The sequence below is a fragment of the Scardinius erythrophthalmus genome (assembly GCF_964197995.2).
Source record: "Scardinius erythrophthalmus genome assembly, chromosome: 3".
Taxonomy (NCBI): Eukaryota; Metazoa; Chordata; class Actinopteri; order Cypriniformes; family Leuciscidae; genus Scardinius; species Scardinius erythrophthalmus.
In genome coordinates, this window is record NC_138223.1 from 36603516 (window position 1) to 36672103 (window position 68588).

Sequence of the window (68588 nt, forward strand, 5' to 3'; positions counted from 1 at the left end):
CTGCGATTCTGCTGCCTGGATAACAAAGACTGTTTGTGTTTTTGACATTCTCTTATGTCGTGTGTTGACGTGACTGAAGACAGGACCGATTAACAAGATGGACCAATGCTATCTCACGACCAATTCGTACGAATTTGTACGATTTTTCTAAACCCCAGTGATAGGTAGGTCAGGGATAGGTCATTCGTACGAATTCATACGAATTGGGCAATTCGTAAAATATGTATGATTTAGTAAAAATCTTACAAATTCATACAAGTGAGGTCGTTGAGACTGGGTTGTACGGACTTACCTTTGAGGCACACACCCAGAGAATTCAACAACTGGCGTGCCTCACAAACTTTCCAGACAGATTGCTGTGCACGTTTTACTTAACCAGCCTAAACGCGGAGACTATGGCATGCCTGCCCGGTGTGGGTCCTTGGGGGAATTTTGCAGAGTAGGTGCTGGAAAATAGTAGAGCGGCCAACACGATTTGCCCAGCAGAGGATTCCAGCCCCACTCTCACAGATCCAGAGCCCAACATGCCATCATCCCTCCGCAAGGATATGATGCCTGAGCCCCTCCGTAGACTGAGAGATTGAGCCCACCGAGATGCATGAGCCAGCACCAGGAAAATTATACCTCGCCCTGGAACGCAAGTCTCTAGAAACATCAGACCAGGGGTGTGAGCCGGCAACACCATGTTATGTCTTGGGAGTATTAGCGAAGTTCGAGGGAATGGAGGAAGACCCCACCCACACTCCCACCACTGAGGGTGAGATACTGCTGACCTCTGCAAATTACTGTTGTGATGAGCCAGAAGTGGAGATTTACCTAGATCTTCCAACCCCGTTAGTCATATTTAGTAGAAAATCTCCTGTATTTAAGCTGGTTCCACCCAGTTCAGAGTCTCCTGTGCCCCCTGCTGGTTCCACCCAGCACACACTCTCTTGTGTCTCCAGAGTTCCCAGCCAGTGTCCCTCTCCCGCCTCCTTTTTCAATACCAGACAGGTCCTCAGCCCTGCTTCTGCTGGTTCCCTTCACCCCCTTGCCCTTTCCTCTTTCTAAATCAGCCAGTCTGTCAGTCTCATCTCCACTGTCTCCTGTCAGCCCCTCGGCTCCTCCTTGACCTCCCCTCTGCGGTGTGGATCCACCTCGGGCCTTTTGTCATCCAGCTCCTACCAAGCGAGTGGATCCCCCGGCTCCACCTCCAGCAGCTGCTCTCATCACTCCACCTCGGCCCATCACTCTGACTCCTCCATCTTGGCTCCTCCCTCTCTCATCTCTACTTGGAACCATCAAACTTCACATCCAGCTCCACCTCAGCCCTCTGGTACCCCGATTTCTCCTTGGACGGTCGTCACTGCAGCTTCTTTGTGGCCGCCAGGACCATTGGTGTCGCCCGTTTCCATCTGCGTCTAGGGCTCCGTATTCATCGTCTGTCCCCATGGTGTCGTTGAGGACTTCTCCACCATGGCTCATCCTTCAACGTTGCAGTGGATCTTCTTCCTGGCTGGATCCTCATTCCCCCCTGGCTATTCCCCCCTCCCCCCTGTCAGTTTCATTCAGTTCACCTGGTGTTCATTAATTTGCTCATTAGTTCCCTTATTTAGTCTGGTATATATTCTCCCGGTTTTGTTCAGTTCTTTGTCCTGTCTCATCAATATTGAGTGGTTGTTTTTTCCCTTTCTCCTGTGATTATCCTGCCTGGATTTAATACATTTTTTATATTCTTTTTAACAGGCTATGGCAGCAATGCTGCGTCTTGTCTCAGCTCTGGTCCTGCTATTCATTTGGTGGTAAGTGAAACTTCCATGGTGGTGCATGTTTGAGTGAAGATCCAGCCTATGCTGGTCCAAGTAAATGGAAAAAGTCAAATGAAACCTTAATTTCATTCAGGAAGTTTCCCTCAGGAATGTTTATTGTTTGGCACAGACAACCCAAAACTGGGTTACATTGACCCAGTGCTGGTTAGGTGTGTGAGGGGGTTCATCATTTGAATTGACAGTAAAAAAGACCCATCAGCTGAGTTACAGAAATACCAGCACCTGGGTAAAAATAGTAGAAAATAACCCAATAAAATGACCCAACATGCTTACCCACATTTGGGTTAAAATAGCACATTCACAATTTTAGTGAATACCTGCTGTTAAGAATCAGTGTTTGTATAAAAAAGAGTTTTGACTGATGTATGAGATAGATAGATAGATAGATAGATAGATAGATAGATAGATAGATAGATAGATAGATAGATAGATAGATAGATAGATAGATAGATAGATAGATAGATAGATAGAAAAATGTGTGTATAGTAAAAGTGGATCTCATCTCATTATTCACTTCCACCCTGTTGCCTGGTTTTTCTGCATACACCTCTTACACCTCCTCTACCTCTTTCATTGGCAAGCACACTGGCAATATCCTATTTCTTTCCCTTTATCTCTTTCACCATGATCCAAACAATACCCAGCTGCAGTGACAGGTACACATGTAACAGACCAATTAGAACAAAGGAGATTATCTTAAAATAAATACACGTAATGGTCCATATGGTTTGTGAGAACATTTCAGGGATTATAGAGACAAAGAGATAAAAGAAGATAGCTCCTTTACTGGCAGACCATTTGACTATCTTTAGTGCGGTGTAGCCAAAACATATAATAGATATAGCCAATATCACTATCATTAGTGATAAATATGATAGACATTATTTGTAGGTGGTCATACAGCTGAACAAGCTGTCACATGAGCAAAGGATGAAATGTTGACTGTCAGGGAGCAGAATTGTAAATGTAATCAGAAATGTGGTATTGAGTTTTGATGAAAATCAGTTTATTGATAAGCAGTCACATTTTTGATCTATCTGTTGTTTATTTTGAAGTTGCACAGATCTGTTGCTGTACCGTCACAGACTGCAGAACTAGTTTGGCCAGTTGGATGATGGCCCAACCTATACTTCAAATACCTCAAATGTGAGTCATTGTGGGGAAAAAAAACATCAATAATATTTTATTATATATTTATTTGTTTTAGGCCTTGCTAAGAGATTTTATATTTTACAAATAAAAACAAGACACGCCTTTGTGTTATTAAAGAAAAGAAAGAAAGAAAAATCCACAACTTTTAAGTCAACTGTAATTTTAGTTCGCAAGATAATTCAGTCGGATTGATTTCCCATTTTAACAGTTAAAATGCAATTCATTTTGCTGGTAACAAGACAAGAAACATGATATCTGATGAAGCTTGGAATGGTGAGAGTGCAGTGTTCGGTTTCTGATTTTATAACATAAGCCTATTCAGCACTTTGCCTTGTATAATGAAACTCTCAGCTGTTGTTTGCTGTAGTCATGCCTACTTTTATTCACAAAAAAAATACTTTGTTTCAAAAGGACTTTAGTTAAGCAGCAAAATGGGCCACTGCTGCCCCCACCTGAATAGATCACTTAAGCCATAATGTAAATAAAAGCCTAAATTCAATCTGTTCACCACATAAAGGAGTGAGTCTCTTCAGAAAAATATACGGTGGCCTGGAGGGTAGTGGAGGAGGGTAGTCCCGGGGCATTGGTGGGTCGACGAGGGACCAAAGCAGAGCTGGAGGGAGTGAGGAGCCCAACTGAGCCTGAGGGACGGAGTGACAAGGCGAAGCCAGAGGAGGGTAGTCCCGGGGCAAGGGCAGTCCCGGGGCGAGGGCAGGTTGACAAGGGACCAAAGCGTAGCCGGAAGGAGTGAGGAGCCCAACTGAGCCTGAGGGACGGAGTCACGAAGTGAAGTTGGAGGAGAGAAGTTCCGAGGCGAGGACAGGGCAAGGCGGAACCGGGGGGACGAGGAAGACCGGCGGAGCTGGTGGGCTGATGGGCCACAGTGAAGATGAGGGAGGTAAAAGCCACGGTGGAGATAATGGACCGACAGGCTGCAGCAGAGTTCAGGTTGAGGAGGTCTGAGGTGGAGACCGGGGATCCACCGACCCTGAAGGAGTTGGCGACAGGCAGACCCACAGCGACTCTGCCTCCCCGAAGGTTGTAGGAGGAGCAGAGGGGCTGACTGGAAGTGGTGGAAGGGTAGAGAGGAGGCAGATGGGAGGAGGTGGGAGAGGGAGGCTGGGTGGGAATTCTGAGAAAGGCTCGACAGGCATGACGTGAACAGTCTCTGGCTCGGTGGACATGACGTGAAGTGCAGGCTCGGCAGGACTGGCATGAAGTGCAGGCCCACTCCAGAACTGATGTTTGAGAGATTCTTCATCCCAGCTCGCGTCCTGATACAGGTTGAGGTAAACCTCCACATAATCCTCCAGCGAGCGACCGTTTTGATATATTCAGTCTTCCACATTAATTGGTCCATTCTTCTGTCAGGGTGTGTGCAGGCAGAAGAAGATGAGGAAGGCAGAAGGCTCCAATACATACAACCGGCACATCCGGGAACTTAACTGTCAATTTTGTAACCGCCCCTTTTTAGGGGAAAACAAGCCAGACTTCCCATAGACTTCAATACAAAATAGCGGCACAAAACAACGTCCGTACACAGCCGGCAGACGTGTATAACTTCAGAAATCACTTAGATGAAATATGTCGAGTAATTATATGTCCACCCTGCCTTCCATAGAGCGTGAACGATACATTTATAAACTTAATTTGGGCAACTTAAAAACATATCCTGTTTCATTCTACCAGCGTCAAATTGGCCTATCAACCCCACCCAGTGGTTTACCCGGACATTTACTCGTACCTCATCGAGTCACCAGGTAGCCAGTGAATGATTTTACTATGGTTTTAAGAAGTAAACATCTTTAAATGTATAATATTGTGTCTTTATATTTAGAGTAGCTACTGAGTGCACTTTTCTGTCCAGCTATACAACTAGCCTGATTTAGCTTTCGATAGCATCATCCGTAATTCATGATATTTCCATAAACAGCAAGATATTGATGATGATGGCAGGCAGAGATGGGCATAAATACATGGAAATGTATTTAAAATAAAATAAAAAATACAAAATACTGTGTGGAAAAAAATAATGAAATACAAATACATAATAGGGGTAGCCTACTGTGTGAAAAAAATGTAATAAATACAAATTACATGTTTGTAAGGGTTAGTACACGTCCTAAATCCGTTACTGTGTATGGCGCTCGGCGGATTGTTTTCCCCTAAAAGTGGGCGTGAACCTTTTCAGAGACGTTCTATGACGCTACGCCGGTTGTATGTATACAAAGTGTTTACTTACAAATATTACTCAAGCAATACAAAATGGCATGATTCACACACAGGTTGAGACGTTACATAGACGAGAACGGACCAAGACTGACTGAACAAAGGAAACTAAATACATACACTGATGAACATAAACCAGGTGACACAGATGAAGGTGACTGAGAAGACACAGGTGATGATGATGAACTAATGATGGTAGACATGGCAACAGATAAGTGGCGGGAAAACAAAAGACATGTGACTAATAAGACTAAACGGTTACAGATACCCAATTACAGCTGATTTTACTTCTATAATGTGACTGAGAAAGAAAAAGAAAATTACACAAGAAAAAAATTTTTGATGACCTGATTTTATCTACAAGGAATTGAATAGTTCACGAAAAGTGATGTACCTAACAGAGATGGTAGTTGGTCAGAGGGGAGGGGTTGTAAAGTAAATGAAATATGTGCAGTCATCAAACAATAAAAATAAAAGCCACTTCAGACATCAGGCAAGTAGTTGCATTTTGATTCATTATGGACATAAATATTTTTTTTCTTTTTTGAGAAAGAAAGTGTACCGAATAATCATAAATTCGACAGTGAATAAGGGTAATTTTTAATCTTACTGTATGTTCACTTACACTCTTACCATGGCATCGAGCCTGGAACTATTTCCTCAACTCAGCGCAACTACCATAATCAAGTGTAGACTGAATTAGTGATGATGATAACTTGCTTTTGTTGTGTCTGTCTGGTGTTGACAGGGCGTAATAATTTCAGAGCGTAATAATTTAACTAAATGCTGGCCTGTCCCTTTTATCTATCCAATCTAAATGTACTGTACAGCAATTGAACAAGTGGAACATGGAGCACGTCCAGTGCAGTACCTCACCTCCCGAATACATAGCCACCTTGTATCAACATAATGTCTGAATTCAAATGACTTCTTGTAAACCTTGCTCTCCTTCAGTCTGTCAACCTCCCTATCACAAGACGATTCACTTGGGGCACTAGCTATCTCACGCAGGTGGCCAAGTAGTTCACTTTGCTTAGAGAGGGACAACTTGTTCTTGGCTGCCAGAAAGAGAGTATATGGGATATTAAACACTGTTTCAGATGACTAATTTACAATATTAAATGTAAATAAATTAAACTAAGGAAACAATGTAATACATTACTGAAATTACTTTGAAAGATGTTTTTGAACAACTGAAATGTAAATTTAAGGATGTATTAGTTTACTTCTAATGAAAAGTAAAAAAAAAATAATAAATAAAAACGCAAAATATACGCAAAATATACATTATCACATATCCAGGATAATAATGAAAACCAAAGACTATAATGGAATTCTAGTATTAAAAAAATAAATAAAAATTAATTCACTTCAGCTGGACTGAAGTATCCAAGCTTGCTCACGATGGAATGAGCATAAATACTTCTGAGCATTTGGAAATGTATGGTCCAGAGCTTGATATTCCTGTTGTGAATAATCAAGCATGAAGTACTTTGGCTCCCAATGCAGGTTCCACTGTTTCAGGATGTTAAGAGCTTCAGCTATCGCTGGGGTTATCTTGTTTTCACATATAAACTCAGCCGGTTTGTAGCCAACATTAGTTTGAACAACAACCAGAAATGGGCAATGCATGTTTGGTGGTTCTGTGAGTGGCATCAAGTAGGACCATATCTCCATAACGCTCAAGTAAATGCTGCTGTTGTATGTTTTGATGAATAAACAAATACGTTTCTTGTGATGTGGTCATCTCCAGTGTGTGTTTATCCTCAAAATCAGAGTCTTCGGTGATTGGAAATCCATTTCTTTGTGCATTCACTTCAACATGCATTTCTGTCTGATGTCTGTAATTCTCTGTGCACTGCCTAAAGAAAAACTGGGCACCTGAATCTGTTCATTTCCATTCATCAATTTCCTTTTCTAGTTGCTGTTGATCAAAGCCAGAGTATTTTCCAGCAAGTACGGCCTGATGCACATGGTTTTGAATAACATGGCTTGATGGGAAGTATGATGGGTCATGTGGGTATGGTAGAAGACTTCCCATGCCTGAAAGCTCTTTCTGGACAAAGGTTTTCAGAACCTTCTTCAGGAAAGGGACAGGGGTCATTCACAGTGAAACATATTCATGTATTTTTTCACGCACCCCCTGATGGATCTTATTTGAGAAATGAAAGCTTTAGCATAAGTTCTGCTGGGAAGACTCAATTACTACGTCACTTATTGCCTTCACTTCTATCCAATCATATTCTTATGCTCACTGTATAAAAGCACGGTACTTACACATGTTTGAGTTCGCAGATACTGAAGCGACGATTGGTTCGCAGATGCCGACGCTTCAATTCAGTTCACAGATGCCGACGCTTCAATTCAGTTCGCAGAACGACACCGGCGTTCATTCACTTGCGTTCGATTCCATTCATAACAACACAAGTCATATCGTTGATTTGATCTCAGCCATTTTCGCGGTGCACGAATGCACCACGCTTGCAGAGGAAACAAGAATGTGGCTGCTTTAAATCTCACGAGACGATCTCCTAACAGGGCTTTCAAGTTTAAGTTCCATTTTCAAGGCTTTCACGTTGGTACATTCCCGCGGCCACTGTTTACATCCCTATTAGGCTTCTCTGATTAAATTCCATTCAGGTAAGTATATTAATTTGCTACTCTACTGCTCCCTTCATCAGCTGTAAAGTTCAATTGTGGACTCTGGTGACGCGGTAGTTTTCAAAAAAAAAAAAAAAAAAAAAAAAACTGCCAATGCATACTACAGTCTGCTGCACCGTAACATACTGTTACGCTTTAAAAAGAAGGGACGGATAGCTCGCTGGTTGTAGCAAAGATTCACGACACGTAGGCTATATCCACAGCGCAGTATTCAGCGTTGTTGATTCCACGCTCTCATGGTTAATCGCAAAATATTTACAGCTGGGTTGCTGTCGCTGAATATAATTAAATCAAGCTTAAGAGCAACTTTATCAAATTGGCTTTATGTATGCCATTTAGGCTACAGCTCGCGCTCCTCATCTGCTCACTCACTATGTGAGAGTGCCTTTCAATAAAGGTGCATACTATTCAACTCGTTTTACGCCCTTATCTGAAATCGTTATTGCTTCGGCATTTATGGAGACGTTTGCTAATCACTTCCCGACCGCCGGCAAGATTTCGACTTACAGCCTACCTAGATTGCGCTTTAACCAAAAAAAAGGGGGCATTTTTATCTCCGTTCATTTTCTGTAAATATAACTATCTATTTTTCAAACATAAAACAAAAGCAATTTAGCCACTTAAATTATTAAAATAATAATAATAAAGATAAATAGGCATACATAAGTTATAATTTTATAAAGGGTTTGTAAAATTTTGAAAGTGATATATGTAAATATATGTCCATATCAGTAGCAAGTTGGTTGTTGGATGTTATACTTATGCCATAGTAGACATGGTTATGAAAGGTACATGTAGGGTACATATATGTTCAGGAGTTTAATACAAAATAAGTAAATGCTACATTTACAGCGCTAATAGTTCTCTATATTCAATTTGACTCATGGCATATAGGCCTACAATGATATGATTTTTCATATCAAGATCGTTTAATTCTTGCATTTAAGTTCTTCATAACAGTAATATGGTACAACCGCCATAACACAAATTTTCTTGGTGACTACTTTAATCCACCGATATGAGTCATAGAAATATCGACATTTTAAGGATTCGATATTAAGTATACAAAAGCAGTCTAAGGATGCTCAGGTCAAAGGTCACAGACTTTGCCAAAACTTGCCTAACACAGTAGAACTAACAGTTATAAGTGTAGACTATATAATTCAAACCATCTCAGACGAATCTCAGTCAAGAAAACTCGAATGACATCATATTTAATTATCTGTATGATTTAAATGTTCACCTATTTTTCTGTTCAAGGGTCTCACTTGGTTGCCATGGCAGTGATCTCTCGGTCGTGAATAACTTCATTCATACAACTTGAGAGTAATGTCAGGTGTACGCTGGCAGCTGAGAAAGATTCTATGCTCAAAAGTCAACAACAAAATATCAAGTGTGATTGAGGTATCTTATCGGTATGCTGTCACCTTACTTCAGGTAAGTATTGTACTGAGATTTAATAAGATAAAAAAAAAATAAAAAAAAAAAAATATATATAAAAATTCACTAAGTATCTCTTTAAGACAGGGCATTTATTTCTCTTCCGTTAACACTGGCCATAGTCGAAGAGTGCATATCCGTTCAGATTTGGACATTTGGAATAGCAAAGGTCAGATATATTACCAACATTACTCAGACTCCGTCCATTCGCACTTCACCGAAATTATCTTATAGCGGCTGCTAACATTTCTGGTTCGAAGTGGTGGCAAATTTATGTTGTATGTGCTAACGAAGCTCGGTTGCATCACTAAGGCAGATCTTGTTAGACGATCATGCTATTCCCGAGACGTTCAGCTGGCAATCAGTAGTCTCCAATTTCATGATTAAGGTCACACACGTGCATTCCTGACCACTGCAATGCCATAGCTACACACTGTAGTCTTCAGGCGGCTCTGCCTTTCAGCAACCCTTATCCATCACTCTGCCCTCCTCTAACAGTGATCAAATAAATTAGTCACTCTGCTCAATCCAGCTAGACAGTTTATCACTGAAGATGTGACTCCCTACACCTTAAAAGCTTAAGTTTCTGCAGAATTGATTTTATGTTTCGCTTTTCTTTCAGATTCCTTATTTCTTATCCGGATCACGGCCGGTTGTTCCTTCCTTTTCTACAATTAGTAAATTGATGTGTGGTGGGTCTCAGTGTCCCCATGGCGTGTGAGGGGTTTGGCTTGGAATGTCCTAAATATATTTCATATCCTATGCTGGAATTGTTATTGAGGGTGAGTAAAGCGCATGGTTTTTGCCGTCCCTTTGGATGCAGTCGAGCTGCTGCTCCCGGAACAGGGCTGGAGTTCAACAGCTCATTTTGCAGCTTTGATTACCTCTCACAGACATTATCAAAACTTCTAGCTTATAGTCAAACCAAGTCAGCCAAAGATGGAGAGACTCAAGAAGCATCAACATGTAGACCCCATTTCCGGATGGTTAGGTGATGTATCATGTAGCTTATGCGTAGTATCTTCTAGTATTGAATAGCTCATTCTCTTTGTTATGCTATAAATCATATTCCGGGAGCTGAATGTATAACTTTATGGTTTGTGATGCCACTAATCCAAAGGATGCAGCACAATCCCTCTCAGCATTGTTGTAGTCCTTAAAAAGCGATCTCTTTAAATTAAATCTTCATGCTTTAACTTTGTGCATTGTAACTTTGCAGTTGTTGATTATGCTCTAACAGTAACATTACAGAAAAGTGAAATCCATTTAACCCCCCTTTATTACCTCCCATCCATATTGGTTTCTTTTCCCATTTTCATATTCAGATCGTATCCATGTATAACTATGTTCATGGCTCTTCAGATTCTCTTCAGATCTAACACTCTGATCTTGCCCTAGGTCCTTTTTCTGATTCACCTTCTCCCCTAATTCTTTACTCTTTCTTAAGCATATCAACCGACTCTCAAGTTCTGGTATCACATCAACAATTTCTAAAATTAGCAATACATTTTGTCCCTTCTCTTCTGATTACATTCCTAAAAATCTGTGCTAGATTCTCAGATCTCTTTCCCTATTTTCCTTCCTACGAAGCATCTCTCTCTAAAGCCTGGTTCAGGACTCATCTAGTTCTGTCCTCAAAAGCTGCAGTTATCTCCCCTCCAGTATAACGGTCATTCATTTAGGATTGGGGCAGCCACTACAGCAGCTGAACGCGGCATTTCTACTTCAGCTTTCAAGATCCTGGGCAGATGGTCTTCCTCTGCATTCAAGTCTTATATAAGATCCTATTCTAAAACTATTCTTCAAGCCCAGCAAGCTCTACAATAACCCAAAGGTAAATAACTACGCAACTACTGGTGGTGGTGTCATAATCTTATTTCCTTCATCCTGTTATTATTCTAGCTAGCACTCCTCAATGACTATCTAGTCAACTATTATGTGTGGCCTAGCGGCTCTGTTCAATGTGGCCTCGTCTCTATGTGGCTGTAGCAGCCGTCATGCCTTTGTTACATGTTCGTCAATTGATAATAATAAATAAATAATAAATAAATAATTAAAAAAAAAAAAAAAAAAAAAAACGGCTATTTTATGCGATATTCATGTTCTATGTGGTCTACTGTGACCGTGTAGCCTAATGTGGCTGTCCCGTGGTCTTGTGGCCATAAAGTATGGCAGGTTCTGTGTGGCCTAGTGGCTCTGTCTTGTTGGCCTTGTTCAGTGTGGCTTAGCAGCCTTGTGGCCTGGTGGGCCTCGTCTTTGTGTCGGTCTCATGGCTTCGTGGTCCATGTTGCCATGTCCTATGTTCGGCCTCCAAGGACGGCCTCCCTTATGGCCTTGTTCTGTGTGGCTTAGTGGCCGTTGTCTGTACGTCTCGTCTATGTGTGGGCTTATGGTTTGGAACCCTTTATGTTCTGTGTGGTCTACTGTGACCGTGTAGCCTAATGTGGCCTTGTCTCGTGGTCTTGTGGCCTTCATGGCATGGTTAAATGTGGCCTAGTGGCCTTGTACTCAAGTACGTCTGTCTACGTGTGGCATTAGTGGCCTTGTGGTCACATGTGGGGCTTGGCGCCTTGTGGCATATGTTTGCCTTGTCCTTTTAAAAAGATGCCTGAATGGCCAGTGGCCCCCTTGGGGCAGAGGTTTAATGTGGCTTAGATGCCGTAGTCTTGTGTGGTTTGTCTTTATGTGGCTCTAGTGGCTCGGTCTTGTCCTTAAAAGATGCAATGGTGGCCAGTTGCCCCCCGGGGCATAGGTTTCGTGATCTTAAAGCTGTTGTATCCCGTAAAAAAAAAAAAAAAACCTTATGTGTTGTCCAGTCTTACCTCGTCTCTTTGTGGCATTAGCGGCCGTTGTGGCTTAGTAGCCTCGTCTCTGTGGTCTATTGTGGCCGTGTGGCTCATTAAAGCCTCGTCTCTGTGGTCTATAAAGGCCATGTGGTCCAATGAGGCCAGAGTCTGTGTTATGCTCAGCCCCAGGTGGCTGCTATACGTGGTCCAAGGAGGCCTGTTTATTATTTTTGCCAAGGCGGCTGTCTGTGTGGTCCAATGTGGCCTTGTCTATGCAAGCCAAAAGCGGCATTGCGGTCCAATGAGGCCTTGTCTCTGTGTTTTCCTAGGAGTGAACTGGCAATTAAAAAATAAATGTATAAATAAATAAAATAAAATACTTTTAAATTAACAAATAAAAACATAGTTATTTTAGAATTATCTGTCCTTCTCCCCTATTAAACTTTAGGCACGCTGTATTTTCACATCTAATTTGTATCTTCACCATTTGTTTCTTCCTTCTCTATTTTTCAGGAACCCCAGGACTCTAGACTGGTGGGTATACTCAGTTACCATCTTTTGGGGGTTGGCGTGCCCCGTCCCAGTGTAGTCATACTCCACCTATTTTTGGGGGTCGGCTGCGCCCCTGCCTTCATCTTTAGGCAGGAATTGCAGATCCGATACTCTCGGATTATGCACTACGGACGGGGCCTACGCCAAATGACTTTGTAGTTTATCAGCTTGCTGAGCTGTCAATAAATGTATGGTTTATTGAAATAACTCTCCCGAGTCTTTCTGGTAGAAATGAAAGCTTTAGCATAAGTTCTGCTGGGAAGACTCAATTACTACGTCACTTATTGCCTTCACTTCTATCCAATCATATTCTTATGCTCACTGTATAAAAGCACGGTACTTGCACATGTTTGAGTTCGCAGATACTGAAGCGACGATTACCCCCATCCTCCCCACCACCAGGATGGTCCCGTCCATACCTCCCAGGGGGGGTCGGCTGCGCCCCTGCCTTCATCTTTAGGCAGGAATTGCAGATCCGATACTCTCGGATTATGCACTACGGACGGGGCCTACGCCAAATGACTTTGTAGTTTATCAGCTTGCTGAGCTGTCAATAAATGTATGGTTTATTGAAATAACTCTCCCGAGTCTTTCTGGTAGAAATTACAGTTTTCTGAAATGTCGTGCTTTTTGTTTGCTTCTGCCAAAGTTATTTTGACATGAATTACTTCAGAAGGGCATGGGGTTCTCTTTTATTGACTTTTATTGACTTTTATTGAAACAGCCTGTTTAGAAGTTTTTCACTTCTAAAACTTTTTTGTCCAACAGCAAAGTTGTCATATCTGTCAAGAACAACATTCCATAACGAGTATCTGTCAGAAAAAGATCCAGTTAAGCAGTCCCATGTATGATGTTGCAACACCCTTACATGAGACAGAACTAAAGGGTGCACTCTTTTCACCATTACCTTTATAATGGTAATAAAGTTATAAATATTAAATGAGTGCGTTTAAATGAGCCATGACAGTCAAATTTACCTTAATATACATCTGACATATAGTTTTGCTGGGCAATCAACTTTCTTGCTGCTTTGAATGTGAAGTCTTCTTCTGCTGATATATTCAAGTTCAGTGTACTGCAGATTGAAAGACAAATGATTTCTACATCACTACATTTCATTTCTAGGGCCAGGCAAAAAATAGTAGTAATAATAAAAAATAGGTATGCCTACAATTTTGTCTAGAAGTAAATTAAAGCAATAAGCCCCATGAAGCAGTGTTTTACAGAGAATGTAGAACAACTAAGGGGCACTTAGCTGTTCTAAATTCAGTGTAAAACACGGCTTCACAGGGCTTAATGCTTTTATTCAAAGGTAAGTCCATAGAAATTTTTATTTTCATACACGGATGGAGTGCAACAGAAAAACCCATGTAATTAAGTCACAGGTGTATGTTTATCGAGTAACTTACAATGGCTTTGAACACAGCTAAACCAATCAGAATCAAGGACTTGTTTGTATATTTTGCCACTCCCATACAACATAGCTCATGAAAATGTGTGCAGACTTTAGAACATACCAACGAATCTGTTTTTGGTTCTTTATTGTAGTTTTTCCATGCTGACAGGCATATATCACTCACCTTTCACTCACCTTTTCACAGAGAGAGGAATGTGTTTTGAATAGTCTTCCAATTTCCAGAGAAATCGGGGGGTAATATTTTATTTTATTTTTTTGACTGTCACCCGATCTGTCACCAGGAGGTAAATAAAAGAAAAAATGCATTTTATCCTTTTCATAGCACATTCCCTTTCTTTAACTTGCTCATATTTCATGCAAATAGGGTTCAATTATGAGAAAACTGTAAATAAAGATTTGTTTAATGAAAGTAGCGGTCTTAAAGGAGAATCGATTGCCGAGTTCACGCGCATAGGTTTAGTTACCTATGATCACGCGCGTGAACTCAGCAAACGACTACTTTGGACTTCCACCGAAAACAGGATGTAAACACAGGTATTTGCGCTGGCTTAAATAACATCATTTTTATACATATCTTTCACATCTACTGCAGTCAGATTCACTCGTGTTCACTCTGAAGGAATCACTCACATTTTCTGTGCACTTGTAATGACACATCAAGGATGTTAAGAGGCTAAAAGCAGGTTTAGTACTTGCCCCATTGAAGTCAACAGGGTGCAAATTTTAAAAATAGAATAACTCGGTGTAGGCAACACCGATTTTTGTCGTTGTTCTCTGTATTGACAGCACTCCAAATTTACAAAAAAATGAGCTCAATGTTAAAATTGACCGGAGTTCTCCTTTAAATGCATGTCTATAAAACGCAACAAATGTTCTTCATAGGAATACTTTCCATAAGGTCATAAATAAACAATCAAATACACATGCAGTTAATTTAGAAACTGATAAATTACCAAACAGTGTAAGATGTGCCAGTTGCCTGTTTGTGGTTTTCCAGAAGACGTTTCAGGTCTTCATCTGCAGAAACTATGCCTGTGATGTACTCTTCTGAAGATGAACATACTGTATTTGAAAAGATGATGAAAGCCAGTCTGGTGGGAAACAGCAAACAGAGTAATATTCCTTAAGTAGTTTAGTACTTTAGTCTACATTGTCCTTCTTTATTGTTCATTCATTCTATCTGATGCAAATGTAACTCAGTTAGGACAGGCATCTCATGTGAAACGTACTCGGTTACTAACGTAACCTCGGTTCTCTCTAGAAGAGGGAACGAGTACTGCGTAATGTCTTACGCAAGGGGAAAATCTCTTTTCCGCGAGATATTGAAGCCAAAAATCCTTAATTTTGAAATAGTGTAAAACGCATTGCAGCAGCATGCAGACATAGGCGAGACGGCTCGTGCGCCCATTGGCTGGCCTGCGGCAACTGCAGCAGCCTATCGAGAGAGGCCCCTCATGACGTCAGATCCAATAGGCTTGGGCCTATAAATATAGCTCGACAGGCTGATAGAATCTGTTTTTTTATCGCCGAAGCGAACCAGAGCGTGTTGCAGGCATGGCAAAGATACGCAGTACTCGTTCCCTCTTCTAGAGAGAACCGAGGTTACGTTAGTAACCGAGTACATTCTCATACGAGAGGTCTCTCGTACTGCGTAAAATCTTACGCTAGGGGAACACAGTATAAAACGCTGTGCGTGCTGAGATCCTTCAACAAAGTCCCAAGGGCAGGTGCCCGGGGCTCATATAGTGCATAATCACGAGGGACTCGCGTCCGGGAAGAGGGGCTAGAATAGCATCATTCCCGTAATAAGTAGCATTCTATAAGGAGCTAATCATATAAACAGTGTTCCACGCAGTCAGGGCGAACAACTCAGCCTGGACTGAAGAATATTATGGGTCTTAAACCCTGCCCATAGAGTTATTTAATCGATCAGCGAGCGACGCTTAAGCAGTTTCAGTATTCTGGGCCGATAGCATAGGGGCAAACACTACTGATTTACTAGACCGAAAGCAGCTTAGCCTGCAAAGCGGGAACCTCTAGGTTATAAAAACGTATAAATGTAGACTGGGAGGCCCAGCTTGCCGCCATACAGATATCCTGCAAGGCAATCCCACTAGACCAAGCCAATGACGAGGCCATGCCTCTCGTGGAGTGCGCTCTGACACCCAACGGGCACTGCAGGACCTTAGAAGTGTAAGCCAGCGCTTTAGCGTCAACTATGCACCTGGATAGACTCTGTTTCGACACAGCTAGTCCCTTAGAGCGTCCGCTGAACGAAACAAAGAGCTGCTCTGTCTGTCTGAAGACAGATGAGCGAGACACATAAGCCCTAAATGCCCTGACCGGGCAAAGGAAGCTCGCGACCTTTTCCTCATTATAGACCGGCAGGGCTGACAGGGAAATGACCTGAGCCCTAAACGGTGTGTTGAGGGATTTAGGAACGTACCTGTGCCTTGGTTTGAGTATGACTTTCGAGTCATTTGGCCCAAATTCCATGCACGTCGCGCTCACTGAGAGCGTTTGCAAGTCCCCTACACGCTTTACAGAAGCGAGAGCAATAAGAAACACTGTCTTGAAAGACAAGTGTTTGATATCTATTGAATGGATTGGCTCGAATGGGGCACGAGCCACAGAAGGTGCGAGGCATCTTGAAAAAGATGCTCGGCTCCTTTAGAAAGGAGTGTGCGTCGCAGCGGCGAACACACACTAGCAGAGAAAAAGGATTCTATAAGCCGGATAGTGTAGCAGGAACGACTGAAAGCGTCGAGTTGTCGGCCAGCGGCTTCAGATGCGAAGGCTCGTCCCGCAGAAGGCTTTCTCAAGCGGCGCGGCTTCTTCCTCTCCGGATCCAGCGATGCGAGAGCTTCGCTGAAGAGATGAAAAATCAGATTCTATCAGCCCGTCCGTTTCGGTGGGACGTGACGTAGTGGGCGCGAAGCGCCCCCATTGGATCTGATGTCACAAGGGGCCTCTCTCGATAGGCTGCTGCAGTTGCCGCAGGGCAGCCAATGGGCGTAGAGGAACGCGGAGTGCTCAGAGTCCGGCATCTCAGAGAACGTGAGCCATAAGTGTCTCTCCGCTACGGTGAGAGAAGCCATGATCCACCCTATGGCCTGTGCAGCAGACTTAGTGGCGCGAAGAGCCAGGTCCGTGGCGCTTCTCAAGTCCGGCTCGCTGATAGCTTCCGGTCCTTCCTCATCCAGCTTACGGAGAAGGTCGGCCTGGAAGATCTGCAAAATGGCCATCGAGTGCAACGCAGATGCAGCCTGTCCAGCAGCGGTGTAAGCGCGACTGTGCATGGCTGAAGTCGTGCGGCAAGCTTTAGAAGGAAGCGCCGTCTTGGCACGCCGTCCAGCAGAGGGCGGGCAAAGATGGGCCGCTACAGCTCCTTCCACTGGAGGAAGAGAAAGATACCCTCTGTGTTTAGCACCCTCCACCACGGAGAATGCTGCTGAAACAGAGGTACGGACCCTGGCTGAGAAGAGATGAAAAATCAGATTCTATCAGCCCGTCCGTTTCGGCGGGACGTGACGTAGTGGGCGCGATGCGCCCCCATTGGATCTGATATCACGAGGGGCCTCTCTCGAAAGGCTGCTGCAGTTGCCGCAGGGCAGTCAATGGGTGCGCGAGCCGTCTCGCCTATGTCTGCATGCTGCTGCAACGCGTTTTACATTATTTCAAAATTAAGGATAATGTTTGTCTTCAATATCTCGGGGAAAAGAGATTTTCCCCTAGCGTAAGATATTACACAGTACGAAAGACCTCTCGTAAGAGAACCCCTGTAAACACACACAGGTATCTGAATCACATGTAATTCAGTTAGGACAGGTATCTCACGTGAAACCACTCCTTAGGAATCCTACAGCATCTTTTACAAAACCGTCTGCCTCTTGATCATAATAAAACGTCAAAAACAGTTACAGATTATGCTGTTTTGCCCTTGAGTCTCAATGGCTGTTTAATGTTTACCAGTTTGCTCTTCATCGTCCACCAGGGGCCTGTTTAGAAAGGAGGTTCAACCAACTCTGAGTTAAAACTTGAACTCTGAGTTGACTTACCCTGAGATGGGAAACTCTGAGTTTTCAGTTTCAGAACAGCTGAAATGAGTTAGTTCAATCAACTCTGAGTTGACTGACCCTGAGTTAAGCGCGTGCACCACAACTATAAAAAGCCATTATCAATGGAGTGCAGATATTATGAGTCACCATGGCAACAGAGCCAGCCAAAAAGAGGTCTGCATATTTCTCACCAGCAGAACTGGATGAGCTTCTGCAAACATATGTAGAGTACGAACACATATTATTATTATTTTTTAAATATCGGCTGTAGCAGCGAAGGACAGAGTTAGCTAGGGAGAAAATAGTTGCTTGAGTCAATGCGTAAGTTTACATTTTAATTACTGTTATCCAGTGATGGGTGTAATTAATTAACAAGTAATCTAAATACTGTAATTTAATTAAAGGGATTACTCTTAATTTTTCTGTAATTTAAAGTAAAATCTAATGTAATTGCATTAAATACTGCATACTATATTTAACATACATTTTTTAAAAGGTATATTTTTAATGTAATCTTCTCCCTCTACACACTTTGGTCAATTCAAGAATAATTCATGCAATTGTATATTGTTTATTTCAAAGCATTACAAGTGCAGTTTCTTATCTCTCCTTGTACTGTTCAAGTGGTTGAGGTTGATATGGGATTTAGTAATTAGTAATAAGTAGACCAATACTTTCTAAAGATAGTCATTATTATATTAATCTAATTACACTGTTGAAGATGTCAGTTAGTAATTAATAATTATTTTAGAGTAACTTACGCAACTGTTATAATATCAGAGGTGAAACTGGAAGAACAGTATGTTATTCAACCTAATTCTAATGTTCATGTAGATGAAATCATGCAGGCATTAAAAGAACATGGCAAATATAAAAACATAATTTAATCAGGTAAGGCTTGAGCATATCATGGGTGTAGGCAACCTGACTTTACAAACATTTGACATAAGCATAGCAGTCACTCCCGAACATCCAATGGCCTTTATAAAATACAAGAGGTTTACATTTGTTTTTTTTTTTATATAGGCTGTTTTTTGATATTTTCATTTATTTTACTTTGGGTTATGTTTGTTGTTGGTCCCAACAGATTCTGATGGTGATATCTGTCTTTTGGAGCCTCCTGTCCCAACAGAATCCCAGGCATTTGTAAGTCGCCTACTCAATACACCAGAAATTATGACAATTTATGACAAATAGTGTTATAAAGTGTACTCAACCAAATGCTCATCTTCACAGGACGATGGGGATAAAGAGTTTATGCTGCCACAGAGAGGCCTACAGAGGTAATGTTAATATGTGTCTACACATCAAACAATCTCCACATTTAGATTTCTTCACATTTTTATGTGGAGTAGCCTATAGAATCTAAGTTTAAATCTAAGTATAAACGGGTATTCTTATCTCTCCCTAAATACCAGGCTGTTGTGTTTGTGACAAAACACATTTGTAATTTAAAAAAAAAAAAAAAAAAGTTTTTTTTTTTTTTGCAAATCTCATTTATTTGTGAGTTTTATGAATTTTTGTAAAACTATTTACATTTATTTGTGGATCTTAATCTATTTATTTGTGACTTTCATACATTTTTGTGAATCTCTTTACATTTGGTTGTGAATCTCAATCTATTTATTTGGAATAATGCATCAATTCTAACCCCATACCAATACTTATTTTTGGTGATCTGTCCCTTAGAAATTGGACAACAATAAATTTACACATTGAGATATAGTTATTTTTTTCAATGTTTGATTCTTAAAATAATAGCCTTTTAAAGAAGGAGCAAAAAAATATAAAATCCCTGGGATGCTTGGCATTCACGTTTACAGAGTTCTCTAAAGCGGAAGTCGTTGGGTAAACTTCAATAGTGGCGAATGGAAACAAATTTTTGCATTCCCATTTCCACCACTTGCAAAAGGAAGATCCAAGACAGCTTTTATAAGACTTTCCAGAAGAATAAAACATATTGAGAGATTGATTATGGTAGTCACAGCCAGTGTATTAGAAACACCCACACAGGAGTTCAATATTTCATGCCAAGGTCAAGTCAAGTCAAGTCAAGTCAAGTATATTTGTATAGCGCTTTTCACAATACAGATTGTATCAAAGCAGCTTGACAGTATTAAATTAAAATAATACAACAAGGTTTGTTTCTAGTGAAATGTATTGATTGATAAAATTAAATTAAATATTCCCAAAATATCCCTAACTGAGCAAGCCAAAGGCAACAGTGGCAAGGAACCGAAAAAACTCCATCAGGTGACCTAATGGTGAGCTGAAACTCCATCAGGTGACCTAATGGAGGAAAAAAAAAAAAAAAACTTGGGAGAATCCAGGCTCAGTTGGGGGCCAGTTCTCCTCTGGTGTTTATGAACTATAGAGGCCGGATTGTAGTTTGAACTGTAAGATTAAGAATATTATATGAATGCCTGGCTGAAGAGATGCGTCTTTAATCTAATTTTAAACTGGGAGAGCGAGTCTGAGCAACGAACAGTATCAGGAAGGCTATTCCAGAGTTTTGGAGCTAAATGTGAAAATGCTCTCCCTGCTTTGGTGGACTTAGATATCCTAGGTATGACCAAAAGCCTCGAATTTAGTGATCTTAAAGAGCGCGATGGATTATAGGGCGATAGAAGATCCGTTAAATAGACTGGAGCTAAGCCGTTTAGGGATTTATAAGTCAGTAGCAATACCTTGTAATTAATACGGAACTTTATAGGTAACCAATGTAGTGATGATAAAATCTGTGTTATATGATCATATTTTCTTGATCTAGTAAGAACTCTAGCAGCTGCATTTTGGACTAACTGTATCTTGTTTATTGAGGATGCAGGACAACCAGCTAATAAAGCATTACAGTAATCTAGTCTCGAGGTCATGAATGCATGAACTAACTTTTCTGCATCAGAAACTGATAGCATGTTACGTAGCTTAGCAATGTTTCTAAGGTGGAAAAAGGCTGTTCTTGTAACATATGAAATATGATTTTCAAAAGACAAGTTGCAGTCTAATATAACACCCAGGTCTTTTACTGTAGAGCACAGGTGTCAAACTCAGTTCCTGGAGGGCCACAGCCCTACACAGTTTTGTTCCAACCCTGCTTCAACACACACACACCTGCAGTTTTCAAATAAGCCTGAAGGACTTGATTGATTGATTAGCTGATCAGGTGTGTTTAATTAGGGTTGAAGCTAAACTCTGCAGGGCTGTGGCCCTCCAGGAGTTGAGTTTGACACCCCTGCTGTAGAGGATAAAGTAACAGGACATCCTACTATGTTAAAGTTGTATTGTGAGAAGTTTTGTGGGCGTTTTTTTGAACCGATGATTAGTACCTCTGTCTTGTCTAGATTTAATAAAAGAAAATTACGCGTCATCCAATCTTTTATATCTTTAATACACTCTGTCAATTTGGATAATTTAGCGTTTTCATCCGGCCGTGATGAAATATCGATTTGAGTGTCATCAGCATAACAATGGAAACTAATTCCATGTTTCCTTATAATATTTCCAAGTGGCATCATATATATTGAGAATAATAGAGGGCCTAACACAGATCCCTGCGGCACTCCTTAGTTTACTGGAGTTATGATCGATTTTTATCCATTTAAATAGACAAAAATGGTAGCGGTCTGATAAGTATGATCTGAACCAGTTTAATGCTTGTCCTTGAATGCCAGTATAATTTTGTAGTCGATCTAAGAGTATTGTGTGATCTATAGTATCGAACGCAGCACTAAGATCAAGTAAAACTAGTATTGAGATACAGCCTTGGTCAGAAGCTAAAAGTAAATCATTTGTGATTTTAACGAGCACAGTTTCAGTGCTATGGTGCGGCCTGAATCCAGACTGAAACTTAGATGTAATTTTCTTGCAAGAAAGAGCCCAGTTGAGCGGACACCACAGGCGCGATTGAGGATTGAACGTTTACAATTGTGGTTCTGATGCTTTCTATTTTCTCAGTGAAGAAGTTCATGACATCAATACTACTAAACTGTAACATCTGTTTTTTTGTTAGTCTAGCCACGGTGTGAAATAAAAACCTTGGATTATTTTGGTTATTTTCCATTAGTTTGCGGAGGTGCTCAGCCCTGGCCACTTTTAGGGCCTTTTTATAACTTGACATAGGCTACAGTGATGAAGACGAGCCTACCAGCCCGTCTTCGGGGAGAAATGTGAGTCCGTGTATGAATGTAAAAGGATGGCGCACTCGCAGAAGCACTTCGTGCAAGGTGGAATTTATTTACAGTGCCAATAAGAAGACCGTCCACAGTGAAGTATATGTACAGGTGCACACAAAAAAAAAAAAAAAAAAAAAATCACTAAAACTACAACAAAAAAAATAAAGACGAAAACTCTCTCTTAAAAAAAAAAACGTATCTACCGTACACCAGTTCACAAAGGTTTTGGTTGGCTTGAGGCACCACAGTTGCACTCGCTTCCCGACATGGTTAACAAGTGATGACTTCAGGTTTGGCCTTGGCTTAAATAGGCCAAGCCCCGCCCCTTTTTGGGCCAAACCAATCCCCGAAACATATAACAATTAATAAACATACAAATACTTCATCTATTTGATTATCCATTCCCAATATATTATATATATTAATAATATATTAATAATATATTTATAATACACATATACCCAAATAAAACATAATACATTCACACATACTACACTTAACACATAATTTTACCATTTGAGTACACCCCTATTCACACTAGACAATGGTTTCGTCAGCTTCCGGTTTCGATGCGCCGACGCGACCCCGCCATGACGTCATAAACGGCTGCCGCTTGATCGTTCAGTTCGGCGCTGGAAGACTGACTACGCCCACACAGACAAACAATACGGACGAAACAACCAGACAGTGCAATGTAAGTGTATGAAATGACCGGGGAATGAATATGGAAGGGAGATTGGAGAAATGGATAAATGTCCAGGTGCTATGGTAGGGAGGAACGAGATGTTGATGAATGAGGTCAGTATGTATGTGCGTATATATGCGTGTATGTGTGTGTGCCAGTGCTGCTTCCCCAGCGGTAGCAGCTAATGTGACTTTATCACATCACCTTCCCCCTCTCCTAGCCGCATACTGGCCGGAAACCTGGACAGGTAGTCGGCTACCACGTTGTGTCTGCCCGGGCGGTGCCGTATCTTGAAGCAGTATGGCTGCAGGGCGAGGTACCACCGTGTGACTCTGGCATTGTGGTCCTTCATGGACTGAATCCAGGTTAGGGCGCGGTGGTCGGTTTCTAGATCGAACTCTCGACCAAGGAGGTAGTAGCGTAAGCTGTCCAGGGACCAATATCGCCGAATATCTAGTTTCCCGGGGCAGTAGCTTACGGCTGAGGTAAACAACTGGTCTCTCTTCTCCAGCGCTTCCCTGGGCAAGGACCGCACCAATCCCGGTTGCGGACGCGTCTACTTGCACTAGGAACCTCTGAGAAAAGTCTGGACTCTGCAGGACTGGGCTGGAGCACATCTTGTCTTTTAGCATTGTGAAAGCTTTCTCGCAGTCATCGGTCCATGGAATAGGATTATTCACTAGTTTTGACAACAGGTTGGTAAGGGGGACCGCAATGGAGGCAAAGTTTGGTACAAATCTCCTGTACCAGCCCACCAGTCCTAAGAATGACCTCACTTCTTTCTTGGTCTTTGGTTGTGGGCTCCTTTGGATTGCCTCCACCTTGTCAATCTGTGGTCTCAGTTGTCCGTTGCCCAGGTGATACCCAAGGTAGTTTGCCTCTTGCTTTGCCCACTCACATTTTGCCCACTCACACAGCTCGTTGAAGGTTCTATCACTCCTAGCTCCTTCATCACCTTGATCTCTTCCTTTAAGGGTTCCACCAGCCTCTCAGGCACCCGGTAAGGATGTTGGCGTAATGGTGTGGGATCAGAAAGGTGGATGGTATGTTGGGTTTGCTCAGTCCGTCCAGGCCTCTGACGGAACAAAGCGGGAAACTGGCTCAGGAGGTGCTGCAGCTCTTTCCTCTTGGAGTCTTCTAGGTGCGATAGATTCACCACAGACGGCTGCCTCTTTGCATCCTCTGATTCCTCTTCCACCTCCACCTTCCTCACCAGAAGAGATGTTTCGGGTCCCTTACCGGGTGGCTCCTTCCACTTCTTTAGTAGGTTCACGTGGTAGGGCTGCCTAGTCTTGCCCTTGTCCGGATGATGAACTTCATATGTGACTGGCCCCATTTTGCGGACGACGCTGTATGGTCCTTGCCATTTAGCCAGTAGCTTGCAATTCGAAGTTGGCAACAGGATTAATACCTTCTGCCCCGGTTGGAATTGTCGTAGCCTGGCGTGTTGGTCATACCATCTTTTCTGTGCTCGTTGTTTTTCCTGTAGGTTCTCTTTGGCTTGTTCTCTGTACTGCTCCAGGCGATCTCACATCTCTAGCACATACTGCACGATGCCAACTTTCTCCTCCATCTTGGATGCAGGTTCCTCCTCCCAGCCTTTCTTCAACAGGTCCAGGGGTCCTTGTACCTGCCATCCGTAGAGGAGTTCAAACGGTGAAAATCCTGTTGATGCTTGGGGTACCTCTCAAAAGCAAAGAGAACAAACGGTAGCCACTTGTCCCAATCTCGTCCTGTGTCCGCAATGAACTTCCGCAACATGTTCTTGAGGGTTTGGTTGAACCTCTCCACCAGACCGTCCATCTGAGGGTGAGATGGAGTGGTTCGGATGGCTTTTATGCCCAACTTCTTGTTCACCTGCCCCATCAGTCGTGAGGTAAAGTTTGTACCCTGGTCAGTCAGGATCTCCTCAGATATGCCAACTCTGGAGAAGAGTTAAACCAGGGCATGGATGATCTTCGTTGTGGTGATAGAACGGAGTGGGAAGGCCTCAGGATACCTTGTGGCGTAGTTGTTGACTACCAGGATGTAGCGATGTCCAGCACTGCTCTTTTCCAATGGTCCCACAATGTCCATGGCGATCCGCCTAAAAGGTGCAGAGATGACAGGGAGGGGTTGCAGGGGTGCTCTGCCCCGCTGGGATACAGCACCCGTCTTTTGGCAGATAGCACATGTGTTGCAGTGCGTTTGTACATCAGTGTATAGTGTGGGCCAGTAAAAGCGTGAGCTAATACGTGCATATGTTTTCTGTTGTCCTAGGTGGCCAGCCCATGGAACAGTGTGTGCAAGGTGCAGAACAAGATAACGACAACAAAATGGTACAATCAGACGAGTCACATCATTCGTTCGCACATACAACACACCATTCATCACTACATATTCTTCTTTGCACAGATTCAAATTCTTTCCACACTCAGCTTTGACAAATAAGGGCTTTAAAGTTTCATCTTCCCTTTGGAGTTGTGCTATGTTCCCTCGGACCTTCCAGCCATTAAGGCCCTCCACCGAGGCTTCAGAGGCTGAGGTACCCAGGTACTTTGCGAGCCGCCTTTGGCGCCGTGACTTTTTAGGGCCTTTGGTCCCGCCCTGCAACAGACTACCATCCAAGTCTGGCAGTGGCTGCAGACCTGCCCTGGCTTGAGCTCGAGTGAGAGCAGGACATGACAAATTCACTGTGGCAGTGGCAAAAGAATGTTCAGAGTCCTTGATGGTGGGTTGCAAGAGTTCATATAACACTGGCAAGTCTCTTCCTAGAATCATATCAGCTGGTAAATTGTCCACTATGGCAACATTAAGCAAGTACATTTGTTCCTGTACCTCTACCATTATCTCAGCTCGGGGATACTGCTTTACATCCCCATGCACACATTGAACAGAGGTAGTGTTCACATAATTGACATTATTTACAAAGCATGATTTCAACATTGACAGAGAACTTCCAGTGTCCAAGAGTGCTTTTAGGGCATGTCCGTTAGCAGTCACATCATATACATTCTGACCCTCCCCCACAGAGTCAAAATCACAGTCCCCTTCTCTAGGCACATAACAAAACCCTGTAAGCTTTGCTTTGCGAGCGGGACACACAGCTGCTTTGTGGCCCGGCTGCTGGCAGTAAAAGCAAAGCAAGTCTTTGGCTGTTGACTTTGGACCTTGTGCCTGGTCAGCTAGTTTCACACGACCCCTTTCAGCCCCAGTGTTATGTGAAACACCACGTACAGTACCTTTGAGTGGTTGAGTGCGAAGACCGCCGCGATGAGCATTCAGGTACTGCTGAGCCAACTTTGCTGCCGCCAGTCCTGACCTCGGCTCGTGCTCTCTCACCCAGGTGCGTGCATTGTAGGGTAGCACCCGAAGAACCTGCTCCAGGATGATGGCCTCTCCGATCTCCTCTTTGGAGTGCTCCTCCGGTCGAACCCACCACTTGTACAGATTCTTTAGCCAGTGGTAAGTCTCTGTTGGCGACTCTGCAGCTGGGACTGTAGACGATCGGAAGCGCTGGCGGTAGGTCTCAGGAGATATATTGAATTTCTCCAGCAGTGCTTCCCTCAGATCAATGTAGACCTCAGCTTCCTCCTCATCCATTGCCAGGTATGCTTCCAATGCTCGCCCTGTCAGCAACGGAACCAGACGGTAGCTCCACTCCTCCTCAGGCCACCTCCAGGTCCTGGCCAGACGCTCGAACCGCCGAAGATAATTCTTGATGTCTTCCCCCTCCTGGAAGCTCGGCATCTTCGGATCAGCCCACTGTCTTGGCTCTCTCGGTGCTGCGGCATTCAGGGAGTCTTGGAAATAGGCTGGTCTGTGTCTTGTGGATACCTTCGGTGCTGGCGTTGGTAGCTCCATTCGTTCGCTTTCCACGTCAAGTGAGGTCTCAGCTGGACGAATCGACTGCACGTTGGACTCACGAAGACCGCGGAGCTCCTGCAGATATCGCTCCTCTCTCTGCTCTTGAGTGTTGAGAAATCTGCGCATCAGGGACACCATACCCTCGTCAGCTGTAGCGTCAGGAGTGATTGACTTGGTTGGTTGTGGACTGGACTTTGGTGAGATTCTGGGAAGACTCGTGGCTCCCTCCTCATCCTCCGTATTCTCACCAGAATTCCAGGTCTCCTCCTCCTCTGATGCTGCCTTCTCTGTGGATTGTAAACCCGCCCTGGGTTTTCTACCTCTCGGCGCTGTCTTGCGAGTCGCCATCCCACCGCTGCCACCAAATGTGATGAAGACGAGCCTACCAGCCCGTCTTCGGGGAGAAATGTGAGTCCGTGTATGGATGTAAAAGGATGGCGCACTCGCAGAAGCACTTCGTGCAAGGTGGAATTTATTTACAGTGCAAATAAGAAGACCATCCACAGTGAAGTATATGTACAGGTGCACACAAAAGAAAGGAAAAAAAAATCCCTAAAAGTACAACAAAAAAAATAAAGACGAAAACTGACAAAGACACAGCTACTGTCTTTCCACGGGATTCTAAAGACCTCTAAATTAGTTTGTTTCCATTTACGCTCTAAATTACGGGTTTCTCTCTTTAGAACATGCGTAGTATTGTTGTACCATGGTGCTTTACTTTTCTCTCTGACCTTTTTTAATTTAATGGGTGCAACAAATAATCATTTGGTTTAAGCCAGGTTTCAGTAAGGTAAAGTACATTGATGCTATTATCTGTGACTATTTCATTTACAATAACTGCCTTAGGTGTGAGTGATCTAATGTTTAGAAGACCTAGCTTTAGAAATTTTGTTCACTAATAGCGAGATTTTCTGTTTTAATAACAATTAGATTTTTTCTATATACTGCAGTAGATTTATTATTTGATCTCTCTAAACGAGGAATAGACACAGTTTCTATGCAATGTTCTACACTAATATTTATATCAATTAAGTTGGTGCAGCAGAGACTGTAATTTGGACTTTTGGTTACTAGTCAAACGGTATTTAACGTCTTGGAGATGTTATCAGACAGAAGATCTGCTCCGATTCTACTTGGGTGTAAGCCATCAGCGCGGAAAAGCCTAGGACGCTCCCAAAACAGATTCCAATTATTTACAATGAGCAGTTTCTGCTCAGTGCACCATGACATTAACCATTCATTTAGCGTGAATAATCTACTGAACTTTTCATGCCCTTGTCGGTTCGTGGGAAGCGGTCCTGACACAATGATCGTTATTTCAGGCGATGTGCTGCGTACCGTTTCAATCAGGCTCCTGAAGTCTTTCTTCAGAACCTCCATCTGGCGCAGCCTAATGTCGGTCACTCCCGCTTTCAACACGACGGCTCCGACACACTCGTCACCGTTCAAGATCTCGGGTACCCGCGCAGTGATATCGAAAACACGAGCACCAGGAGAGCAGTGACTGCGTACCTTAATTTTACCTAACGTAGCGTGGACGTGCCGGACGATGGAATCGCCGATGATGACAGCATTGCGTTCCGTTTCGCGAAGAGGGGAGAAGCGGTTCTGGGTAGAGATCTCGAAAACCGGGAGGGGGCGGAGAGATTCTTGCTCTGGTCCTGGCTCGCGTCTTCCGCTGCGGAACCACCCAGGCTTCGTGGTGGTGTGTCGGAGCCGGAGTGAAGGAAACCATGACTGATCGTGACCTGGGTGCTCGGGAGCAATGCTGAGAAACGCACGGAGTAGATGAGGTCGGGGTCAGCCGATTACTAATGCTAGTCGATGATTTGTGTGCATCGGCGCGTGATGTTTCAAGAGTAAATGCCGGTCTCTAATCGATGCATCGGCGCGTGCTGATTCAAGAGATAAACGCCGGTCTATCAGCTCGGCTTGTCTCTCTAAAAGGTCGCGGATCTGCTTCTCGACAGCTTCCAGCTCAGACAGCACCGCGTGCAGCTCGAGTGAGTCTTCACCTGCACCAGAAGGTAGACAACATACATCTGATATATTCGCCATTTTAAAGCAGCACTCAGTAGCTTCGGGATTTCTTCGCTGTATTCTCGCTTTTTGCTCGCAGGTTTCTCTCTAGAGCTCCCCCCACAGCTTCGGAATAGATATTTGACAACACTGTTGTAAAAACTCTTTGGTGATTCTCAGACACCAGAGGCTAGCAGATCAACGACATCAAAGCAGATGGGACATTCTTTAAAACGTCTTCTTCCTTTGGGTTCGGACAGCATGAGGGAGCGCAATAATGACAGTATTTGAGCAGATTTCTTTTGGCCGTAAAGCAATTGTTTACATCGCGAGACCTGATATCACGCGATACTTCCTGCCGCGGCTGCCGGCGGCCCGCCGTCTCAAAGTTGCAAGTGCGAATTTTCCGCTCACGGGCACCAGGGGGGTGCGAAACGACCACCATTCAACCCGAAATAAGTAATATAACCATTCCAATGACTCCGAAGCTGTTCAGTTAAGGTAAAAAAGTTACTTAGTTCACCTTTAACAGATGGGCAGTAAGTTAGCAACGACGCTACCAGTGATGCTATCAATATTAATACTAATTTATGACTGAAGTCTTGGATATAATCCGTCTTTTTAGTGGTACGGGTGTAATGTAGACGCACGATAGGCGAGAAAATGTTCGTTTGTAAGTGAGTGTAAAGAAGACGCGCTCAGCCGTGACCCACAGGGTTACCGGTCCAGTGTTGGGTCACAAATCGGCTTGAGACGCATGTGCTAAACAGTCCACGTTGGAACTATGAGGTTTGAGCAGCAGTGCTTCTCAGTGAGGAAAAGTAGAAAATGTTCATTGTAAGTGAGTTTAAAGAGAAAAATCACGGATTATGAATCAAATCGATGGAGCTCCAAATACAAACAACACGTTCAGACGCGACGCATGCACAGATTAACAGGTGATATAACACAATATAGACTAGAGAGAGACAGAGCCGGTCCTCCCTATAAGCATAGTAGGCAAGTTGTGTAGGGCCGCCGAACCACCAGACGGCCCTCTTGCATTCAAATATGATTTAATTTGACTAGGGCTAAAGGCTGATTTACTACTTGTGCCGCTGCGTCAGACCTGCGCCTCTACGCTGTAGGCTACGCATTGGTTTTCATACTCCTGCGTTGTTGTCCACGTTGACGCGCAATTACACATGTAGAGGGAGCATGTGAAACCAAAGGGAGCGGTTCAAACAGACCAATCACAGCGCTTGCGTCCGCGTAGCATTGTTACATTTTTGGAGAGGTGCACGTCAGGGGACGCCCAAGGGTTCGCGTGCTACACAAAGCCTATGACGTAGCTACGGCGTGAGTTGCAGGGAGCGGTTTAAATTGGGCTTTAAGTGAGTAATAGAATTTTAGTTTAGTTCTTGTAATTTTCTAATTTTTTATTGTATTACTCTCTCCTTAAGTGCTCTCTCTCTCTCTCTCTCTCTCTCTCTCTCTCTCTCTCTCTCTCTCTCTCTCCATCTCTCTCTCTCTCTCTCTCTCTCTCTCTCTCTCTCTCTCTCTCTCTCTCTAGCTTCCTTTACTTTCTTTTTTTTCTTCTTCTTTTTTCAAAGACGAAAAAAGTTTAACCCAGCACGGTCTCGTGTCCTCCAGACTGCCATTGCACTCCAAAAAAAAAAAAAGAAAGAGAGAAAATAAAAGAAAATAAAGCACTTTTAATCGACACGGGTAATGGCTCCTGCCATGTGAAAAATATTTACCAACGATTTATTTTTCAAAAAAGTAAACTCATAAACTGAAAAAGAGAATGCGAAATTATCATTTTATCAGCATCGTTTTATCATTACAATTTGATCATTGTTTTGTTATTATTTTGGGAAGCAAACAAGAACGTTATATTCTAACCTTCGCAGGGGATAGCGGGGCACAACCTAACGCTTTTTTGACTTAGCCTATTAAGTTTGTGTAAACCTACTTAGGGTTCAGACTCAGAGTATTTATTTGTTCCCACATTAATCTCACACATCATGTACAATTATGTGGTTCAGTGTATACTTTGTTTCTTGATATAGCCTACCCCGAAAGAATGGAATGGAATGGAAAGAATGGAAGTGAAATGTGACAACATACCCCATAGGTGGGGGACACGTAAAGAGACACCTATTTTCTTTATATTAAAGGGAAGGAAAACGCTTAATGTATAATTAAATGCATTGCGTTCATATTCTTTATAACTGAAGCGTTTTCTTTATTATAAGGGTGTATTATTCCATTAAAAAAGGACTGTTTATAAGGTGACAATCCATTATACATCTTGAAGATTTTTGTATTTTATTGTATCTTCTTATAAAGACGAAGATTGACATTCCGTTAATTAAACCCAAATAAGAACACAATGTTGTAAAAAAAATAAACAACTCAGGCTATGTTCTGTTAGATGTGTTTTGAATACTTTTTGTTTAATTATATCTCTAGGTAATGAATATATAGCCTATTAACAAAAATAAATCTTATTAGGCCTATATAATATATCATATTAAAAAAAACTTAGCCTATATAAAATATAATTTTAAAAAGGGCCTCATTGATTAATTTTGCATGATTGAGGGCTGCTACTATTTGCTTAAGCTTTTTGAATGTGTGATAAAGGCGCGATAGGCTTTCAATTGTATGTGGATAAAGGCATATTTTGTACATGACACATGTCCTTATAAGGGCAAAAAAGATGTCGTTTCTAAGATCTCGTTATTACGAGAAAAGATGTCGTTAAAACGACATAAGATCTCGTTATTACGAGAAAAGATGTCGTTAAAACGACATAAGATATCGTTATTACGACATAATTGGGGGGAAAAAATAATATGTATGTGGCAGCAATGCGTCACCGTAATTAAACACATTATAGATATGCTTATAAATCAAGAACAAAGCATTTATAACTGTATTTATAAACTGCTTATTAATGTCTATTAATGCTTTATAAATGACAAATTAACTGTTTACTAATGCTTAACTAATGATTAATAGCATGCAGTTATTATAAAGTATTACCACAAAAGTACTTCCTGCTCAGCTACTGTTCGGACGCTCTTGCTCACTGCTCCGCGCTTTGCTCTATCGCTTTTACATTTTATCTCCTATATTTTATATTTTATTTCCTTTTATCATCTAATTTTAACTTCAGCAAACAGCACAGTGCTCAGACAACAAAGTTTGGATTACTACAAAAACGCAGAACTCTTTTACCCGACCAGCTTACATTCCGGGAAAGGAAAACACAACTGCCTGCATTCATACGGATAAGAGAGAAAATGCCTCTTCAGGTTCAAGAATCTACTTGCTGCACTAACTGCCACAGACTTTTACAAAGGATTGCAGTTCTCGAAACAAAGTTACTTACGGGACCACCAAACCAGACGGAGCACACAACAGAGCTTCGTCATGGACACCCTCAGCATACCGGTGAGTCCCATGAAACTAGTGCTCCTCGACAGGTAGAGAAACAAGCCGATCGACTTACTAATCGATGGCACAAACAGGGAGCGAGACCCAAAGGCACTCGAGACATCAGATTGTCACGAGCATCACATATTGCCGCAGTAGCATCCTCTACCCCAGATACAGCTCTGACAAGGATTGCAAACATTGGTCTTCTACCACCGCCTATACATCTTGAGAACAGATTTGAAGTTCTAATGAATGTAAATGAGGAATCCCCAAATGTGATGAATGTGATCGAACACAGACTGAATTGGCCAGTGGCTAACACTGATGCTAACTGGCGCTCAAGGTCGAGCAGACAGCGGCACTCAGCTCAGAGCGCAGCCGAGCACAGGACTCTGATAGTGGGGGACTCGATAATCAGAAACATTAGCGGCAGGGATACAACTACATGCTGCCTTCCACAAGCAACAACTTCTGATGTAAACAGGGAACTTCAGAAAATTCTGATGAAACATAAGACTGCAAATCGACTCATCATACATGTGGGGAAGAATGATATTCATAAAGAGCAGTCAGAACTCCTTAAGAAGGATTTCAATGAACTTTTTGAAACACTTAAAAGACTGAAAGTTCAAACATTCATCAGTGGACCACTCCCAGCAAGAGGAACAAACAGGTTTTCACGGTTGCTTGGGCTAAATACATGGCTGCAAAAAACCTGCAATATAAAAGGAGTAAACTTCATTGACAATTTCAATCTTTTCTGGAGTCAGAGACAACTTTTTCATCGGGATGGCCATCACCCAAACAAACTTGGTTCAAGAGTGTTAAAGGACAATTTCTACTTCTCCCTCAATCATCCTTCTGCAGTTTGTGCCAATCCACTAAATCTGAACGGCACACACACACATGGACACAGTATGAATGACAACGGGACTTCACTTCAGCAGCAAAATGGACATGCGGTTGACATATCACACAAGGACAATGATAACACCACTCCGCCACAACAACCTCTGCTCACGGACACAATCTCAGCTGAGCCCTGCCCACAGAGAGACATATCAGAACTGCTTGAAGATTCAACACCCAAGGACGACTTCCTGGAAAACAGCCAGGGAAGGACAGCATATCACAACCTCATATAACACCAGAGCAACAGCCCCTTTCACCAGATACGCTATCCCTCTCTCCAGCATCGCCACTACTATGTTTCTCACAGAAAATGGAAGAACTGGTGTATGCTGGAACCAGACTATCCCACTCTTTTGCTGCAAGCCCCCAGATACCAACCAAAAAACGACAGGCACCCGCAACCACCCGCACCAAAGCCTGTGGGCCCAGCTCGCCCTCCCCCTCCTGTGGGAGCTCTTTGGCCTCTACCACAACGCCAGGGCCCACACCCTCCTCCATCCTCTCGAGGTGAACTAAAAACAACTGATACCAGCTCTCAGTGATGTGTTTTGGGTCCCCGCTCTGATAACAAATGTTTACAGAACAAGCGGGAACCCAGTGTGCCTGTATCTTTCTCTATTGCTTTTCTATTACAAGATAGAAAGTCTAAGGCCTTCAATAGCCGTGCAGCAAACCTAACTAATCTGGTGCCTATTACACGTCAAAGTAAGATTGATGTGGGGACAAAAAGTAAGACTGTTAAGTTAGCACTTTTAAACATTTGTTCACTTAAAAATAAATCACTTCTAGTCAACGATTTAATAACCACAAACAACCTGGATTTTATGCTTCTAAATTAAATCTGGCTAGAAGACAGCTGCAGTGCAACAGTCCTCAATGAAACAGCCCCCCCTAACTTTACTTTTATGAGTGTCTGCAGAGCTGTGAAGAGAGGTGGGGGTCTAGCTGCTCTTTTTAAAGATATCTATCAATGTAAGCAAATATCATTTGGGAATTACCCTTCTTTCGAATATCTGGGTATTGTGTTGAAAGGTGCTCCACGCATTTTACTTATCATTATTTACAGGCCTCCAAAATACTCCCCAGCCTTTGCTGAGGACTTTACAGAAATGTTATCAGCAATTACCTCAGAGTTTGACTGTTTTGCCATTGCAGGAGATTTTGACATTCACATAGATAATGCAGAAAACAATATGGCAAAAGAAATCAAAACTGTTCTAAAAACTTTTGATCTGACTCAGCATGTACATGGACCCACACACAATTGTGGACACACTCTAGATTTACTTATCAGTAAGGGTCTAAACATTTCATCGATTGTTATTAAGGATGTAGCACTGTCTGATAATATCTGTATTTTCTTTGATATATTGATCTCTCCTGCCATTGAAGCTAAATATGTGTCTGTCAAGAAAAGATGCTTAAATGAGAACACTAGTGTACTATTTATGAAGGCTATATCCTTGACACCAAGCATATCTGCTGACTCTGTTGATTTTCTCCTTGATTCTTATAACTCAAAAGTTAAAGGTATAATTGATGATATTGCTCTTGTTAAAGTCAGGAAGAAGAGTGGCAGACAAAAAGCACCTTGGAGAAACTCAACAGCTGTGCAAACTATGAAAAGACAATGCAGAAAAGCAGAGCGCATGTGGCGGAAGACTAAACTTGTAGTCCATTATAACATCTACAAAGACAGCCTTCATGCTTTCAATATGGAACTAGGCAAAGCTAGACAGACTTTCTTCTCAAATATTATAAACAGCAATTTAAACAACACACGCACTCTTTTTGCTACTGTAGAGAAACTGACAAACCCTCCAAGCCAGATTCCCAGTGAAATGCTCTCAGTGAACAAGTGCAGTGAGTTTGCTTCGTTCTTCTCTGAGAAAATCAGTAATATCAGAAAGGTGATCAGCACATCCTTGAGTTGCACTGGGATCAGACAGATCAGACCACCTGAGAAAGTAGTTACTATGTCTGATTTCAAAGAAATTGATGGCAAAATTTTGGAAGAAACTGTACAGCACCTTCAAACCTCAACCTGCGCTCTTGACACACTTCCCACATCATTTTTCAAAAGTGTGTTAAACAGTTTAGAAGCAGATCTCCTAGAAGTGGTAAATGCCTCACTTCTCTCTGGGAGTTTTCCAAACTCCCTGAAAACTGCAGTTGTCAAGCCCCTCCTGAAAAAGAGCAATCTGGATAAGACCATATTAAGCAACTATAGGCCCATTTCAAATCTTCCTTTCATAGGCAAGATCATTGAAAAAGTTGTCTTCAATCAGCTGAACAAATTCTTGAGCTTGAATGGATACTTTGACAATTTTCAATCTGGTTTCCGACCGCACCACAGCACAGAGACAGCGCTCATAAAGATAATAAACGATATTCGCTTAAATGCTGATTCAGGCAAATTATCGGTGCTGGTGTTACTCGACCTCAGTGCTGCATTTGACACTGTTGATCATAACATACTTCTTGACAGGCTGGAAAACTGGGTGGGGCTTTCTGGGATAGTCCTAAAATGGTTCAGGTCATACTTAGATGGCAGAGGTTATTATGTGAGTATAGGTGACCATAAGTCTGAGTGGACATCCATGACATGCGGAGTTCCTCAAGGCTCAATTCTTGCACCACTCCTGTTCAACCTGTATATGCTCCCAATGAGCCAAATAATGAGAAAGAACCAAATTGCTTACCACAGCTATGCAGACGACACACAGCTCTACTTAGCCCTATCGCCTAACGATTACAGCCCCATTGACTCCCTGTGCCAATGCATTGACGAAGTCAACAGTTGGATGTGTCAAAACTTTCTTCAGTTAAACAAAGACAAAACTGAAGTCATTGCGTTTGGAAACAAAGATGAAGTTCTCAAGGTGAACGCATACCTTCACTCTAGGGGTCAAACAACTAAACATCAAGTTAGGAATCTTGGTGTGACACTAGAGTCAGACCTTAGTTTCAGTAGTCATGTCAAAGCAATAACTAAATCAGCAAACTATCATCTGAAAAATATTGCAAGAATTAGATGCTTTGTTTCCAGACAAGACTTAGAGAAACTTGTGCATGCTTTCATCACCAGCAGGGTGGATTATTGTAATGGAATCCTCACTGGCAATCAATCAAGGCATAAATCATTCAATGGTCTAGGACCTCAATACATTGCAGATATGCTCACTGAATATAAACCCAACAGATCGCTCAGATCACTTGGATCATATCAGCTAGAAATACCAAGGGTTCACTCTAAGCATGGCGAGTCCGCTTTTAGCTATTATGCCAGCCGCAGCTGGAACCAGATTCCAGAGGAGATCAGACGTGCTCCTACAGTAGTCACATTCAAATCCAGACTCAAAACACTTCTGTTTAGCTGTGCATTTACTGAATGAGCACTGTGCCACTGTTCGTCCGACTGTTTGTACTGTATTTTATTTTATTTTTCTAAACTGTTTTAATTATTCTTATTTCTTTTATTATTTTAATTTCTTCTATGTAAAGCACTTTTGAATTGCCATTGTGTATGAAATGTGCTATATAAATACACTTGCCTTGCCTTGCCTTTTGTTTTATCTAAAATAATGGCATTTTTTTTATAATTACAAATAAACAAATGTCTGAGTTTGACAACAAACACACTGGAAAACACAGCTATGCCACATAGTTCAAAACATTTTTATTTTTCATGGTTTTTCATAAAGGTATGGAATAGAATAGCGTAGTTCTAATAGGGGCACATTTTAATGTAGGGTTACAACATGCACAACTGGGATTTAAACCCTGCTAGAGTTTTCGGCTATAGATCAGCATTAAAGGGGTGGTTGAATATGATTTCACTTTTCTATTCTAATATTAGTTAGTGTAATGTTGCTGTTTGAGCATAAACAACATTGCAAAGTTCTAACCACACTTAAAGTTCAATTTTAACATGCAATATAAAAATATCTGGGGTATTTTGAGCTAAAACTTCACATACACACTCTGGGGACATCAAAAACTTATTTTACATCTTGTGAAAGGGGCATTACCGCCCCTTTAAAGAACTATCTCAACTGTTAAATAACAGATATAAGATTAAAATAATATCAGATTTGTCTCATTTTAGATAAACAGTTTAAAAAATATACTTTTACTATGGTTAAGTAAATGTTCAGTGATATTTTCCAAAGATTTCGGAATTTTGGTTCATTATTTTTCTCTATATTGTTTCATATGTGGAAGTATTTCAAACAAGTGTGTTACAACTAGCCCCGCGTTAGGTTGTGCCCTGCTCACCCCTTTTAAATTATAATTAGGCCTACTGTTCCTAAATTCTAATAATACTATTTTGAAATTCATGTGATTCATGACTTATGTTAACAATCAAACAATGGATCAACAAACATACAAATTGTGTGCTCATATACTGATTTACAATTAATGTTCTGGGAACATTCTGGGAACCAAAACCTAATGTTCCCAGAACATTCTAAAAATATTAGCTAGTTCTTACTCTTGTTACCAGATGTGTCTGTTAAAACAAAGAAGTCAGACGGCACTACAAAATGGCTGACACCCCATTTAGGAAATGGAGTGTGATGAGCGTCAGTGATGAAGATGCTTTATAATCATCATAACCTTTCTGTCTTTAAATATTGCCTGTAAAGCTCTGCATCGTATATTCCAGTGATGGATACAACAACATTCTTATAATGAACAATTGCTTTTATTTATTTTTTTAACTACAGTTTAAAACATTCACAGTGAATTTGTGAACAATTTTTAGTAGGGAGCAATATATTATATTAGATGAAGATAAAGTACATGGAGTGTAAATAAAAACGTGATCAACACATTCTGCATTTGTCCCTTAACATTAAATGTATGACCAACTAAATTGTTTATTTGGAAAACAAGATCATCATCACTTTACATGACAGAATTTTCAAATAAATAAAATAGCATAAATAACAGTTTTAAAAACACAGTTGCAAAGGTCCTGTATGCCCAGCAAAACAGGACAAATAATGTATCTTTTAAGCATCAATGTTTTGATCTTGAATATCTCTAGAAGAGGCTGTTTCGAGTGCTGTACTGTACGTTGTACGACTGTCTTCTGTGCCAACGTCTTCTGACTGCTGCACAGCATCCACAGAGTAAACACTAAAGACATAAACAGACAAAATGAGAGTTAACATCCTGAGAGAGAACACTTTACACTTTAAAACATTTTTATTCAGCTATACAATTATAAACCTCATTTAAAGGCAGATCAATGGATAACACATCCCTGCTGTCATGAATCACTTCACTACCTATGCACATATTTGATATTATCATCATAAAACTTACGCAAAGGAGAATCCAGCAAGGTATAAGCCCGAGGACAATAGCCACAGGGACAATGATCGCCACAATCCATGCTACGTTTGTGCCGTTGTTTGAAGTTGTGGTGTTTATAACTGTAGGGTAAACTGTGGTTGGAGCAGGTGTGGCGAGAAAAATGGAGACCAAGCCAAAACCGTTGATATCATCGTCCGAAAAAACATACTCAACATTGGCCTCAATCACGCTGGAATTAGCCCTGTGGAGAGATACAAATGTACAATGAGAAATGAAACAAAAGAAATCAACTGAAATCTTCCCTCATCCATGTACCAAAAGCTACCCACTGATATAAGCAGATCTCTTAAGAATTCCTGCTCGAAATAAAGGAAAAAATGACTGAGCCAGAACTTACTTGAATTTGATATTTTCGAAATTAAACTGAGTAGTTGTTGTTTTATTTAGGATCTTGGACACCTGAAGAGAGTAGAAATAAACATAGGTTAATTTGTTTATTACTATGGTGTGGTTAATGCCATTGAAATAAAGCAATTTTAATTTCAGGGCAAGTTTTTTTTTTTAAGTGTCTCTAACTTACAAATGTGTTTACATAGGTCTCGATCACTGTGTAGGTTTCATTCCTGAAATCAACTTTCTCAGACATGGATACATTGCTGATTTCAAATCCAAAGTTCAGAGAGAAGGAGGTTTTGTTGATTTCTTTTGGAAAAAAAGCAAACCAATAATTAGCTGTGTGGTTATGTGGATGATAAAATTGCACATTAATTATTAGAGGGCAGTGCTAGTTTAAACATTTTCATTCAAATAAAGCTGTAAAAGCTTACTACATAATGCACACCCTTTGCATACAAATGATATATTCACAACAACAACAAAGGAACGTAAACTCACCATTATAGCTGACATTCACAGAGCTCACAAGGTCATCCAGACTTTTTGCTGTGAGAGCTCGTTTACTTCTTAGTTTCAGTCCAATTAACAGAGAGTTAGCCACTTGTAGAACCATACTCTGACTTGGTAAAGTGCCCCGTGTTCTAAACACAAGGGTAATGTTTATAATCACCTGCCCAAGCCTGCAAAAGATGATAAAAAAACAGGAATGTAAAACCATTCAGACAACAACTGTCTTTTAGAAAATTAAACTGGAATAATTGCTCTTACAAAGTCGGTGGAATAGTTGTGCTTGTTGTCAGAGTGGTGGCTGTCGTTAAGACTGTAAAATAAAGTAATGATTAGTTGAGGATGCTTGCGGTTACACTATTTGGAGTCAGTGGAGCAATTCATTGTCAGTTTTGACATACCCATCTGTGAATGGAGCTCATTTATGAAGCTCACTGGTTGTATGGCATCTCCATCCTGGAAGGTGTATTCCATCCTGCCATCAATCTGGTTTGAAGAGCTCCTGCAGGAAAAATCAAACAGATGTTTAGAACGAGTTTCAATTCATTTGTGCTATACAGATTTATTGAAATTTTCAAGCAAATGTAAATATTTTTATGTTTTGCTTTTTTAATGTCCTGAAATCGAAAACTGAACATAATGAATCAATAATTAGATTCCAAGATAGAAGTAAGATTGCATCTCACGTGAAATTGGAGGACTTGGGTACAAAAACTTGTTTCCCAGGTTCATTCAGAAGAGTGTTCAGCTGCAGGAAAAAATCAAACCATTCATCAAACTCTGTAGAAAATTGGAATTGGAACTAAATCTATTTACAGTGTTCATTTTTATATATTTACCACATTATTGATAATATCCTGCAATCTCTGGTCGGTGTTGCCTCTGATATCAGAATCTGCTGGCATGCTGATGTTAATGAGGTTAAATGTAAAGACGACAGCATAAGAAGTTTCTGAGATTTCTGTTTGGAGAGAAAAGTGTCATTTTTTTGGTTAAAAAGATTTCCATTCATGAATGTTTGACTAAATACCATTTAAAAAACATTTTGACCTTAAATGATGAAACTTACTTTGATAAGTGACATTCACCACCTTCACTGATTCATTGAGCTGTGACTGTCTGGATTTCAGAAGAGTGTCGACAGCACTGAGGACCAGAGCTTCACTGGGGACTGGAGATGAGGAGTTGAACAGCAGCTTGCTCGTGACCACTGCTGAACCAGATCTGTAAAGATAACCTCTTTTGTTTAATATATTTCACATCTTTACAATGAAAGTACTCCATGAATGATAGTGAGCTCTCAAAATGGTAAGTCAACACTAACATTAGGTTTGAAGGAGCCACAGAGGAACCGGTTGTTGATTGTGGAATCACTGTTGTAGTGATCACTTCTACAACAAAATGGTAAAACAAACAATTAGTCTTTTGTGATTTACAGAAACATTTTTGTTTGTTTACCTTTTAGAATTGTGTATAGCCATAGATCATCATTATTGACGTACCCGATTGTGAACGAAGCTTATTTAGGAAGCTGACTGGTTGAACGACATCTCCATCCTGGAAGGTGTATTCCATCTTGCCATCAATCTGGTTTGAAGAGCTCCTGTGGGAAAATCAGAAGATACTGTTTAAGGACTTTAATCCATATTGCAAAACAATTCATGAAAATGACCTAGAAAAAGTATTTTTCATTTTGGATTGCTTTAATAAGCTAAAATATGCGGAGACAAAGTGAAGACTGCAAAGTCAGTTTGCATCTTACGTGAAGTTGGATGAATTGGGCTTCAATGTTGGACTGTGAGGTTCATTCAGAAGAGTGTTCAGCTGCAAAAGAAAATCAAATAATTAATTCAACTCTGAAGAAGCTTTATATCATATTCAGACTTCTGTATTTTTTAATGATAAATCTTTACCGCATTATTGACAACATCCTGCACTTGCGTGTTAGTGTTGTTTCTGAGCTCAGGGACTTCAGACATGCTGATATTACTCAGATTAAACGTAATGACGACGGCATAGGAGGTTTCTGAGATTTCTGTTGGCAAACAATCACACATTTTTATTCAATCAAAGCTTGGCATTAAATCACTGGTTGAAAATGTGTAGCTGAAATACTTTTCAATTCAAGATGATGAAACTTACTCTGATAAGTGACATTCACCACCTTCACTGATTCATTGAGTTGTGACTGTCTGGATTTCAGAAGAGTGTCGACAGCACTGAGGACCAGAGATTCACTGGGGACTGGAGATGAGGAGTTGAACAGCAGCTTGCTCGTGACCACTGCTGAACCAGATCTGTAAAGAGCACCGCTATTCATTAATACAGTTCCCTTTTTTGTAATGAATTTAGGACTCCATAAAAGGTTGCAATATTTGGAAATAGAAAATAAACACTTGCATTGGGCTTGGAGAAGTCGAGGGGAAACTGGTTATTGTGTCTGGAGACACTGTTGTAGTGGTCAGTTCTACAATGAAAGGCAGAAACACAATAAAACTCAGATTCAGAGCAAAAAGTTTTTTTTTTTTTTTATTATTCATATAGATATCGTGAGTATTGACATACCCATCTGTGAACGGAGCTCATTTATGAAGCTCACTGGTTGTATGGCATCTCCATCCTGGAAGGTGTATTCCATCCTGCCATCAATCTGGTTTGAAGAGCTCCTGTGGGAAAAATCAAACAGATGTTTAGAACGAGTTTCAATTCATTTGTGCTATACAGATTTATTGAAATTTTCAAGCAAATGTAAATATTTTTATTTTTTGCTTTTTTAATGTCCTAAAATCAAAAACTGAACATAATGAATCAATAATTAGATTCCAAGATAGAAGTAAGATTGCATCTCACGTGAAATTGGAGGACTTGGGTACAAAAACTTGTTTCCCAGGTTCATTCAGAAGAGTGTTCAGCTGCAGGAAAAAATCAAACCATTCATCAAACTCTGTAGAAAATTGGAATTGGAACTAAATCTATTTACAGTGTTCATTTTTATATATTTACCACATTATTGATAATATCCTGCAATCTCTGGTCGGTGTTGCCTCTGATATCAGAATCTGCTGGCATGCTGATGTTAATGAGGTTAAATGTAAAGACGACAGCATAAGAAGTTTCTGAGATTTCTGTTTGGAGAGAAAAGTGTCATTTTTTTGGTTAAAAAGATTTCCATTCATGAATGTTTGACTAAATACCATTTAAAAAACATTTTGACCTTAAATGATGAAACTTACTTTGATAAGTGACATTCACCACCTTCACTGATTCATTGAGCTGTGACTGTCTGGATTTCAGAAGAGTGTCGACAGCACTGAGGACCAGAGCTTCACTGGGGACTGGAGATGAGGAGTTGAACAGCAGCTTGCTCGTGACCACTGCTGAACCAGATCTGTAAAGATAACCTCTTTTGTTTAATATATTTCACATCTTTACAATGAAAGTACTCCATGAATGATAGTGAGCTCTCAAAATGGTAAGTCAACACTAACATTAGGTTTGAAGGAGCCACAGAGGAACCGGTTGTTGATTGTGGAATCACTGTTGTAGTGATCACTTCTACAACAAAATGGTAAAACAAACAATTAGTCTTTTGTGATTTACAGAAACATTTTTGTTTGTTTACCTTTTAGAATTGTGTATAGCCATAGATCATCATTATTGACGTACCCGATTGTGAACGAAGCTTATTTAGGAAGCTGACTGGTTGAACGACATCTCCATCCTGGAAGGTGTATTCCATCTTGCCATCAATCTGGTTTGAAGAGCTCCTGTGGGAAAATCAGAAGATACTGTTTAAGGACTTTAATCCATATTGCAAAACAATTCATGAAAATGACCTAGAAAAAGTATTTTTCATTTTGGATTGCTTTAATAAGCTAAAATATGCGGAGACAAAGTGAAGACTGCAAAGTCAGTTTGCATCTTACGTGAAGTTGGATGAATTGGGCTTCAATGTTGGACTGTGAGGTTCATTCAGAAGAGTGTTCAGCTGCAAAAGAAAATCAAATAATTCATTCAACTCTGAAGAAGCTTTATATCATATTCAGACTTCTGTATTTTTTAATGATAAATCTTTACCGCATTATTGACAACATCCTGCACTTGCGTGTTAGTGTTGTTCCTGAGCTCAGGGACTTCAGACATGCTGATATTACTCAGATTAAACGTAATGACGACGGCATAGGAGGTTTCTGAGATTTCTGTTGGCAAACAATCACACATTTTTATTCAATCAAAGCTTGGCATTAAATCACTGGTTGAAAATGTGTAGCTGAAATACTTTTCAATTCAAGATGATGAAACTTACTCTGATAAGTGACATTCACCACCTTCACTGATTCATTGAGTTGTGACTGTCTGGATTTCAGAAGAGTGTCGACAGCACTGAGGACCAGAGATTCACTGGGGACTGGAGATGAGGAGTTGAACAGCAGCTTGCTCGTGACCACTGCTGAACCAGATCTGTAAAGAGCACCGCTATTCATTAATACAGTTCCCTTTTTTGTAATGAATTTAGGACTCCATAAAAGGTTGCAATATTTGGAAATAGAAAATAAACACTTGCATTGGGCTTGGAGAAGTCGAGGGGAAACTGGTTATTGTGTCTGGAGACACTGTTGTAGTGGTCAGTTCTACAATGAAAGGCAGAAACACAATAAAACTCAGATTCAGAGCAAAAAGTTTTTTTTTTTTTTTATTATTCATATAGATATCGTGAGTATTGACATACCCATCTGTGAACGGAGCTCATTTATGAAGCTCACTGGTTGTATGGCATCTCCATCCTGGAAGGTGTATTCCATCCTGCCATCAATCTGGTTTGAAGAGCTCCTGTGGGAAAAATCAAACAGATGTTTAGAACGAGTTTCAATTCATTTGTGCTATACAGATTTATTGAAATTTTCAAGCAAATGTAAATATTTTTATTTTTTGCTTTTTTAATGTCCTAAAATCAAAAACTGAACATAATGAATCAATAATTAGATTCCAAGATAGAAGTAAGATTGCATCTCACGTGAAATTGGAGGACTTGGGTACAAAAACTTGTTTCCCAGGTTCATTCAGAAGAGTGTTCAGCTGCAGGAAAAAATCAAACCATTCATCAAACTCTGTAGAAAATTGGAATTGGAACTAAATCTATTTACAGTGTTCATTTTTATATATTTACCACATTATTGATAATATCCTGCAATCTCTGGTCGGTGTTGCCTCTGATATCAGAATCTGCTGGCATGCTGATGTTAATGAGGTTAAATGTAAAGACGACAGCATAAGAAGTTTCTGAGATTTCTGTTTGGAGAGAAAAGTGACATTTTTTTGGTTAAAAAGATTTCCATTCATGAATGTTTGACTAAATACCATTTCAAAAACATTTTGACCTTAAATGATAATACTTACTTTGATAAGTGACATTCACCACCTTCACTGATTCATTGAGCTGTGACTGTCTGGATTTCAGAAGAGTGTCGACAGCACTGAGGACCAGAGCTTCACTGGGGACTGGAGATGAGGAGTTGAACAGCAGCTTGCTCGTGACCACTGCTGAACCAGATCTGTAAAGATAACCTCTTTTGTTTAATATATTTCACATCTTTACAATGAAAGTACTCCATGAATGATAGTGGGCTCTCAAAATGGTAAGTCAACACTAACATTAGGTTTGAAGGAGCCACAGAGGAACCGGTTGTTGATTCTGGAATCACTGTTGTAGTGATCGCTTCTACAATTAATTGTAAAAACAAACAATTAGTCTTTTGTGATTTACAGAAACATTTTTGTTTGTTTACCTTTTAGAATTGTGTATAGCCATAGATCATCATTATTGACGTACCCGATTGTGAACGAAGCTTATTTAGGAAGCTGACTGGTTGAACGACATCTCCATCCTGGAAGGTGTATTCCATCTTGCCATCAATCTTGTTTGAAGAGCTCCTGTGGGAAAATCAGAAGATACTGTTTAAGGACTTTAATCCATATTGCAAAACAATTCATGAAAATGACCTAGAAAAAGTATTTTTCATTTCGGATTGCTTTAATAAGCTAAAATATGTGCAGACAAAGTGAAGATTGCAAAGTCAGTTTGCATCTTACGTGAAGTTGGATGAATTGGGCTTCAATGTTGGACTGTGAGGTTCATTCAGAAGAGTGTTCAGCTGCAAAAGAAAATCAAATAATTCATTCAACTCTGAAGAAGCTTTATATCAGATTCAGACTTCTGTATTTTTTAATGATAAATCTTTACCGCATTATTGACAACATCCTGCACTTGCGTGTTAGTGTTGTTTCTGAGCTCAGGGACTTCAGACATGCTGATATTACTCAGATTAAACGTAATGACGACGGCATAGGAGGTTTCTGAGATTTCTGTTGGCAAACAATCACACATTTTTATTCAATCAAAGCTTGGCATTAAATCACTGGTTGAAAATGTGTAGCTGAAATACTTTTCAATTCAAGATGATGAAACTTACTCTGATAAGTGACATTCACCACCTTCACTGATTCATTGAGTTGTGACTGTCTGGATTTCAGAAGAGTGTCGACAGCACTGAGGACCAGAGCTTCACTGGGGACTGGAGATGAGGAGTTGAACAGCAGCTTGCTCGTGACCACTGCTGAACCAGATCTGTAAAGAGCACCGCTATTCATTAATACAGTTCCCTTTTTTGTAATGAATTTAGGACTCCATAAAAGGTTGCAATATTTGGAAATAGAAAATAAACACTTGCATTGGGCTTGGAGAAGTCGAGGGGAAACTGGTTATTGTGTCTGGAGACACTGTTGTAGTGGTCAGTTCTACAATGAAAGGCAGAAACACAATAAAACTCAGATTCAGAGCAAAAAGTTTTTTTTTTTTTTTATTATTCATATAGATATCGTGAGTATTGACATACCCATCTGTGAACGGAGCTCATTTATGAAGCTCACTGGTTGTATGGCATCTCCATCCTGGAAGGTGTATTCCATCCTGCCATCAATCTGGTTTGAAGAGCTCCTGTGGGAAAAATCAAACAGATGTTTAGAACGAGTTTCAATTCATTTGTGCTATACAGATTTATTGAAATTTTCAAGCAAATGTAAATATTTTTATTTTTTGCTTTTTTAATGTCCTAAAATCAAAAACTGAACATAATGAATCAATAATTAGATTCCAAGATAGAAGTAAGATTGCATCTCACGTGAAATTGGAGGACTTGGGTACAAAAACTTGTTTCCCAGGTTCATTCAGAAGAGTGTTCAGCTGCAGGAAAAAATCAAACCATTCATCAAACTCTGTAGAAAATTGGAATTGGAACTAAATCTATTTACAGTGTTCATTTTTATATATTTACCACATTATTGATAATATCCTGCAATCTCTGGTCGGTGTTGCCTCTGATATCAGAATCTGCTGGCATGCTGATGTTAATGAGGTTAAATGTAAAGACGACAGCATAAGAAGTTTCTGAGATTTCTGTTTGGAGAGAAAAGTGACATTTTTTTGGTTAAAAAGATTTCCATTCATGAATGTTTGACTAAATACCATTTCAAAAACATTTTGACCTTAAATGATAATACTTACTTTGATAAGTGACATTCACCACCTTCACTGATTCATTGAGCTGTGACTGTCTGGATTTCAGAAGAGTGTCGACAGCACTGAGGACCAGAGCTTCACTGGGGACTGGAGATGAGGAGTTGAACAGCAGCTTGCTCGTGACCACTGCTGAACCAGATCTGTAAAGATAACCTCTTTTGTTTAATATATTTCACATCTTTACAATGAAAGTACTCCATGAATGATAGTGGGCTCTCAAAATGGTAAGTCAACACTAACATTAGGTTTGAAGGAGCCACAGAGGAACCGGTTGTTGATTCTGGAATCACTGTTGTAGTGATCGCTTCTACAATTAATTGTAAAAACAAACAATTAGTCTTTTGTGATTTACAGAAACATTTTTGTTTGTTTACCTTTTAGAATTGTGTATAGCCATAGATCATCATTATTGACGTACCCGATTGTGAACGAAGCTTATTTAGGAAGCTGACTGGTTGAACGACATCTCCATCCTGGAAGGTGTATTCCATCTTGCCATCAATCTTGTTTGAAGAGCTCCTGTGGGAAAATCAGAAGATACTGTTTAAGGACTTTAATCCATATTGCAAAACAATTCATGAAAATGACCTAGAAAAAGTATTTTTCATTTCGGATTGCTTTAATAAGCTAAAATATGTGCAGACAAAGTGAAGATTGCAAAGTCAGTTTGCATCTTACGTGAAGTTGGATGAATTGGGCTTCAATGTTGGACTGTGAGGTTCATTCAGAAGAGTGTTCAGCTGCAAAAGAAAATCAAATAATTCATTCAACTCTGAAGAAGCTTTATATCAGATTCAGACTTCTGTATTTTTTAATGATAAATCTTTACCGCATTATTGACAACATCCTGCACTTGCGTGTTAGTGTTGTTTCTGAGCTCAGGGACTTCAGACATGCTGATATTACTCAGATTAAACGTAATGACGACGGCATAGGAGGTTTCTGAGATTTCTGTTGGCAAACAATCACACATTTTTATTCAATCAAAGCTTGGCATTAAATCACTGGTTGAAAATGTGTAGCTGAAATACTTTTCAATTCAAGATGATGGAACTTACTCTGATAAGTGACATTCACCACCTTCACTGATTCATTGAGTTGTGACTGTCTGGATTTCAGAAGAGTGTCGACAGCACTGAGGACCAGAGCTTCACTGGGGACTGGAGATGAGGAGTTGAACAGCAGCTTGCTCGTGACCACTGCTGAACCAGATCTGTAAAGAGCACCGCTATTCATTAATACAGTTCCCTTTTTTGTAATGAATTTAGGACTCCATAAAAGGTTGCAATATTTGGAAATAGAAAATAAACACTTGCATTGGGCTTGGAGAAGTCGAGGGGAAACTGGTTATTGTGTCTGGAGACACTGTTGTAGTGGTCAGTTCTACAATGAAAGGCAGAAACACAATAAAACTCAGATTCAGAGCAAAAAGTTTTTTTTTTTTTATTATTCATATAGATATCGTGAGTATTGACATACCCATCTGTGAACGGAGCTCATTTATGAAGCTCACTGGTTGTATGGCATCTCCATCCTGGAAGGTGTATTCCATCCTGCCATCAATCTGGTTTGAAGAGCTCCTGCAGGAAAAATCAAACAGATGTTTAGAACGAGTTTCAATTCATTTGTGCTATACAGATTTATTGAAATTTTCAAGCAAATGTAAATATTTTTATTTTTTGCTTTTTTAATGTCCTGAAATCGAAAACTGAACATAATGAATCAATAATTAGATTCCAAGATAGAAGTAAGATTGCATCTCACGTGAAATTGGAGGACTTGGGTACAAAAACTTGTCTCCCAGGTTCATTCAGAAGAGTGTTCAGCTGCAGGAAAAAATTAAACCATTCATCAAACTCTGTAGAAAATTGGAATTGGAACTAAATCTATTTACAGTGTTCATTTTTATATATTTACCACATTATTGATAATATCCTGCAATCTCTGGTCGGTGTTGCCTCTGATATCAGAATCTGCTGGCATGCTGATGTTAATGAGGTTAAATGTAAAGACGACAGCATAAGAAGTTTCTGAGATTTCTGTTTGGAGAGAAAAGTGACATTTTTTTGGTTAAAAAGATTTCCATTCATGAATGTTTGACTAAATACCATTTCAAAAACATTTTGACCTTAAATGATAATACTTACTTTGATAAGTGACATTCACCACCTTCACTGATTCATTGAGCTGTGACTGTCTGGATTTCAGAAGAGTGTCGACAGCACTGAGGACCAGAGCTTCACTGGGGACTGGAGATGAGGAGTTGAACAGCAGCTTGCTCGTGACCACTGCTGAACCAGATCTGTAAAGATAACCTCTTTTGTTTAATATATTTCACATCTTTACAATGAAAGTACTCCATGAATGATAGTGGGCTCTCAAAATGGTAAGTCAACACTAACATTAGGTTTGAAGGAGCCACAGAGGAACCGGTTGTTGATTCTGGAATCACTGTTGTAGTGATCGCTTCTACAATTAATTGTAAAAACAAACAATTAGTCTTTTGTGATTTACAGAAACATTTTTGTTTGTTTACCTTTTAGAATTGTGTATAGCCATAGATCATCATTATTGACGTACCCGATTGTGAACGAAGCTTATTTAGGAAGCTGACTGGTTGAACGACATCTCCATCCTGGAAGGTGTATTCCATCTTGCCATCAATCTTGTTTGAAGAGCTCCTGTGGGAAAATCAGAAGATACTGTTTAAGGACTTTAATCCATATTGCAAAACAATTCATGAAAATGACCTAGAAAAAGTATTTTTCATTTCGGATTGCTTTAATAAGCTAAAATATGTGCAGACAAAGTGAAGATTGCAAAGTCAGTTTGCATCTTACGTGAAGTTGGATGAATTGGGCTTCAATGTTGGACTGTGAGGTTCATTCAGAAGAGTGTTCAGCTGCAAAAGAAAATCAAATAATTCATTCAACTCTGAAGAAGCTTTATATCAGATTCAGACTTCTGTATTTTTTAATGATAAATCTTTACCGCATTATTGACAACATCCTGCACTTGCGTGTTAGTGTTGTTTCTGAGCTCAGGGACTTCAGACATGCTGATATTACTCAGATTAAACGTAATGACGACGGCATAGGAGGTTTCTGAGATTTCTGTTGGCAAACAATCACACATTTTTATTCAATCAAAGCTTGGCATTAAATCACTGGTTGAAAATGTGTAGCTGAAATACTTTTCAATTCAAGATGATGGAACTTACTCTGATAAGTGACATTCACCACCTTCACTGATTCATTGAGTTGTGACTGTCTGGATTTCAGAAGAGTGTCGACAGCACTGAGGACCAGAGCTTCACTGGGGACTGGAGATGAGGAGTTGAACAGCAGCTTGCTCGTGACCACTGCTGAACCAGATCTGTAAAGAGCACCGCTATTCATTAATACAGTTCCCTTTTTTGTAATGAATTTAGGACTCCATAAAAGGTTGCAATATTTGGAAATAGAAAATAAACACTTGCATTGGGCTTGGAGAAGTCGAGGGGAAACTGGTTATTGTGTCTGGAGACACTGTTGTAGTGGTCAGTTCTACAATGAAAGGCAGAAACACAATAAAACTCAGATTAAGAGCAAAAAGTTTTTTTTTTTTTATTATTCATATAGATATCGTGAGTATTGACATACCCATCTGTGAACGGAGCTCATTTATGAAGCTCACTGGTTGTATGGCATCTCCATCCTGGAAGGTGTATTCCATCCTGCCATCAATCTGGTTTGAAGAGCTCCTGCAGGAAAAATCAAACAGATGTTTAGAACGAGTTTCAATTCATTTGTGCTATACAGATTTATTGAAATTTTCAAGCAAATGTAAATATTTTTATTTTTTGCTTTTTTAATGTCCTGAAATCGAAAACTGAACATAATGAATCAATAATTAGATTCCAAGATAGAAGTAAGATTGCATCTCACGTGAAATTGGAGGACTTGGGTACAAAAACTTGTCTCCCAGGTTCATTCAGAAGAGTGTTCAGCTGCAGGAAAAAATTAAACCATTCATCAAACTCTGTAGAAAATTGGAATTGGAACTAAATCTATTTACAGTGTTCATTTTTATATATTTACCACATTATTGATAATATCCTGCAATCTCTGGTCGGTGTTGCCTCTGATATCAGAATCTGCTGGCATGCTGATGTTAATGAGGTTAAATGTAAAGACGACAGCATAAGAAGTTTCTGAGATTTCTGTTTGGAGAGAAAAGTGACATTTTTTTGGTTAAAAAGATTTCCATTCATGAATGTTTGACTAAATACCATTTCAAAAACATTTTGACCTTAAATGATAATACTTACTTTGATAAGTGACATTCACCACCTTCACTGATTCATTGAGCTGTGACTGTCTGGATTTCAGAAGAGTGTCGACAGCACTGAGGACCAGAGCTTCACTGGGGACTGGAGATGAGGAGTTGAACAGCAGCTTGCTCGTGACCACTGCTGAACCAGATCTGTAAAGATAACCTCTTTTGTTTAATATATTTCACATCTTTACAATGAAAGTACTCCATGAATGATAGTGGGCTCTCAAAATGGTAAGTCAACACTAACATTAGGTTTGAAGGAGCCACAGAGGAACCGGTTGTTGATTGTGGAATCACTGTTGTAGTGATCACTTCTACAACAAAATGGTAAAACAAACAATTAGTCTTTCGTGATCTACAGAATTTTTTTTTTGTTTGTTTACCTTTTAGAATTGTGTATAGCCATAGATCATCATTATTGACGTACCTGATTGTAAATGAAGCTCATTTAGGAAGCTGACTGGTTGTATGGCATCTCCACCCTGGAAGGTGTATTCCATCCTGCCATCAATCTTGTTTGAAGAGCTCCTGTGGGAAAATCAGAAGATATTGTTTAAGGACTTTAATCCATATTGCAAAACAATTTATGAAAATGACCTAGAAAAAGTATTTTTCATTTTGGTTTGCTTTAATAAGCTAAAATATGTGGAGACAAAGTGAAGATTGCGAAGTCAGTTTGCATCTTACGTGAAGTTGGATGAATTGGGCTTCAATGTTGGACTGTGAGGTTCATTCAGAAGAGTGTTCAGCTGCAAAAGAAAATCAATTACTTCATTCAACTCTGAAGAAGCTTTATATCAGATTCAGACTTCTGTATTTTTTAATGATAAATCTTTACCGCATTATTGACAACATCCTGCACTTGCGTGTAAGTGTTGTTCCTGAGCTCAGGGACTTCAGACATGCTGATATTACTCAGATTAAACGTAATGACGACGGCATAGGAGGTTTCTGAGATTTCTGTTGGCAAACAATCACACATTTTTAGTTACTCAAAGCTTGACATCAAATCACTGGTTGAAAATTTGTAGCTGAAATACTTTTCAATTGAAGATGATGGAACTTACTCTGATAAGTGACATTCACCACCTTCACTGATTCATTGAGCTGTGACTGTCTGGATTTCAGAAGAGTGTCGACAGCACTGAGGACCAGAGATTCACTGGGGACTGGAGATGAGGAGTTGAACAGCAGCTTGCTCGTGACCACTGCTGTTGTTTGACTTGTTGCATTGTTTGCAGCTCCAGATTCAGTCATTGGAGTCACAATTGTAGTTGGGGAGTCACCAGTTGTTGACATTGACAATGACATAGTGGTTTCTTGAGTAACAATTATGAGTGTCGGTGCACTGGTTGCAGTGGTTGCTAAAGACATAGTGCTATGAGCTTCAAATGTATTTGGATCTGGATTGTGTGTCACTGAATTTTGAGTTGCATTTTGTAAAGATGTTGTTGTCAAAAATGTTGTAATTTCTGAGAACACTGGCATGGTTGTGGGGTTCACAGCTGTGGTTGTTGAAGCTTCAGTTGTTGTTTCAGCAGCATTTGTCGCTGATGTAGTTGGTGAGGATGTGACTGTGGTTGGGGGAGTCATAGCTGTGTTTGTAGATTCTTCCTTTGTTGATGTTGAAGCTGTGGTTGCTGAAGATTCAGTTTCTGTTGTCATTAAAGATGACACTGTGTTTGAACCTGTAGCTGTTGTTGGAAATTCTGTAGAATCTTCATTTGTTCTTGAAGATACCGTTGATGTTGAATCCATAGTTGTAGGAGGTGTAGTTGTGAAAGTCACAGCTGTACATTTTTTATTTGATTCGGGGGTCATAGCTGTGGTAATGGACGCTTTAGTTTTTATTATACAAACTTCACTGGTTGTTTGTGAATCCGGTGTTATTGGTGCAGTTGTAGTTGGGGAGGATGTACCTCCACAAACGGTACACCATACACATACTGTCAAGAAAAAAGAAATAAACATATGTCATGATTACCTTGATCTTTCAAAATTCAATTTAGACTATTTTTGATATGGATGAACATTATTTAATAGCTTTTGATTACATTTGTTATTTTCTATATTTATAAATTTCTCAGCACATAATATCCATAATGTAGAGTGTACTTACATATGGTGAGAAAAACTGTCCATCTGGCATTTTTTGAAATGAAACACCCCCTAAAATAGAAGAAAAGAAAAAAACATTTATATTATGTCTTAAAGCAATTTCAGAACATTTACATTCAAATAGCTTTATGAGTTATGTGCTATATTGTTTCTGTTGCAGAATTACCGATCTACAAATGTTAAATCTTTGTAGTAATAAATCTATGTAGTAAACTTTCCTCTAGAGAAGATTTAAAGAACCAATATCGTGAACAATTGTCAGGTTTTCAGAGAAACTAAAACATTTTACCTATTAATTCTGTCACAAACACAGTAGATTTGAAAAGGTTTAAACTGAGGCATGACAAACGTGCTTTTATCATTCTAAAAAGCCAGGTCAAACTACATGGACAAGTTTTCAAAGCACTATTTGATCAATTTTGCATGCTTATGTCTCAAAATGTCCTTCTATTTTGAAATATTTCTCATGACATATATTTGCATGTTATTGTCTTAAGCAGCTCATTTGGCATTTAAAATGTATACAGTTCTATTGGTTCTTGTATTCCCTGGGAATCAAACCCATGACCTTGAAATCAAGTTATATTGTTTGTGCAGGGATGCACATAGATTTCAAACAAACATTGAAACAGATTGCAGATAATAAGACACAAGGCACTGTGGTGCCATCCCAATCCGCATTACATTAATACTTAGTAGATGTCAAGCACGTCACAATGTAACTGTATGAGTTTCAGATTCATGATATATTTTGCAGTAGTTCTGTATAATAAAGTACTATTCATTATTCAGAAGAGCTAAACTTTGAATTAGTCACACAACTCTCAGCATGTATGCCCTGAATTTAGATGAAAGCTGTTCCCAATTAACTCAGAGAAAATTACTGATCCAGATGACGATGAAAAAAGTGATTTGTTTCTAGCTTTTTTTCTTTTTAGACTAATCAGGCCCTGACGCAAATTATACATTTGATGTTTACTCGTGGCCTTGCTATGACTGTCAAATGCTATTGTCTTTGAAGTCCATTAGTTTTTCTATTTGTCATTTTAGGTTTCAAAAGGCTGCTCATGTGCGCCCTCTTTTGGTAACCAAATATATAGCCTCATTGCACACTTGCCAAATACAGTGGACTATACCCAACAACCTACAGTATATGCCAAATGTTACAAATACCACTGCATCGCATTTGTTGGACTTTAGTTAACTTCAGGCGAAGTGGTCAATAGCAACATGATAATTTCCCAAAGGGCTGGCTGCCTCTGCTTGTTGATGTTAACTGGTGTATGCTTCCTTTACTAGTTTGTTCATTTTAGTAGTTTGGACTTCTTTCAACATATTTGTTGTTTAACATTAAACATATGCTGCTGCTGCTGCTGCTGCTTGTTGCTGCCTGTAGTCTATGTTTCCTTCAATTACATCTTGTATTTTACAAACTTGAATTATCTCAATGAAGACTCATAGCTGTGAATTTACAGGGGGTTAAATACAAAATAAATTAAAAAGCTTAAAGTGCTTCAAGCTGTTAGCTTCAAGTGTTGTATGGTGATGTTATCTGTTTTCATGTTATATGTTGGGTATTTTAGTAAAATAAATAGGATTTTAATAGACTTTTAACTATTGATTTATTCATGATTATTTATTTATTAACTTATTTATTTATCTATCTCTGTGTATCTGTCTGTCTATTGTTTTATCTTTCTGTTCATAATGCCTATAAATCTTACAATTTTAAGACTTTGGTCACACTTTATATTAGGTGTCTTTAACTACTATGTATATACTTACATCAAAAAATAAGTAGTCTACAAAGTACTTATTGTGTTCATTTTGTATTGCAAAACACTTTTGCTGCTATTGATGTGGGATACAGGCTCAACAGTGTAATCATAGATGTAATTACAGAATTACAGTATTATTACATATGTAATTACAGAAATTAATTACAGCTGTAATTACATGCATGTATTTTTTAAATATAAGTACAAAGTAAAAACATTGATGTACACAATAAGTGCATTGTATCAAATGATTAATTTAAATGTTATACTTGATACCTGATACTTTGGATTAACTTAAAAAATTGATGTAATTTGTTACAGCTAATTTTTTTTAGATTTTCTCAAATTGTATTTATGATTTAGTTAAAACCATGAAGAAAATGACATAACATGACATGTTTTGATCATTATGTGCTGATCAAACACCAGCACATAATGATCTTCAGCTGGTTCCATAAATTCAGCCATGTCGTCTTATTTTTGTCCGCGTTACTCTTAAGGTTACGATTTCCAAACCTTAAGTTATACTTAGGGAAATGACCGTTAAGGGGTTTTATGCAACACTTAACACTTTTTAAGGGATTATTTAAGTGAAAAAACATCATTTAAGGGAAATTCTAAGTGTTTATGACGTTTCACTTAAAGAAAGCCTTAAGTAACACTTAAGGGTTTTTTTCTGCAACACCCAGGTTTAAGGGAAACATAAGGGCGAACTTAAGGGAAAATTACACTTAAGGTGCTTTATGCAACCGGGCACAGGTCTTCAATAATGGTCAATCATCACTAAATTAATCACTTATTTATCTCATTAACTTTAACACTCTTGATTCTTAATTTAACACTGGAGCTCTGTGTACTTTGCTGTGTACTTTTATATTTATACAATTATACTAATTGTAAAAATTACAATTTTGGTTTGGCATTAAATCAAAATTTATGGTTTTAACTAAATCATAAATACAATTTGAGAAAATCTAAAAAAAAATTAGCTGTAACAAAATTACATCAATTGTTTTAAGTTAATCCAAAGTATAATTTTTTTCAGTGATAGAGGGCGTAACACTTACTTTGAGGCAAAGTGAAAACAGAAGGTGTAAACTGAAAATCACAATTTTCCATTGGACCAATGTAAATATATATTTTGAATGAATTGCACTGATGTTTAACTTTTTTCAGTGTAGTTAAAGTCTTGACAAACTTTGCTTTTCTAGTTAAAAAATGCGATCCAATGTTTTCAATTCACTTTAATTCTGCTTCCTTGGTACCCCAATTCACTTGAAATTAATTGTAATTTAAAAGGCATTCCAAATTCAATTTTGAATGGTGCACAATCCTCCTTTGACATAAAGTTGATACAAGTTGACAACAAATCATACAAGCAGATACAGGGGCTAATGTAATCATATAACATATTTACATATACATTGAATAAAGTATTATATAGTATTATAAGCTACATTATGTCAATCCATTCATATGTAAGAATTTCCTACCTCCATATGCTGTTCAAAGTCATAACCATGTATACCAAACGGTATTGCAGCGCTCAATGTGATTTGTCTTCTTAGTTCAAAAGTGAGAAACTGAATAGTGCAATTTTGGGTGATACTATATCAAAGGCAGACTGACGTGTGTAGGGTGTGGTAAAAAGTGTAGTTCAGTTACCAAACCCTGTAGTACGCAATAAAGAAGCATACTGATGGTATCATTCGCACAATGAAGGGTGTAAATACAATGCTGATTACTGCTAATGTGAATGTCAAGAATTCATCTCTGTCAAGATGATAAAAGGTGTTTTGGTGACAGCAATGTGTCTATTTTGATGAAAGATAAATAAATAACAGATCAAATAAAACCTATAAAAGAATTTCTGAAATAGATGAACAATAAACCAGAATTAATCTGATTTTATTTTCTACACACATTTCATAATCAGTGGTCCTACTTGTTGTAGAAGCCTAAATGTTTCATTATAAAAAGTTTTGAAGTTTGTTTCAAAGTTATAAAATTATGTTTTAACAGAGAAAATTTAAATATATTGTCAGTAAAAATGATTTAATTAAAACAAAAGGGGGGGGGGTCATTTATTTATTACTAATATTTTTTATTTGAATAGTACAATCATGGTGATACTATGAATGATTTAGATACATTTGATAAAGCACTAGGCTGTTTCTAAAATTGTGGGTACCCTCTCCCCTGAGCCCAAAGAGTAGACCCGACCCCCACCTATAGGGACAGCCTTCTACCTAGATTTGATAGAAGAGAGGAGGTGATAATCATCAAATGTAAAATGATAATCCTCATATGTACAATTAAATCATTATATTGTATAGGACTTTCTGCCAAACTCCCCTTAGGCCTATAGGCTAAGGAGTGATATCATGTGTAATATATTAATTTAATAATTTTGTGAACAGTATATTGATTCTATTTAAATAATAATAATAATAATAATAAATCCCATTAAAAAAAAAAAGAGAGAAGACAATTATTTCTTATAATTATAGATTTAGGGTGAGTCTCAATGTTTCTTTCATGCATACGCACAGATGGACGTCTATCAGATAAAAATGGAATTGCTCTCATGTTTTGTTCTCATACTGGTATAAGGTGTGTCTTGGAATGTTCAACAAAGTGCGCGCACACACACACACACACACACACACACACGCACACACAGCACCTTAAACAGAAGGCTATTTGGAATGAACAATCACTAGCCCTAATTTTTTTTAGACTATTTATAAGTACAACAATACAACAGTGTATCAACTGACCTAAAGCAAGCGCTATTAAAGATTTAACTAATAATTGCTTTTCAGTCATTTTAATCGCTTCTGAATCAACAATCTTAGGCTAACTGTTTGCACCGCTTGTCCACGCGTGCTATAAAGGTTACAGCGTCTTATAACCTGCCTTCTTTTGAACGGCTTGTAAAGTAAAGCCAGCTGATAGACTATTGGTGGTGGTTGCGGAGATTCCCCTTCCATGTAAAGCACTTTGAGTATGAAAAGCGACGCGCTACATAAATGTAACGAATTATTGTTATTATTATTACTGAGCATAATTTACAAGATATTTTGTAATTATATAGTCCCATTGATGTGTAGCCATAAAAATAATCATCTAAACTTACAAATGTAAATCATTTAGTCAAATTGTTTACCATTTACTGCTACACAGGTTCATTCACTTGGCTACTATATTTCCTTATTCACTGTTTGTGGACATGCAGACTATTCAGTTCACATGCTATGATGTCAAACTTCAATCAAAACGTTGCTTACCTCTGAAGAGGGTGTAGACTGCCCTGAGTACAAATATCTGACTTGGGATGGGCCAAGTGCAAAGATTTAGCAATAGTTGCAGGTTCACTCTTTTTATTAGATTATACAACTGACATTTGTCTAAATATTATTGTACATTTATAATTTAATATAAGTAATATAATGTTATAGACTAAATTACTTACATTATGAATAAAACTATAATTAGTGATTGGCTCAACAACAGCAACAGACATAACAAAAAACATGCCTGAAGCAAAGACGTCAGCGCCCTTCCATGGAAGATCTGTTTTTTGACAGACAGTTTTTTATTATTTTTTTATGCAGAATAAACTAAACCAGTTAGACCAGCTTTCATGGTAGCAGTTTAAGTGGAATGAGACTGCGGTTAAAGTTGCTATACGAATAAACAGTAAATCACCAAATCAACATAAGCTTGGTTGCCACATTTTAAAACAGGTCATCTGATAATGACACGTACCTGCATAAAAAGAAAAGGACTGCACCCTTAAGAAAAATTGTTCTAAACAGTACCAGTTCTTCAGCTTTTAATAATAGCAGAACCCATTTTGGTTCTAAATAGAACAATTTTTATAAGATTTAATAAAGAACTATGCATTGAAAGTGCAATATAGGACCTTAATAGTGTTTCAGACAAGACCACTTTGGCAAGTTTACTTGAGTTTATTGAACACAATTTATCTTTGGCGGTATGGTTCCTTATGGGGGTTCTTGCTCCATAATTAATGGTATACGTAGCTTTAGCATTAACCCCCCTATGGAACCATCAGCTTGAGAAACACACAGATGATTAAGACAGTTTAGTCATGTCTTAAGCCGTGGTTCAACCATAGACTGTAAAAAATAGGGTTTAACATGTAGACGTAGCAGTGAAGTCTGGGACGTCTATAGAGCTGGCAAGTCCCACCCCTTATGCTAACCCCACTGGACCTCTAGATTGAAAAATCGTCAATGCAAGTGAATGTGAGAAAATAATTATTTTCTGGTCCCGTTTGAATTTTGCCATGAATGTGAACATATGTTGTCTGTGAATTTTTTATATCCCCCCCCCCCCCCAGGGTTGTGTTTTATATATATAAAACACAACCCTGCCTATTTTCGTTTTAAATATAATATAAAAATATTAAACATTTTAATATGGTCCAGGCAATATGTGCATTTGTACTAAACAACAGATGTTGCAGTAAACAACATTACAGATCATTTCTGTTGTATTAAAATTGAAAATGACAAAACTCAACCCAGTCTCTTTTTGTTAAATTTCACTTTTATCTATATATTAGCCATTATTAAAGTAAGTAAATGGTACAAGAAGCTATACAAATAAAGCAAACAATTCAGTCAAACATACAAAGTCAGCGCTCTAGTCCAACCATACAACGGTAAAGTTAAATAGCTTATAAAGTTATGAAACTTACCCACAGCCAAAACGATTGGCCAGGGAACAAATTATAGATTCACGAGACCAAAGATCGCCCATTAGATATAGACAAGACGAATTATATCTCATGTTTAACCACTACAGAGACGCCAGAGTCCGCAGCAAACGCCAGAACGACTAGCCGATGAAAGGCTGTTCCAGGCGGGGTACATGAGCGCCGAGTGCCCGGTCATCTTTAAATGTAGGGTAGGTAGGAATTTTATAAAAAAAAAAATTCCAAATTTGTTTAAACTTTCTATATATATCAATACATAATTAAAATGTTAGTACTCTGAAAAAAAGAGTATAAAAATCGAGTGACAGACCGTTTAATCTGCATTAAACACAGCTCATTATTTCCATTCGGGACGAAACAAAGGATTGGCTTAGGCGACTGTCACTCTCTCGCAACCATGGCAACCACCCTTTTGCCACAGGATCTGCCCACTTGCGCGAACCCGTTTGATTTGAGGAATTCAAGAGGCACGGAACCTAGGAATAGCAAAACAATGGCAGAGAAAGAGCAATCAAAAATTCACATTACCAGCATATGCAGTTAGCGAAGGCAAACAAGGCAAAAAAAGGAAGACAGTACAAGAAAAGTTAATGAAAAAAAGTCTTTGGATAAACAAAGAAATACAACGTGTGTCAATATCCTCGGACCCTAGTTGCACGGCCTCTTGAACGACCTCCTCTGCGTCGCCCCCGCATCGTCGGTTGAGTGAGAGCGGGCTGTTTGAACTCTCTCCAGTCTCCAGAACAGTTCTCTCTTCTAACTCAGCGGTGCAGAATTGGTGCATTTCCTCTGTGAAATTCATGTGTGTGTGTGTTTTATTTTATCTTTTATTTTATAAAATCTTTTCTGTGCTTTAAATCGTTTTATTTAATGCAAAACAGCATACTGGGACGCAATGTGAGTCACCTAAACAAGTGTCATGTCTGTCTTTTCGCTGATTGAAATGCCTGATGGCTTGCATAAAACACACAACTTTATTCCTAAAGATAATGAATATAACAAATTTGGATGATACAAATGTTCTCAGAACTGAGCATTGTTTGTTTATTGGCAGGTTATGGAGTCGCAGTATCTTTCGGCTGTGAGTGAAACGCAGGACGGTGGTCTGAAGTTCGAAGTTCACCCACAGAGCGCTAGTCCATCTCCGGCACGAGAACCAGCGCTGATCCGGTGGATAACAGAACGGTTGATTACACTTGAATTAGGCTACCTGAATGTTTAAATGTTAAATTTTTACTTCTAAAATGTTTGTTGCATGAGTTTAAATGTAGGCAATATTGTATGCATGTTAAAACAGTGTAAAATATGCTGATGTAACGTTACTCATCGACAATAAAGGCCAATGTCATGTATACCGGTGGTTGTATGGAATACTATTTTACAAAGGTTTAGAGAAAATAAAAAGCTAATATTACTCATAAATAAAAACAGTTAATATTACTCATAAATATAGTTTTTCCCAATTATTTGTACTCAATTTTTTTACTTACATTTACTCAGTTCATACAGTGTATTGCAATTGATTTCACTGCTGTTGTAAAAATGTAAAAATGTTTCACCAAAAGAAAAAAATGTAAATCATAGTAAAACTTTTTAGAGTGTAACGAAAAGTTTTTTTTAGTAAAATGCAGCCTACTAAAAAGTACAGTACTAGTGTACTGTAATTAGAAAAAAATTGCTTTTGGCTGTGTTATGTCAAACAAATACCATTTGAACAAGTTTGGGCCCTGTTTTAGTAGTCCTTACAGTATCTCAAATTTCATAGTTATACATTCCCCTGCTGTATTACAGCATAGCCTAGCTGAGAGAGTATCTTTCTCACTTTTCATATGTAGATATTATTATTAAGATAATTGTAACTGAAACATACCCAGGCCAGAGGAATCGAAGAGCGTAGAGAAAAAAAAGTTTTCCTTACAAGTAGGTGCTCCACAAAGCAAGTAGGCCCAGACTGTGACACATTCTATGCCTGCTGTTTCCATCCTATCACCACTAGAGGTCACCCGTTCACTATTAAGACTTTTTCACTGCACACACAGTTACAGGTTACTGGACTACATTTCCCATACTCCATTGCTTTGATTATTTCCACACGTGTAGTCAATATCAGGGACTATAAATCACTGATACATGAGCTCACTGATTGCGTAGTATTGGTTAACTATTGTGAATTTTACTGATTGTACATTTCTGTGTCTGCCTGCTCGTTTTGTGACCCTTTTGTTTTGGATATCTCCCTGTCTGCTGCCTGCCTCTGATACCTCTGCTTTGTCCTCCGACTCTGAGTGTTTGCTGCCTGTGATCATCTGCCTGGTTTTGTACTATGTTTTGGCCTAGTCTTCATGTCTGTTTCTGCTGGTTCAGACCTTTGCCTTTTTGTTCATGATTAGGTCTCTGCCTGTTTTGAACGCATATCGCTGATTAAAAGCTTTGCACATGGATCCGCACGCCTCTTGAATCTGTCCCTCCGTAACACAGACAGACAGACATTTAGGCTACCAGAAAGTCATAATGTTTTGTCTATGGTGCTTTAAGTCTTGGAAATATAATGATGAAATTAGTAATCCTCTGGATTTAGATCTAGCTATATTCATTTTATGTTGTCTTGCAAATAAAGCGATCAGGCTTTGCTTTGTGTATTTCCTTGTGTAGAAATCAGGTATAGGCTACATATAAATGTGGCCAGTAATCTGGTTTCCTGAGATGTCAATTTCCATTGACCACTCTTTTGCAATTGTTGGCTAAATATCACTGTCCAGTCGAAATGCCTTAAAGGGATAGTTCACTTTGAAATTCAATTTTGGTATGTTTTAGCTTACCTCAAGGGCATCCAAGATGTAGGTGTCTTTTTCTCAGCAGTAGTTTAAATTTTGATATTTTTAGGTCAAACCGGTCTGTCAGTCGTATAATGCAGGTCTATGGTCACGGTCTCAAAGAGCATGCACAGAGTCCAAATTAAAACAATTCCCCATCGTAAGTACACATTGATGGCCTAAGACACGAAACGAGCGGTTTGTGTGAGAAAACGAACAGTATTTATATCGTTTTTAGCTCTTATACACAGATACGTCCAAGTGATCTGAGGGCGCGCGCGCGTCCTGGTGCATAGATATACATAGTTCCCACAGGCCAATTAATGTCAAGTGACCTCCCCGGAGACGCCATCTTTGAGGGCAAAAGCTGCTGTGTTTACAATGTTTTACCATACTGTCTATGAGTTTTACAAGCAAATTTCGAATATTTCTTTCCATTTATAATGTTACGAAAATCATGAAGAGACAAAGTGACAGAGATTATAAAGAGACTCTATTAACACAAGACAGAGAGAGGTACAATGCGAAAATTTCAGTCATAAATGGTGTGGATCCGTATGCGCTAACAAAGGAAGCACTGAGCACTGATTATGCAGCTTTGCCTCAGATACAGTATTATCATGTGTGCCATTATCTGGTATTGGCTAGGAGTTTTAATACATGTGAGCAATTCCGAGCCTGGAAATATGTGCATGAATATGAATATACACGGTATGAAAATAAATAAAACTCCCGTGCAAATTAATTAATGTAATGCGGAACTACTTTATACGCGGGTTCTTTAGGGACATAATCTGAGATTGCCGTGCTGGAATGTGTGTGTGTGTGTGTGTGTGTGTGTGTGTGTGTGTGTGTGTGAGAGTGAGTGTCGCGGGATCGAACAGTGGAAACAATGTTGTTTTTGTATGTTTTAATATCTCGTCATTTTGTTCATACAGGACATAATTCAAACTGCAAAGTGTTAACTTATATTTGTGTACACTCGCAATAAAAAAAACATTCTTGCGTGTTTTGAGGGAGTTTCTTTCCTGTTTATCCTCGCCAGCCATAACCTCCGTCGTTGTTCTGACAAAAGCTTAGTCTTCTCACATTCATGAAGTCTAATGACGGGTATACTGTAAAATCCAAATTTAACTGAACCTCCGACACGATTTAAACACCCATTGACCTAGCAGGAGATCACCATTTTCACTTTTTATCACGAAATGAACTCGCTTCAGCTTCTTCTACTATTGTTCTGCCCACAGAAATGGCGCCGGGTCGGCAAATGCTAAAAAACTAAATTTAACTGAACCTCCGGCACGATTGGAACATCCATTGACCCAGCAGGAGATGACCATTTTCACTTTTCAATCACAAAATTTCCGTTTCAGCTTCTTCTCATGTTCTGCATTGTAAGAATGGTGTGGTCTGCCCTCAGAAATGGCGCCGGGTCGGCAAATGCCCGTATGTTGTGACGTCATGTGGGAACTATGTATATAGGCAGGGCTGGACTGGTAATCTGGCATACCGGGCAAATGCCCGGTGGGCCGATGTGCTTTTGGGCCGATACATCTCATACTTTTTTTTTTTTTTTTTTTTTTGACGGCCCATAAAACTCGTACATCGGCGGCCCATTCGTTTTGTTTTGTTTAATTGACAGCGCTGGGTTAGTGCCGGTGTAATGCATTGGTCAAAAAAAAAGGTAAGCGTTAGTTTTTTTTTCCACTGACAGACCGGCCCATGAAACGCGTAGATCAGCGGCCCATTGGTTGTTATCTTGATTGACAGTGGGCTGGCCCAATCACATCTTTAAACACCTCCCCCTCTGGGCTCTGAGCGAGCGTGCAGTGTCAAGTGTGTATCTGTCAAAATAGTCTGAGAGATGGAGAGGAAACGCAAGGAATGTGCAGAGAAATAGCGTGAAAAATAGATACAGGCCCTTCAAGCAGACGCTGTAAAATGTGTCAAGATATATATGTTTTCTGCAGCAGCAGGACCTTCATCAGCTCCAGTGGCTGATGAGGAGGATAGTGAGGAGGATCAGGAGAGAGAGATGAGAAAGTGTAACGTAGAGTCCGCGGTAAGCAGAACTACTTTCAAAACACTTTGGCTATGAGTGTAGGAACCCATAACCCAGTTACAGATTATTTCCACATCTGCATAGTTGACGATTACAGAAATTTACTACAAGTTTAATGAGACGCGTTTGTATCCATGTTTTCCGCCAAAATAAAAGCTCCATGCAGTTTCTGTCAAAATAAAAGAACATGTGCCTATCTCTTTCACGTATAGAAATTAGTACAAAACTAATTATGAAAGTTTTCTTTATTTTTTGGTGCATTATTTTTTACAATATATGGATATTAGGCTACTATCATGAGATTAATATTATAACTATTATTATGTAGTAGTGTAATATAGACAGACACTGTTACTAAAAGAGGTTTGATTTGTTTTCTTTGTTATACTTGCACACTGAATATGTGTTGGAGCTTTTAATTTTGAACCCTCAAACTGCACCAGATTGATGAATTTAACATTAAAATGCAAAAAAAATTCTTAGGGGGACCAAGCCCCCAAACCCCCCTAGAGGTCCACCCACCACAGTTTTACCAAAATTCCTTTGAGAAACACTGTCAATGCAGCTTATAGCTTGTTTTTTGGATTCATCACTGTGGAGTATAGTTCGACTGTATTAATAAATTACAATTTTGTACTTATTTCATCTGTTAACTCTCACTCGTTTATACTCACTCATTACATGGCATTAGCGGTTTTAATGAATAGGAGTTAAACAAAAACATATTCAAAGGCGTGCAAAGATGGGTGGTGTTTATGATCATATGTAGTGGGCCAGTCTGGGCCAAAATGCCAGGGCCGATTTTCTGTCCCAGTCCAGCCCTGTATATAGGGATCTCCCAGTCACGTGACCCCTAGCCGCGTGTCAGCCATTTTGACGGAATACTTCAGCGCACTACATACATGAGAATGCGGATTATCACATGTTTTATTGCTGCGAATTGATTAAAATAATGAATAGTGGTCACTTTATTAATTATCTTGAGCCTGCTGAAATGTTCCTATAAATATATTTTCTTTCCAACTGTGCAATCTGAATAAAAAATAGGCTAAATATATTTATCGACTAAGCTGCAGCAGTCCTATGCTCGTCTTCCCATTAACAGTTTTTTTTTTCTCTTTCTGACATTTTATACCGGTTGGGCTTACATTTTTTAATTAAATTGACTATAAAAAAAGATTGCTTGTGTGCTGGTGTTTATTCCAGTCTTTTAAAATAGTTGAATGAATGAATGCTCGCGAGGTGCCTGTAACGATGTTAAATAGGCTAACGTAGGCTATTTAATGTAGGCTACACAGGGTAGAGGAGAACGACAGTCAACTTAGAATATTATAGCATTTTGGCCATAAACATGTAAATAGTGAAAATAATTGACATTGAAAAATGACACAGAACGATTAAAATTTAATATATAAATATTTAATCCAAATAAATAAATGTTCGTGGTTCGCACTGATGTTATTCATTTGTTCTCACACACTTCAGCAGCGTCGCCGTCACTGGTTTCGACGAACACTGACCACTATCTAGCGCAGCTGGGCTGCAACTCTTCACGTCATGTCATCACAAAAAGACATACAAGAGTAAGATAAAGGAATTAGGAATCATAGATCCTTATGAAGCACCACAAGTTCTTTTTACAGGCATTAAATGTGTAGAAAAACTTCCTGACATGGAGTTCGGTGACATTTACAGCTAACGTTACCTTATTCACTTCTCATCATGCTACACCGGAGCTTCATTAAAAGCATACAAAAGCTTAGCAGGCTATCGGTATCACGAGTCCGGATGGGTCAGCAACTCTTTGATTTGGACGCCAGCAGGGAAGGATTTTTCAATCATCACCGCAGGCATGATAGAAGAATAGGTGAATATTTTCCCGACGACCTCGTATTATCACCGGCGGTTTAGCATTTTCTGTCAAAATGGCTGCTCCAAATGGCGTGACGTCACGCGGGACGTCCCTATACACTGAGTGTATATACATAGTTCCCACACGCTGTCAGTCTGTCTGACAGAAGGGGCGAATCGACTAGAAAGTGACGTCTGTACCCACTATAGACAAGCCAGGGGCCTCATTTATAAAGCTTGCGTACGCACAAAACGGGGCTGAAAACATGTACGCCAGTTATATTATATTAGAAATATTTGTTGTGGATGCGATTGTTTTTTGAACACTTTTCCTGTGGCGTGCTTTAATGTTTTAACCACAGAGATAATTGTTTATCATGATAATACCAGATTGTCTGAGAAAATAGTTTCGTGCAAATAATGCCCAAGGCCTATCGGTTTCCATTAAAAATATAAATCAGTTAAAAATACAATACGGCAAGTTAGTCAGTTCCGAATCTTCAAGATTGTGTAACCCTGTAGGCATTTTTGAGGAAAAGTTGTTATACCACATTTTTAGAAAGTTCAATGTCTCCTGAATAAGGATCCACCGTATAACACTGAAATAAGTGTCCCATTTTCTTGTAATTGTTATTGAAACAATAGGTGCATTATTCACAGCCGAAACAATAGAGGTGGATAGGGTCAAATTTTTAAGTTGTAGATATCACCATAAAACCTTTCCAGTTTTTCACTTACATAGAGACAGACATTTTTTGTATTACAAGTTTTCTGAAATGTCATGTTTACATATACTGGAATGCCTCATTTGCCAAATATAAAAGTAAGTATTTGTGAACGGGTTTCTCAAGCCAGGTGGCGCATTAGACCAGGGGCTCATCTCCTGTTTCCAAAATGCATCACAAACTGCTTGAGAAAGCTGTTCTACTCATAGACTGTAAAAAGTTACTACTGTACTGTTACCGTCCGTAGGCAACATTAGGTAGGACTATGTTATTTTCAACTACTATAGGCTATCAATTAGGGATGGGCGATATGGCCTAAAATTCATATTGTGATATACATTGCAGCCTCTTGCGATAACGATATTATAATAAAACCATTTCAGAACAGGTTACACAGACCCTGCTAAACAACTGCTAAATGTTTTTTTTTTTTTTTTTTTTTAAAGGGTGCATGTAGTTTTGAGAACATATATTGTGCAAAACTGTAAGTATACAACATAATTTTGCAGATAAATAAAATTTAAGTACACTAGCTGCAGAGACTTAAGTAGGTCTAATGTTTATTATGGCTTGGAGCTTATGAAACCCCAAATTTAAAATTAGAATATTCTAACTGATGTCTTTTCAGTTAAAAAGAAACACAACAACGATTCTTTAAATCGGGCGCAGACAGAGATTATGTTCTACACCACTCAGATATATTGGGAATAATACGCGCGCGCTGTTATTCAGTGATATGTTTCGTTTTGAATTTGAGGTGGTAGAACGGATTAGTCGTGTGTTAACTTACCGAACTGTTACACCACACAGTCTACGTCTGACGGCTTAAATCCGAACCAAGTCCAAATAATGGATGTTGCACCGATCTTTTACACCAGCTTTAACTTTCAGCCGTGTTTACTTAAGATGACGACGAATATGATGCGTTGCAACCGGGTGTACCTCGCGGCCGCGGGTAGATTGCGTCATCATAGTGTAGCTTGAGCCAGCTCCCAACCCAACTTGGAGAATAGATTAACGGCGATATTTTTTTTATCGTGCGATAAGAGGCTCGAGTTAACGCAGCGCGTTAACGCCGATTACGGCCCACCACTAATATATATATATATATTAGGGCTGTCAAAAGATTAATCGCGATTAATCGCATCCAAAATAAAAGTTTGTGTTTACATAATATATGTGTGTGTACTGTGTATAATTATTTTGTATA

The 68588-nt window shown here is 39.5% G+C and overlaps 5 protein-coding genes and 1 long non-coding RNA gene across 6 annotated transcripts; all 6 read right to left on the reverse strand.

Moving 5' to 3' along the window:
* Nucleotides 1-37854: 37854 nt before the first annotated feature.
* On the reverse strand, nucleotides 37855-40675 carry LOC308687881 (uncharacterized protein; the record flags this gene model as incomplete). The annotated part of the gene is made up of 11 exons (XM_081360706.1): nucleotides 37855-38308; nucleotides 38498-38729; nucleotides 38886-38947; nucleotides 39069-39190; nucleotides 39383-39564; nucleotides 39653-39704; nucleotides 39793-39893; nucleotides 40078-40139; nucleotides 40231-40352; nucleotides 40461-40615; nucleotides 40671-40675. The coding sequence occupies 11 exons, from the start codon at nucleotides 40673-40675 to the stop codon at nucleotides 38213-38215; spliced, it is 1191 nt and encodes a 396-aa protein (XP_081216832.1). The 3' UTR covers nucleotides 37855-38212.
* A 474-nt stretch (nucleotides 40676-41149) lies between these two features.
* Nucleotides 41150-42839, reverse strand: LOC308687882 (uncharacterized protein; the record flags this gene model as incomplete). The annotated part of the gene is made up of 9 exons (XM_081360707.1): nucleotides 41150-41215; nucleotides 41305-41426; nucleotides 41534-41688; nucleotides 41792-41858; nucleotides 41957-42057; nucleotides 42242-42303; nucleotides 42395-42516; nucleotides 42625-42779; nucleotides 42835-42839. 9 exons carry the CDS (start codon nucleotides 42837-42839, stop codon nucleotides 41150-41152), a joined length of 855 nt encoding a protein of 284 aa, XP_081216833.1.
* A 474-nt stretch (nucleotides 42840-43313) lies between these two features.
* LOC308687883 (uncharacterized protein) lies at nucleotides 43314-45003 on the reverse strand (the record flags this gene model as incomplete). Its single annotated transcript, XM_081360708.1, has 9 exons — nucleotides 43314-43379; nucleotides 43469-43590; nucleotides 43698-43852; nucleotides 43956-44022; nucleotides 44121-44221; nucleotides 44406-44467; nucleotides 44559-44680; nucleotides 44789-44943; nucleotides 44999-45003. The coding sequence occupies 9 exons, from the start codon at nucleotides 45001-45003 to the stop codon at nucleotides 43314-43316; spliced, it is 855 nt and encodes a 284-aa protein (XP_081216834.1).
* A 474-nt stretch (nucleotides 45004-45477) lies between these two features.
* On the reverse strand, nucleotides 45478-47167 carry LOC308687884 (uncharacterized protein; the record flags this gene model as incomplete). Its single annotated transcript, XM_081360709.1, has 9 exons — nucleotides 45478-45543; nucleotides 45633-45754; nucleotides 45862-46016; nucleotides 46120-46186; nucleotides 46285-46385; nucleotides 46570-46631; nucleotides 46723-46844; nucleotides 46953-47107; nucleotides 47163-47167. The coding sequence occupies 9 exons, from the start codon at nucleotides 47165-47167 to the stop codon at nucleotides 45478-45480; spliced, it is 855 nt and encodes a 284-aa protein (XP_081216835.1).
* A 474-nt stretch (nucleotides 47168-47641) lies between these two features.
* LOC308687885 (uncharacterized protein) lies at nucleotides 47642-49329 on the reverse strand (the record flags this gene model as incomplete). Its single annotated transcript, XM_081360710.1, has 9 exons — nucleotides 47642-47707; nucleotides 47797-47918; nucleotides 48026-48180; nucleotides 48284-48350; nucleotides 48447-48547; nucleotides 48732-48793; nucleotides 48885-49006; nucleotides 49115-49269; nucleotides 49325-49329. The coding sequence occupies 9 exons, from the start codon at nucleotides 49327-49329 to the stop codon at nucleotides 47642-47644; spliced, it is 855 nt and encodes a 284-aa protein (XP_081216836.1).
* A 3109-nt stretch (nucleotides 49330-52438) lies between these two features.
* Nucleotides 52439-56756, reverse strand: LOC308688028. Its single transcript, XR_014029817.1, has 3 exons — nucleotides 56674-56756; nucleotides 53404-53453; nucleotides 52439-53230 (listed from the first exon to the last, which is right to left on the reverse strand). It is a non-coding gene; the product is annotated as an uncharacterized lncRNA (long non-coding RNA).
* Between the last annotated feature and the right edge of the window lie 11832 nt (nucleotides 56757-68588).